This window comes from Stegastes partitus, unplaced genomic scaffold, assembly GCF_000690725.1.
Source record: "Stegastes partitus isolate 25-593 unplaced genomic scaffold, Stegastes_partitus-1.0.2 Scaffold126, whole genome shotgun sequence".
Lineage (NCBI taxonomy): Eukaryota > Metazoa > Chordata > Actinopteri > Pomacentridae > Stegastes > Stegastes partitus.
The window spans coordinates 236791-288717 of NW_007577857.1; the positions used below are offsets into that span (position 1 = coordinate 236791).

General features: G+C 42.8%; 2 protein-coding genes across 4 annotated transcripts; both read left to right on the top strand.

Annotated features, from left to right (window-relative positions):
• Positions 1-13632: 13632 nt before the first annotated feature.
• nap1l1 (nucleosome assembly protein 1-like 1) lies at positions 13633-41908 on the top strand. Of its 3 annotated transcripts, XM_008278535.1 has the most exons (16): positions 13633-13738; positions 21249-21287; positions 22347-22435; positions 24768-24870; positions 27957-28098; positions 30021-30113; positions 30540-30668; positions 30869-30940; positions 31017-31156; positions 31575-31720; positions 31830-31849; positions 34302-34424; positions 34941-34973; positions 35118-35168; positions 38597-38633; positions 41772-41908. In XM_008278535.1, the coding sequence occupies exons 2-15, from the start codon at positions 21271-21273 to the stop codon at positions 38600-38602; spliced, it is 1164 nt and encodes a 387-aa protein (XP_008276757.1). In that variant the 5' UTR covers positions 13633-13738; positions 21249-21270; the 3' UTR covers positions 38603-38633; positions 41772-41908. The 3 variants fall into 3 exon arrangements, with proteins under 3 accessions (XP_008276757.1, XP_008276755.1, XP_008276756.1); XM_008278533.1 differs by lacking the exon at positions 38597-38633; XM_008278534.1 differs by lacking the exon at positions 38597-38633 and having other exon boundaries at positions 30021-30101.
• Positions 41909-44832: 2924 nt separating this feature from the next.
• On the top strand, positions 44833-47651 carry phlda1 (pleckstrin homology-like domain, family A, member 1). The gene is made up of 2 exons (XM_008278536.1): positions 44833-45333; positions 47042-47651. Exon 1 carries the CDS (start codon positions 44833-44835, stop codon positions 45292-45294), a length of 462 nt encoding a protein of 153 aa, XP_008276758.1. The 3' UTR covers positions 45295-45333; positions 47042-47651.
• The last annotated feature ends 4276 nt before the right edge of the window (positions 47652-51927 follow it).

The window sequence follows — 51927 nt, forward strand, 5'->3', positions numbered from 1 at the left end:
CTGGTATAGCACAATGACATAAACCATGTTGGGGTTTTGGTTGAAAGACATTATACACTAGTTCCCATCAAGAGGTAGAACAGTCCGATACAAAACGGAATGCTGTCAGACTGTACTCATAAACAATTATTTCCAAGTTGAAAGATACATAAGCACCAGGAGAATACATCTGAATCTTTGGGATTACCAGCTGTAGCAGCAAAATCAACTCTTATGTTTAAACTAAAATCTAAAAATCTATCTATCTGAATCTTATTGCTCTTCATAGGTGGAATTCATGGCCAGGCACTTGTGACTGATAAAAACAAAATGTGCAATAAACCTTGATAATATTTACACCGTAAACCTGCTGAACAGTGTTCAGATTTGCTCTGTGTTGCTGTCAGCTTGTTACTTTCTGTTCATATCAGTAATTTTACAGGTAATTTCTCCAGACATCACGTAGAACGCCCATTTTTCCTTTTTCCCAGAGGCTGTTTGGCTTTTTTAAAGCATCCTTTAAACTGCTGGGCTGCCGCTGAGCTAACATTAGCCCCGTGGCTAATATTAGTGGTAAAACTGAGCCCTAGAGACCAGACGTCTCTCTCCCTCTTCATCACCTCCCGCTGCGTTCACTCAGCAAACAGAGGCTTGCCATCAGCCCAGTAATAAGCTATGTTTTCCTTGGGAAAGAGAAGAGTTAGCCGGGGAGCGTCTGCTTTCCAGGGAAAGGTTAAAGGAAGCTGCCATTAATATTTAACGTTGCCACGTCAGTCAGGCATCTCTCCTTACAGCTTCTACTAAGATGTCGAGTCATGTCTTTGCAGTTGATGACAGTGTTGGCATCATTTCCAGCTGCAGAGCCAAAGAGCAGAAACCACTGAATTTGAGAATAATGACCTCAGAAATACCCAATGTGAAGCAGAAGCGACCTGTGCATACTCCTTAGTTAGAACCTTTAAACTAAAAGCTCCCTCATTAGTTGAAGATCTGTGGACTCAATTGGATCGTGACGTCATTTACTTCTGTCCACCAATCACAAGTACGACTGGATTAAAAAAAAACAACAAGTCGTCCAATCTAGATGACCACATAGCTCATATGTCACTACCTCTGAATACAGTACAACTCTTAGGAGTGTTTCACTTCTGGTTAGCTTCAGGCACAAGCAAAACCTTGGCTAGAATTAGGAAAGATTAAGGTTTAGGTTAAAATAGACAACATCTGTTGTTACAGTAATAGATTATAGAACAGCTGTTTGTAAATGCAAAGCTGGCCCAATGTCACTCTGAAATGGGAAATAAGCAGCAACATATTTTGTGTTTTTGTCTAATGTTTTGTTCACTCATCCATCCAAAAATCCTCAAGCATCTTTCTATGTTGGGCTGCAAGGTGGAACAGTGGTTAGCACCGCTGCCTCACAGCAAAAAGGTCGCCAGTTCGCGTCCCAGTGAGGATCTTTCTGCGTGGAGTTTGCATGTTCTCCCCGTGCAGCGTGGGTTCTCTCCGGGTTCTCCAGCTTCCTCCCACACAGTCCAAAAACATGTTGAGGTTAATTGGTGATTCTAAATTGTCCGTAGGTGTGAATGTGAGTGTGCTTGGTTGTCTGTCTCTAAGTGTAGCCCTGTGATAGACTGGTGACCTGTCCAGGTGAACCTGCCTTCACCCTGAGTCAGCTGGGATAGACTCCAGCCCCCCACGACCCTGGTGAGGATTAAGCGGTGTATAGATAATGGATGGATGGGAAAAAAAGTTGATGATGATGGATGGATGGATGGATGGATGGATCTTTCTATGTGATTTACAACAGCCTCTAGAGTGCTGTTACAGTAAAGTCTAACTACAAATATTATTTAGCTGCTTGGACAATTAACCTACAGAGCTGTTTTTGTGGGTCTCAAAAAACCTGGGCAATCTTGGATTCAAAAGTCATCAAACCAAAGCCACAACCTCACAGTTTAAGTGTCTCAACAACTATGTGATGGATTGACATGGAGCTTTGTACTGGTCCTATAACACCTCTGTGAGGCAGACATTTATGGATTTTGAAATGACTCAGCGATTGCTGTGTGGTTGTGTCTTGTGTTGTCTAAGTGGCGTGTCCAGGAGTGGGGAAAGGACTGAGTCAAGAATGGTTGAAGCGTGGTCAGAAGGAATCCAAGAAAGGAAGGACACCGGAAGAAGCAAACCGGTTCATTTGGCAGATAATTTAAGTCTGGCCTAAGCTGGTGACTGAGTCAACAGTCTGGCAGAGAATGAAGGTCTGAGCCGAGACTTTCTGGAGGAGGGAGATGATTAGCGGTGGACCAATCTATGCTATTGAAAAACCTGCTACGTGAGACGACATGTTCAGGCGCTTTAAAAAACACGAAATGCATTCATTATGCTTGATATAGAGTGTGATGAGGGATATTTTCCCAGGTAAGAGAAATCAGGAGGTTGAATGCGTGAGCAGATTGTGAGCAGATGGTGGACTGCTGTGTCAAGAATTAGCGCTGCTAAATATTACAAATGAGACACAACACACAGACACACACACAAACAGTTTGCTGAAAGTCGCTGCTGACGTGAGCCTTCCATTATGATAACTGTGACGGCAGTGCTTATCATTGTGCAATAACATCAGTCTGTGCTTCCCACAGTAATCACTCTGGAGCCAAGTGTTATGTCTACTACTTGAATGGAAAATTGCAGAGGTGGAATATTCACACCCACACGCTCCAAAGCCAAACGTCTTGCCTGGGCTCTTGAGAGTCACAACTAAGGTCCCATTTGCATTTGATGGTCTCATTAAAGAGCCCATTAGGGAGCCTCGCTATGCGGACGGGAGGCTTTCTGTGGCAATTTGCAGTCTGATGGCCGCGGGATGCGTTGCTGTGCCGCTCTGCCAAGTGCCCTTGAGAAGGAGGTGGCATTTCTTCTCCTAATGGAGGTTCCGCAGCTAGTTTTTTTTTTGAGAACATTGTTTAGTCAGAGATGTTATTATTAGGCTGCAATTTTGAGACATTTGCAGACTCTAATAATGATGCCATCTGACTTGTGTGTATAAATATTGTATTATTTTGTACCTGATCCATCCTATTACAGTCTGGTTTCTGGGGCAGGTCCTGCTGTCTTCCTCCACACTCTGGATGCTAGAAAGAGAAACTCCTGGCGTTTAAAGTCATCACACAACACCAACAGAAATGGAAGGATTAAAGAAAAAATAGATATTTTTGCAGTAAACCTGAATCTTGGCATCAACATTTTGAATAATATAAACTCCCCCACACACAAAAAAATCATTCTTGAAATGTCTTTGCTTTTCATGTTTTACATATGTTTAATTACAAGACGTGTGATGCGTACATCGTTCTGTAGGTGGGACAGAGTGGTGACTACAGATAGAACGAGGCGGCTGTACCAGAGCCAAAGCAGCATATTTTAAAAGTCGCTTATTCAAAGGAAATCTTTTTTTAAAATAACAATACTGACAAGTTGGCACAATGCTAAATATCGGAAATGATAATCAGCCAGGCCATTAATCAGCTGGTCAGCTTGGATTCATTTTGACACGTTTAAAATGAAATCAGAGTTTTGTAATTTGTCATTAAAATTACAGCTAAATGCACATCACCTGTTTCAGGCGTCACTCCATCAAACTCACAAACAATGCATTCATTTCTGTATAATAAAGAAACCTGCTCTCCCATTGGTTTGTAAAGCAAAATGCACTCAGATGGCTGAATTGTTATGCAGGAAAACCGTGTTGGTGTTGTGTTGAGTGTATATGCAGTGAGTCAGGCTGGTGAATAGGTGCATGTAAAGCCCATTACTAAGTGCTTAGCGAAGGTTAAAAGGCGCTATGTAAGTGTAGCCCATTGCCATTTACTCTCCAATAAACAGAAACAAAAGTGAAAAGGTCACATTTCCATTCACTTCTCTTGATCTTTAGTGAATGTGCCAGAGTGACCTCTAATCTTAGCTTCGTGCACGTCATCCGCAGATTTTCAGTGTTTGCATGTTTGTGTAAATCTGAGTATTCGTCAGGATCTACAAAAAGTGTATAATGCAACACTGCCTTAGTGGTTCCGCCCATAAAACTTTAATGTCTGCACAGTGTTTGACACATGAACAAGCAAAAATGTCTTTTACATCTTGCAAAACAACATTTATATGCATGACCTGCGCGGAGGCAGAATCAGGCTGCCGCATGCACTGCTTTCAATGCTACATAATGCATCTGGAACATTATGGATTCTCACATTTGAAATTAATGAACCTATGGCCAAGAACTCATTATGGCTTACGGTGGTGCTTGTGCTGCACACCAATGGAATGGGGGGAGGCGTGAGTGGACGGAAAACGAACATAAAGAGAAATTTCCAGCACGGGGTGCTGTGTCAGATAGCCTTCATTCAGGGAGGGGATCTTGCCTGATAGCAAAGAGTCACCTCTTCCTTCTGGGTCAACGCTTTCCACTGGATTCAAGAGCTGCTGATTCATCCACAGGGGACCAAAGGGCACGAGGAGTCAAAAGAGCACATCACAGGCTGAGCTTTAGAATAGAATAGAATAGAATAGAATAGAATAGAATAGAATAGAATGCTTTTATTGTCATCATACACAAAGTATAACTCCCGTGGTGCAGAAGTATAAAAGTAAAAGTATAAAAAGACAAATAAGAATATATACATATATTTACAAAAGGAGCCAGTAGGACGTATAGACAGCAAGCCAAACAGTAGAATAAATATATTGCACTGTTAAAGTAGGAACACTGTGAATATATGAGAAATATAAATAATATAAATAAATAATAATTATAAATAATATATATATAAAAGATATATACAAAATATATTATAATATATAATAATTGAAACAGAATTATAATATAATAGCATAAAATAATATGAATAATAAGTGCAGTTGGTAGCACTGTTGCCTCGCAGCAAGAAGGTCGCCGGTTCGCGTCCCAGTGGGGGCACCGGGATCTTTCTGTGTGGAGTTTGCATGTTCTCCCCGTGCATTGTGGGTTCTCTCCGGGTTCTCCGGCTTCCTCCCACAGTTCAAAAACATGTTGAGGTTAATTGGTGATTCTAAATTGTCTGTAGGTGTGAATGTGAGTGTGCTTGGTTGTCTGTCTCTAAGTGTAGCCCTGTGATAGACTGGTTACCTGTCCAGGTGAACCTGCCTTCACCCTGAGTCAGCTGGGATAGACTCCAGCCCCCCACGACCCTAGTGAGGATTAAGAGGTGTATAGATGATGGATGGATGGATTATTGTCTAACTCACTATTCTTTCTCTTAGAATTAAGAAAAACAACAACAACAACAAATTTCAAGAGAATCTTTCCACTAATTCATGAGATAACACAGCTGTGTCTGTACACCATGGCAGCAGCAGTACAAGAGCAGGATGTCTAACAAACAGGCCTGTGCAGCTTTTCATGGAGCTCCACACTCATATGTATGAGAGGCCACAATAACTAAGGAGAGTTTAGCTTTACCAGGACTGTGTGGGCTTACTGTGTGACAGGAGTCCTGCTGCTGACAAAGAGTCGGTCGGTCAGGCGTATTAGGAGAACAGTTGTTTCAAAGTAATTGGGAAACAAATTTGAATTTGCGAAGTGGACTCGGTTAGGAGACACACCCTTGATCACATCAAGTCAGGTCAGGTCTCGAAATGTTATCGAAAATGTCACCGCCGTCTCTGAGCATAGTGTTTCAGGCAGCCGGTCTCATTCTAGCATCCACTATTGCTTTGTTCGGGGCAATTCACAAGAGCTATCAAGTTTTAAGTGTATAAATAGTTCCGCTTTGTTTGCACACAGTGACAGTGACCCGACTGTGCGAGGAGGGGAAATGCACACCAGATAGTTACTGCACATGCATTCAAGTTGAAAATTAAAGTTTCACCATCCCTCTGCATTATTAACGGAGGAAGGACACTCGGCGACTCAGAGGAGACGTGCCTGCAAGCCTCTGCAGCTAATTATGCATCAAATAAAGAATAACGTGTTGACAGCGTGTAAAAAAATCGTAAGGTTGTTCCTCTCCAGTAAGCTGGTATATAATTACTTCCAGCAGAAACGAAGCTTCAGGACGAACGTCTGGCTCAAGAGCTGCTTTTGCACGTGTCCTAATAAAATATATTTGCCACTTGCAGCTCTTGAAAATCTATATCTGTAGCACGGATGGAACTTTTGACATGCTTGGAGCAGCAGAGCTTTTCCACCTTGAAACTTCAGTGTAGTGATAACAAAACAGACACATTCAGACTTCCAGTTTCATGTGCACCAAATCTGAGGAACCAGTCTTTGTAGGGTAGAACTTTCCGTATGATTACTCTTCTTCACAATCAGTTTCTGGTTTGAGCATGTGTGGCTTAAGTCCTCCAATAGTACTCCCTGCCATTGTGTAGTGCTTTTTTAAGCAGTGTCCTAATGTATTTTTTATGGGTTTATTCTGGATCCTTCGCTTAAATAAAATCCAATAAAATGTCGAAATGTTACATGTGGATGAAGTGGACAAATTTATGACTCATATTGACTCTGACAAAACGAGAAACAGCTGGAGTGTTTTGTATTTGACTGACTTGTGCACTTAAATTATTTGGGTTCCCGTCACTGCCATCATATCCTCTTACTTGCCGTTGCCATGGAAACACAGTAAACATTTTATGATCGTGTTGTTTGTCTTTATTGTTCTATTTATCAGTATTGTGTGGTTGCATTGAATTCATCACATAACGTTAGCTGCAGTAGCTGTATGGGTCACACATTGCTACGTTAGCAGTTAGCATTAATTTAACTAGCGTAAATTCGCATTGTCATGAAATATCATGAAAATGCATGACTAAGCATAAAGCAATATAAACTATGACACATCCCCTCATCTGTGAATACAACAAACACAAAATGTTTAAGCATAAATAGGACATCATCCCTTTGACGTTTGAAGGACAACATGTTGTTACTTTCTTCTTTCTATTGCTTGTATTGATAATTTGTGCTTTGCTGCCACATAATGCTGACTCCATGTAATGATAACTTAGCTATTAATGCGACATTCCCTAACTCTTTTTTACAGCTATTTCATTAGAATAAAATGACTTAACGTGAATTTATGTGACTTAACATTAGCATAAGAGCAGTTTGGGTCTATCAAAGCACCATGAGAGCTGATCAGTGGGGCTCAAACCCAGAGAAATGCATTGTTTTAGTTCATGCAGTGGTCATTAGGGTTAGGGTTTGGGGTTTTTGGTGCGCTTCAATACCATTGTATCCCCTTTGCTTGCTGTTAGAGCCAGGGATTGTACGATAGAGCTGGGACACGGCACCACTCAGTTCACCACTTATCATTCACTACAATGGGAAGTCAACTCATCTAATGGTATCTTAGCAATTAGCATTACATTAGCTAACATCACTTTTCATTAAAAAGAAATAACATGACGCTGTTTGACTGAACACAAATGACACTTCAACACATCATCCATGAACATGGTTTCTGTCTGAGTCACGTCAGACAGATTGAATGTCTTTTATCACTGTATTGATTGTGTTACTGTAACACACAATGTGTTTAAAGTATAAATCACAATATACATTTTTAAAAAGAAAGATTTTTAAAATGTCCACCCCTGCAATCTGTTTGACCCAAATCAATCACTTTAGCTTTCTAAAAACTCTCACAATCTCTTTCTAAAAACTCTCACAATCTCTACAGACCAAAAACATTCAAACTAAAAGAGGCAGAGACAGTATGTGGGCAGAGGAATGCTTGTACTTGTGCAATTGGAGAAAAACTGTAATTGGACAAAGACTGTAGAAAAGATTCCAAGGCAGCTGACAACCCTGCTACACTTGCTTTTGCTGAAAAAAAACTTGGATCCATAATTGGAACTTTAATAAACTTCTACTCACAGATGAATCTTTACTTGGACCATCATAGGATGACTGAAGTCTTTGCTGCATCTGAACTCAATTCAAATCAGTTTTACTTTGGTCTAATATTTATTTTGACTTTTGGGGGGGATGTTTTCCAGTATTATGCCAGGCTTGAAACAAGACCTCAAGTCTGAAAAATAATGCTCAGATTCAAGAAGAAAAATAAAAGATGAACCAGTTTGCCTTCAGCTTTTTGATTTATGACAACTTCTAATGAAAGTATGTTCAACCCACCAGCTTAACTGAGTTACTGGAATTATCTTGTCCTTTCCTCTCAAAGGTGTTTAAAATGTGACGTATTTAACCACTGATCGTATAAACACAGCATTTTAAGTGGATTACTCATAAATAAATTAAGTTATTACAACTAGTAAATTATGTTATTTGAAAGAATCTGTGTTTTTAAGTTGAAAAACATTTTTAAAATTAAGTTGGTCCAATGAGATGTTCCTCAGTAGTTTTTGACTTTCTGTATGTGTGTTTTTATGTGGTAGCATTTACAAAACGTGTTCATTAAATGTTGTCAGATTAACTTTTTATTTTGAATGTGTGTGTATTTAAACACACTATTTTTAAATCTGGTAGACAAAAATGACTAATGTGAGTTCAAATTACATACAATATTAAATTGATGCAATTACCAATACTATGTCAAGCCAAGTTAGGAAAATAGTGCTTTAAACTAGGGCTGCAGGGTGGCGCAGTTGGTAGCACTGTTGCCTCGCAGCAAGAAGGTCGCCAGTTCGCGTCCCGGTGGGGGCACCGGAATCTTTCTGCGTGGAGTCTCCATGTTCTCCCCGTGCAGCGTGGGTTCTCTCTGGGTTCTCCGGCTTCCTCCCACAAGGTCCAAAAACATGTTGAGGTTAATTGGTGATTCTAAATTGTCTGTAGGTGTGAATGTGAGTGTGCTTGGTTGTCTGTCTCTAAGTGTAGCCCTGTGATAGACTGGTTACCTGTCCAGGTGAACCTGCCTTCACCCTGAGTCAGCTGGGATAGACTCCAGCCCCCTGTGGCCCTAGTGAGGATTAAGCGGTGTATAGATGATGGATCGATGTCAAACCAACTTAGGAAAATAATGCTTTAAACTAAAAAGTTTTATCTAAATCAATAAATTAAAATTTTAACCTTTAAACAAGCCAAGGGGGGGAACAAAAGGGGCGAAAAAAAAAAAAAAAATAGAATTTAATGCAGGAAATCAAACTGAAAATAATAAAGAATAAAGTCCCCCTACAGGTTTTCCAGACACTTTTCTATTATAGTGGTCAGAGAGGAGGAACTCATCAATATCTGTCCAAGCCAGTCTCTGCCCAGTCCAACCACAGCCGTCTACCGTCGGCCACTAACACCTGCATCTGTCTGGCTGACTCACTCACAGGTCAGGAGTTTTTCTGCCTCTACTTCCTCCCAGCTGAGAGGTTTAAACTGAGGAATGCTTCTCAACAGCGTGCAGTGAAGAAGCTGGTGGCTGTGTTTCAGGTCAGCTGACATTCTGAGGCTGCCGTGCACAAAGTTCTCATTCCCATGCAGCAGGGCCCTGAGCAGCAACTGGTGGTGTTTGATCCCAAACTCTTTGATGCACTTCAGTGTGATTTAAACACACCACTGCATGCTCCCTGGATCCAGTTCAGTTTGAAGCTCATCAGATATCCTGCTGACATTCCAGACGGCCTCCATAAATGCAAACTCAGGAGTGAGGGTTTTGTTTAGCGAAGGAGCTTCCTTGTTATTTGAAAGTCCACGAAAATGAACTGCTCTCACAATATGATAGCTGGCATAAAAATAACGTGCTCACAAAAAATTTATTTATTTTAACATCATTTACTGCTTTTTATTTGGCTATTTTCCACTTTGGGCAGTGTTTTGATGGAAAATAAGACATTTTTGGCAATGAAGGGAACAATTTGTTTTGATTTACGTGACAAACAAAATGTCAGAGAATGTTTTCCTTAATTTTACTGTCTGCTGCAAATTCTTAAATGATAATTCAAATTAGTGTGACATTATTAGTGCTGGTAAGAACAGTGAGGGAAGTTTATATTAATACAAAGTCTGCTTTGTTGACCCAGACTTTTTTTTAAAAGTTAGTGTTCTGTAAATGGAAAATTGGAAAATGAAAAGAATTAGTTTCTGCAAAATTTATAAGAGACCTCCTTTTTCTCTTTTACTGCACTTCTGATCACACAAAAAAATAATTCAAGGGACCAAACCTGCTCTCATCACTTTATTCTAAGCATGGCTGCAAGATGAAGAATTCTAATTTAATGGTTTAGATAAACCCTTTAGGTTGCACACATGATTTAGATGAGTTCAGCTGACATTATAATGTTGGTAATTTCATTAATCTAACATTGTGTGCCATTTAAATTTCTGCTTTAACTGACTGATGACTAAATTCAAGTTGAGGTAACTTAATGAAATTGGCCATTTTTCTTTACCTTAAGGTCAGGATTTCATGCACCCTCTGTTACTGAATAAACACTGGAACAACTTATATGTTTTAAAGTTTGCCAACCTAAAAACGTCTGTTGGAAAACCCTTTAAAATAATGTGTAAATACTAATTGGAGCAACTTAATTGTTTACGAGTTATCAACTTTAGAACTGCCACTCATCAATAAATAAGTGGTAATTAAATATACCTTTGCAGAGGAAATTCTTTTGACTCAATGGTTGAACATAATTTCCCCAGAAGTTGCCCTCATTCAAAAAGATCAACGCAAACCAAACGCTATTCTTAAGAACGCATGCTTCCCAAGCTCCCAGCTGGCCCAGTAAAGCTGCTCAGCCACCAGGTTCCACTCTGGGTTTTTACCTGGCAGCTCCCAGCTCCAACTGTGATGTAAAAGATTGCAGCGATAGCGGATGATCCCTCTAGTTATTCGGTCCACTGTCTATTCCTGTGCTGCCGGCCAGCATGACTCAGGGAAATATTCACCTTTTTGCTTCCTGACATGGAAGACACACGTGGGAAGGCTTCCTCTGGTGGGAAAGCGTAGAATGAGAGAAATCCGACCTCTGGGCTCGTGCCAGATATCACTGAGCGGAGGTTTGAAGCCGAGCAGCACGTCTGGTGTTAGTAACACTCAGTCCGCCGCCGCCTGACGGATGAATCACGCTGAAATCCTCACAGTTTTTGCCTCTGGCTTCGTTCAGGGTCACAAGCGAGAGGTTTTCTGAGTCTGTCTGTGTTTGGAGATGTCTCATCACTGAGGATTTCATCTGTGTGAGTTTGGAGTTCTTCACTTTCTATTAACGAGTACGACAGCAGCGCACATGTCTTCCCCTGGAAACCTACTGAGACATTTCCTCTCATATGTTGGGATGCTGAACACAAGTGCTTGAATAGTAATAGGCACGGTCATAACGAGCCACGGCAAACCTGCCCCTTCACCTCTGTGAGTTCTAACAGGTGAGCACAGGTGGCACAAACACGACGTCTGTGACGTACCTGAAAATTGAACCATTTCACTGAACATTTAATCTTCAGAACTTCCTGAAATTCCTCCAGAACAGAAGGATGTTTAAAACGTGTTGCTGACATGCCGTGAAGTCAAGACGGACGCTTCATTCGACTGGATCTTGTGTTTAAGTCGAAGTCCGGTCGTTAATTAAACCCCAAAAACTGTGTGTGTGTGTCAAAGTTACATGCATAGATTTTTCTTTTCCCGTGTAAATAATCCCTTCCTGCCTTAAAACGTCTTACATGTGACTGTACACTGTTGTTCCCTGTAGAATGCACACATCTATGAAGTCCCTGCACTTTAAAACCTCTTCACTGTACTGGGGCTGAGCAATTATTTGTTTTAATATTGAACTCGCCATTTGAAACAATGCAATTGACATATCACGAGGGATGCAATTTAGGATACATGTTGTACAGCACATCAGACCCAGGGTTCAATCTGTCGTGTCAACGGTTTGACAAATTTATGCAATTTTGATGTCTGACAGTTACTTTTGATGGTATCTCACGGGCGAATGCTCCAAAGCTGTGATAGACATTTTTCACTACTATACAGATTAATAATTTGGTGACTAATCAACACTGAAAATAACAATTAGTTGCACCTATAATTTTATGCTATTACCTCCAAACCAAGAATCTGCAAGAAAAATAACTAACTTTCAAAACCACATGAAATAAGTGAAGAATTGTCCCCTAATTAAAGCGGTACTTGAGTTGGTGATGGAAAACCATTTCAAAAACCACTATTTTCCTCAATAGTATATGTTATCCACAGTGACAAGTTGAAATATTCAGCTATTCGCGTTCGAAACAAGAACTGATTCTGAAGAACAATAGTTATACAGCAAGTGCCACCCTGCAAACTGACAGGATTGGCTCTTCAGATTTGTTACATATGAAACACTGGAAGTCTAAATCTGTGTTTCTGAGAGTGCCATCAGTACACTGAAACTTCAAGGTGAAGATGCTCATTTGAGGCATTGACTGCTTATTTTCCTCATGACGTGTCTATAAAAAACACCATATGGACAGGTAACAAGGAAAAAATCCTGAGGGGGTCTTATGCTGCATCCAAATCCAGATAAGATTAGAGCAAAATGTGCAGACATGGAGGACTCGAGGTAGTCTTCCAAATAAATGTGCTCCTTTGTGGGATATCAAAAATGTATTATGTTGTAAAGAGTAAATGGTCTGCACTGATATAGCGCTTTTGTCCAAAGCACTTTACAATGTGTTTCTCATTCACCCATTCACACACATTCATACACCAATGGTGACAGAGCTGCCATGCAAGGTGCTGCCTGCCATTGGGAGCAACTTCAAGTTTGCTGTCTTGCTCAAGGACACTTTGACTGGATGGGTGAGGGATTGAACCACCAGCCTTGCAACTGGAGGACAACCCGCTCTACCACCTGAGCCACAGCCGCCCTAAAGGCAGAGATAAAGGTAGGCTGTCAGTAGGTGACCACAGATTGATGGGTACCTGTATGACATTAGAATTTCTGTCATACTGCACAGAACAATGAAACACACATCCTACACTTTACGTCTTCATGGTGTCCTTGTGGCAGGTCCACCACTGCTCAGTGTGAAAACGAACAGCCTAAATAAAGCTAGAATGTTCTGTTTATGCAATAACATCCATCTGCTGATGACTGCTATGAGATGAAAGCTCCACTGAGTGAGTGAAGCTGCTTTTTCCAAGGTCAGGAATTGTGATGTCGCTTCAGTGAAGCATTAGAATGAATGAACACATGTAGAATCTTATGAAGGGTAAATTCAGGGGGAGGACTGGGAACATGAGAGGAGTTTGTTGCAAGAATCAATAAAGTGTTGCATGATGATGATGATGATGAAGATGATGGCTGGGTTCAGTGATGAAGATGGTGACAATTGTGATGCAAATGATGTAAGGACAGAGGTGTTGAAAAGTGAGGATGTGGAAACAACAAGGGTCACGGTGACGATGATGATGAAGATGCTGTCTGCTTGGATGATGAAACTGCTGCTGATCAAGAATTTAAAGGTTGAGGAAGAAGTTCATGAAAAGAGGAAGACCAACATCCTGCGTGGATGAAATGAGGAAGAGATGATGAGGAGGATGATGATGGTGGTCGTGGTGGTGATGATGTTCCCTCATCCTCTCCTCCCCCTCTAGGGGCACCCCTCCCCGCCGCCCCTCCCATCGGCAGCGTTGCCCCGGTGACTGCCGGTTTACGTGATGACGTCGGATGTATATGAGCGCAGGCGGCGGGATCTCTCTCCCTTTTACCGCCATCGGAGCGGAGTCTCTTTCTTCCCCGAGACCGCTTCACTGCGCAGCGCCGCTCAACCAGTCCAGCCTCCGGCCACAGAGCGAAGGTAAGGGGACGGTAGTCGGCAATGGCCTCGGCGCCAACGCCCCAAACTGGCGCGTCGAGTCGAGAAGTTTAATTTCGTTGGCGTTGCTTTGACAAACGGCGGCAGAGGGAGACGGCTCCGCTCTGCTAATGCTAGTCAAGTCAGACAGCGGCAGCAGCCATTGAGACTGGCTCCACCATGATGTGTGTTACACGCGATTTAAAAAAATAATCAAACAGCCCTTCTGCTGTCTGCCTCCTTTCCTCCGGCTTGTTTTCACATCCGCAGCGTTCACAGGAATGACCAGACGTCGGGTAATTCCTCTAATTGTCTGCGTTTTTCGACATTTATTGACACGTGTCTTGTATCTCGTATTTTTGGACTTGACCTTATTTTTTTTTTTTTTTGGAGGATGAGACCCGGGGTGGGGAACTGTGGACGGGACTCCGGACTTGCTCGGTTGAAGCGGACAGCCGGCGGTGTTACATAAAGAAAGCAGGTCGAAACGTGGTGCCGGAGCGTTAGCAGCACTTCCTAACTGGCCCATATTTTCTAGTTAGGGCACCGTGTCTGTCGAAGCTGGTCCTCCCACTTGCTCAGCCCGGGTAGTGCGCATCAAGCTAGCAGCACATAAGCTAGCTTAACTAGCCGGACACACCGAGGCTGTGCAGTGACAAGACCGGGCAGGCCGGCTAAAGTTACCCTGTTTACTAGCCAGGGGGCCGACTTGATTGTGGGGCAAGTGAGTGGGCAATTGTGGTCGGTCAACGTTTCAACAGGTTGGCTGGCTCGCTTGGTCCAAATGAAGTTGAAAATGTGGCTTCGGGAGAGAGCAGGCAGGCTCCCACCCAGGGCTTTTTGTTAGTCACTGATGGTTTGCTAGACTTGAGCATGCAACACGTGGTCGCTGGGCAGGATTAGGAGGAAAAGCTTGCCCCAGAAAGGAAAGGGTCTGTGTCTGGATCCATTGCTGGACCGTTCACTTATCTGATAAAACAAGTGTCGACTAGTGACTGATTGGTGTTTGATAGCTTTACTTACTTGATGGTTCCTTTCAAACTAAACATGACCTGTGAAAGCTGTGCTGTTGCCTCATATCATGAGTCATCACTTGGACAGATCAGATGTGGAGGCTTTCTTAGGGGGATTCTTTTCATTTGGAAAAAACATACTGTTTTGATATTTCAAGAATTTCAGCAATGGCATTTGATACAGATGCCCTCATAGTTCCTCACAGGCTTCACTTAGCATGCATAGAAATTCCTGGAGTCTGGTTTTTCGCTTGAGAGGTTTTTGTCCATCGTGTACCTGCGTCTATTTCTGTCCATTATAAAGCAAGTATTGACCCCAGCTTGAAAAGCCCTGTCATCTGATTGCGCATGATAACAGTATTTTTGATATGTGCCACTGCTAAGAGCTTTCCACAGTCCTGTGTCATCAATAATTTGGTATAATAGAAAACACAAGGCAGCTGTGGTGGTGGCTATCATCTTATCTTAGACTTTATAGTGTAGTTTGAGGCGTATCTGCCTTTTATTATTCTTTGACGCTTATGCATTTGCACATTTGTCTTTTTTAGCCAAAAAGTGGAAGCTTTAAAGTGCGTCTCGGTGTTGAGAAAGTGGCAGGCTGCGGTGCTCAGCTGAGAAATGGGACATGATTAAAGCCACAAATCAGTCAACACGCAGCTTGCTCTCTTCATCACTTATCCCCTGATGAAGGAAGAAACAATTTGATCTGTCACGTGGCTTTCCTCTGAGCTCAGTGAACCGTCATGTCAGCTCTGTAGCTGAATAATCTTGCTGTATGTAGGCCACCTAAAAAAAATATTTATATATATAGATATATATAAAATTATGATGTCTTTGATCATTTAAAAGACTTCTAATGACCTAACAGCCCCTTTGTTTTTGATTTACATTCCTCCATGTAGACGGTTTAATCTAAGTGCCTGATTTTTCCAATCATGTGTGACACCAGAGGGTTTAAATTTGGGCCTTGGGACTCGGCGCCCTGCGGCTGTCGCCATCTAGTAAGGGACTGATTTGCCCCGGGGTTGACAGGTGAATGCCATTAATGACTTGGCGGGATGGAAAGGCAGCAGATAGGTGGCAGTCAAAGACCAGGATTGGGAACCTTTGCCATCCTCTGAGCCTTTTATTGAAACGTAATTTAAATTTTCTTCAGAAGATTTTGCACAGACTTTACTCTGTGGTGGTTCTGCATTTGTGTAGTTTTCCAGCAAGAGGTGCATTATGAGCAGCTTGTCCAACAACCATGTGAGGGTTCTGATGAATGAGGGCTAAACGATCCATTTCAGATCAAAAATGCAATTTGAAACGATTCAAATAGCAAACCGCACACCGTCGCAGTTTAGGATATGCGAGGTGTGGCTCGATGAGACTAATGCGGTGATTCAATTTTAATTAATTTGAGCACAATAAAACTTTGCGGTTGTTTGTTTCCCCTCTGATGAATACATACTGTGTGGTTCGTATAGGCATAAGCAGTCTTATTGTTTATTAGCTTCACCTTGGGCATTTTGAGGTGCATCTGACCCAGAGTTTAAACTGCCACCCTCTATTACTGACACTCACATTTTGGTTCTATCTTAATGCTTATGAGGTGAAAATGGGTTTAAAACTTCTTTTTTTTTTTTGCAAATCAAATCACAAAATCTTTCAGAAAAATTGGGATTTGATTTTTTTTCTTTTCCTTCCCCAAATGGCTCAGCCCTAATGTGAATTAGGACTGAGTGAGAGCGTTATCTTAGCATTGTTTATATGTATATTAATCATATTTTCCAACACTTCCGTACATCAAATGGCAGAGAGGGTCCAAGTCCAAATCAAATCTTTTTTCACTTTCCTTTCAAATGGTCAGTAAGTGGTACAAAATGGTCCCGAGGTCGAAGGTAATGTATTTGAAGTGCTTGTTTAGTTTTGATTAACGGCGTAAAATCCACAAATATTCACTCTGTTTTACTACAAAGAAATCCTCCATCTGATTAACTGCTGACATGTTTTTTTTTTCCCTGGTCAGCACGCCATACGAACACAAGTTCAGATTAATTTGTGATCCAATGAGACTCAACTCTCCGTAGGTGTCATTCAAACACGTGACAAATTTAATTGGATTTTATCGCACCTTGTTCAGAATTGTTCATTTGGACAACACAAACGTATAGACCAAAGTCAGAATGTTTATCACACTTCTGTCACAAGTTAGTTGTATAACTCAACAGCATCTAACTGAGCTGTGATGTGACTTCTTAGCTGCAGCATATAAATCCGTGTTTCCATTCTTGCCAGACCAAGGTGGCATCCTGTATGGAGTAAGATGCTCACGTGACTGGTTTATTGTTGGTTAATCAGCTGTTTCATCCTCTTTCAATGTTCCTTTTTTTATTTTTCTCAACGCAACCGTGAAAAAGGTCAGTCTTGACAACATTAGAAAGTGTTGTGCTGAGATCACTTTCAGATATACAGCTGTTTGCAGTTTGATTACAGGAAATATGTGCTTAAGCATGCAGTGGAATGATCAGCTGCTGCCTTTTAGTCATCAGGGGAGCACCAGTGGGACAGATGCTCCTCCGTTGCAAAGTGTTGCCAGGCCTCCTTCGTTGGCTGTGATTGTGCTCTTTCTCGTAGTCGCGGTCTGATTTTTGTCTCTCGTGCTGTTGCAAAGCCAAAGTAGAGAGTGACGGGGCCAATATCTACCTACATGATTAATATCATGCAGTGCATTTGCTCTGATTCGGACCTAATATTGAAAATCACCTCAAATGACCTGCACGCGCTGTTTGGTAACATTATGATGTGCAGATTTCTCCTCTGTCTATAATTGATCACAAGACTTGAGGTTTGAGTTACAGCCACCTTAGCAGTTGCAGGTTTTGACACCCTTCAGGTCATGATCTGCTACCTCACGGTCTTATGGGTACCGATTATCAATACGAGTCTCCCCTAAGTGCCCCTGTGGAAAGAACGCCACAGTAATCAAGCCCTCTCAAGGGAAGACGAATCTGAGGACGGGCGAGAGGCGGGTGACTGACACCCACAGTCGATCCTGTCTGGACATAAAGGGAGACTTTTTTATTTATTTTTTAAATAAGACTGTGGCCAAACCCAGGGAGCTTAATACAAATACCAAAGTCAGATCAAGGCAAGATGCACTTTGTTTAAAAAAAAAACAAAAACAAAAAATCATCAGTGTAAATAGCAGTTTAAAAAAAAAATAAAAAATCTATCCAGACAAGAGCTTTGAATCATTTCAGAAATGTGCCGTCTGTTAAAACATGGTTAAAAAAATCACATGACTGTTAGAATAACAGCTTGTCTGGGGAGCTTGTATGCACTAATAGCACGATAAAATGTAGAATTTAACTGCACAGTAGTCGCTGATATAAACAATGTCAACAACTGATAACACACATAATTTGTTGAATCAACCATATTCTACACAGGCCTGTCAAAGTATTTTAAATGTGTTCAACCACACATTTCAGCAGCTTTTATTATAAGGTTTGGTTGTTGAAGAATGTGAATAATGGTTTTCAAATGCTCTTGAATACATGCAGGTATTTGCTCAGACAGTTGCTAACCCAACTGATTAAGTTGTGCTCCATTTTGACTGTGTTCTTACTTTAATACTCTTTAATTGTCAGGCAGATCTGACATGCTGGTGATGGTTAGGACGTTTGGGGAAGTATGGCTCAGTGTCTGCTGCTTGTTTCAGCTGATACTGATGCCTCGTATGTCTGTAGGTGAAACTTAAAAGGAACTATATCAGGAACTTTGCAAAAATGATAAATGTACACACACAATGTTTTTTATAAATATCACTCTTTCCTTTAGATGTGGGTGTGAAGGGGAACCATAATAGGTGCCCACTGTTGGAACTGATTAACTCATTGATTATTTAATATAAAATTACTGGTCTCAGGGTGTTTTTTGGAAGAATGAACCAACGATGCAGAACCATCGTTTTGCCCTGTATTACCTCCGTTACATTACCAAAAGTTCTGCACAGGAACTGAGTCGAGCTCCTTGCAGGTAGACTTTTTAATCTGTGGCATATTTTAGCGTATGGATTTTCAGTCTTGTTTGTTAAATCAATCCCTAAGTGTCTTATGTGTAGAAGAAAGGGTTGTGCTCCGCTTTGATCTTTCTCTGGATGTCAGTGACGTGTTGTGTTTACTGCTGCATAGGGTTCCTTTTCTATGCATTTTTTATGCATTTCCTCTCCAACGGGGGGAAGTGCACACACAGCAGTATTTTGTAGGAGTAGGATTACTTGGAATGCTCATTTTTATTTTATTGCTGTTTAAAATGGTTGGGATGGGAGGATTTTGAGGGGCTTTTATGTAAAATGTAAGCTACATAAGAGAAATCATGAAAGTAGTAGTTGTGTTGTGAAGGGGATGGATCACTGCATATATGTAAACCTGGAATCTTTATGAAATCAGTCGTCTATGACAGTCATTATAGTAGCTGTTGTATAAAATGGATTAAAACCATTTTAGGGAATTTATTACGAGGCGTTAGACGGGAATGATTTTACACCTGAGACCAGGTAGAGGTGTGCAGCAACAACTCAGAGAAAAATTCAAACAGTTTGTGGAGAACATGAAGAATTATTGATGGATTATTAATACAAAAGCTTCTCTGTATTGAAAAATACTGACATTGATTTTTACTATATGTGTCTAAGAAGAACAGTTTTCAAAAGATGACCTGTGTAACGCTATTTAAAAAGAACTGGTTATTCAGGACTGGTCAGTGTGGGTAGTCCATCCACATGTAAAACAGGAAACGTTGTCACACAGTGTTACGCAAAGAGATGGAAAAATTATTATTTTTCGCTTCGATGGCATTCAGATCAGACTCTGCAGTCAAACAAATCAGTCGTGTTGCTTTACGTAGTGACAACAGTCGCTCGTTGCTGCTGACGGAGGGCCAGTTTTTGGTCATCAACGACGATTCTGGATGTTTTGTTGCACCCAAATCTTCCTTTTCGGCGTTCCTCTCCTGTTCCTTGCTCATTCTACTGTGTACCTGCGCATGTCAACAAGGAAACTCAGTGTCTTGTAAATAATAAACAAACTTCGGCAGCCAAGAACCCTTAAATCAGTCTTGATTGTTATGTCAGAGAGATGTATCACAGTGTACACAGTGAGAAGGTTTACACTGCCTTGTCAGTGCTGAAACAACAGGGATAATTAGTGGTTATTTGAAACAGGAACTTAAACAGTACAAACCATGAAACGTGATAACAATGCACCAAACTTTCAGATGTGTAGAAGTGCCCATAGTAGTGCTGGACAATTAATCAGATTTCGGCTTCTCTCAATTACAAAAACATTATAATCGAAGATAAATGACGACTGTGCTGCGGCGTGCATGCAAATTCCTGAGCACCTTGAACGCACCTGTCTGACTGGTGGGTGCCGCAAGCTAGAAACGATTGAGGAAAAATGTCAGAAAGGCAGCGTTTAGTTGATCAGAAAGGGAGAATATAGTCACTAATTTGGAAACATTTTGGTTTTAAGATCTCAGAGGTGAAGCAGGAAGGAAATCGTTTGCAAAATTTGTCGCGCTGTTGTGTCTGCGCCCCACGGCAACAATTCATCCAACCACTTAAAGTTTCATCATAAACTGGTCGATAAAGACGCAAAAAAAGTACAAGCTCGTCGACTTCAGCCAACAACAGTCACTCTACCCACGGCTCCCCAAACTAGCGAGGAAATACCCGAGCATCCCCGCCTCATCAGAGTGGGTGTTTAGCTCAGGTGGAGATGTTATCTCCTGCCTGCGATCGTCATTAAAGCCAGACCAAGTGAACAGTCTGGTGTTTCTAGCCAACAACTTAAGTTTGTAGGAGGTAGATTGAAGGAAGCTGGGCTGAGGGCTCACAGGACAATGTGGTCATGGAAACACCTTCAAAGAATATTTTGGGGCTTTTTTTTTTTTGTCTCTGTTATCAGTGTTTTTTGCATGTTTCAAGTTTTGGAATTCGGCTATTTATTTATTTTAATGCCTTGTTTTTACGTATTGCTATTGTTATTTCTAATATTATCATTTTACTTTGTTTGCTTATTACTGATTTATTTCTGGGTTTTTTTTAAAGTAAAATTTTGGTGGTTAAATAAATCCTCATGTTTGTAAATAAATCTATAGTCATATTTATTATTTGTGATTTCAATGTCAATCAAAAATAATCGTGATTATTATTTTCACCATAATCACCCAGCCCTAGCCCCTTCGTCATGACGACACGTTACTGGTGCTGCTTAAACAAAAGATACCCATTTACTTTTCAAGTGCTTTCCAGTAGCCGTTAACTGTCATTCATTATGTGTCACTAACTTTACCATCGCTACGGAGTTTAAAATTAGCATCAGGGGTTATTTGCAAATGCTATTTGCCCCAATCTGGTGACAGTTAAATGTTTTTTTTTAATTATTTTTGGGTGTGTTTCATTCAGCATTTCTAAACTCATCATGTTCTCTTTTTTTTTTTTCTTCTTCTAGCATTCTTCTACACTCAGCAAAGATGGCAGACATGGACAAGTGAGTACATTCTCTTCTACTCTGTCAAACACGTGGCCTCGCTGCCACCTGGGCCTTCGACGGCAGAAAGAAACACCTGCTGTGACGTCGGTGATTCGGGTGTGGTCAGAAGTACAGCATATTAAACTGATGGAGTGCAGTGCAGCGGGATCTTCCTAATGGAAACAGTTGTTCATTAAACCCGGGCCTGTTTGGGCTCAGGTTGCGTCTTGACAGCTTTTTACACGACATGGGCGCACACGCACACACACACACACACACACACACACACACACACACACACACACACACGACACCTCACAACATCTGAGTGATGGACCTCAACATTCGTCCTGCAGGAGTGACGCTCCAGCGGCTGTCACACAACACATAGATGGATGCTGTCACACACACACACACACACACACACACACGTACTGGTCCGCTGTAGGCCATTGATTTCCATCTGGGCTGCAGACGTGAGAGGCTGTGCTGGTGAAGCTGTGTCATGTTCAGCATTGAGCTCTCCTGCACTGTATCTCAAAGTAGGGTATCACGTTTCACTGCCTGGAACAGCATCATGGGTAAAAGTCCAGTCCGGTTTTGATTACTGCTGGAGTGTCTTCGATCTACAAAGCATCTCATAGTTTAAAAGGCCAGAGACTTTTACTGTGTGTTGTCCTGGAAGAAGAGAATATGACTGCTCTCCTTCCCCCAGCTATAGATGCATTTAGGGGTGCTTTTAAATGCTTATTTCCAAAGTACTCTTATGCTCTCTCTGGAAGATTCCAGTGTGATTTATTTTCCTCAAGCCTTAAAGACTTAAAAACTTTTCCTTTTCAGCTCCAACAATCAATTATGTTTTTGTGATTAAAAAAAAAGGGAATGCCGTAGTCAGTTTCCCGCTGAAGCGACTGACAGGGTGGCTGAAGTCACTGGCAGCCTGAGTCTAAACATGCCAGGAGTAGCCTGGTGGCCGGTGTTAATTCTGTCCACTCATAAACAATCTGAAGTGTCTGTGTTTTGGCTGACCTTCCCTTCTCTCATCCTCCCCCCTCTCCTCTGTGTCTCCCCGAGCAGCAAAGACCAGGCTGAGATGGACCCGGCAGATATGGAAGACGTGGAGGAAGTGGAAGAGGAGGAGACGGGGGGAGATGAAAACAGCAAAGGTAGGCACGCCGTGTCAAGATAACTCTTGAAAAATCTGTCTTGCAATGCAAGTTACACTGTTAATGTGACTGTGTTCAAAGCAGAAAGCAAAGTTTAGACGATGAAATGTGCAGAACTCTTGATAGAAAGTGAAGCTCAAATCATTCAGGTGTGTTAAAATGTCACGCCGGTGTAGCGGTGTGAACTCCGTGTGCCTCTGCCTGGTATTTAAACTGAGCAGGAGTTATTTGCATGACATGATTCTGAATCGTAGTTAAGAGCTGGGAGGCACTAATCTGCTTTATTTTGGGATCTTGATGCTGTTTATGCCTCCTTTGATGCTCAATAAATGATTCAGACAGCTCCTCATATATTAGCCTACTCCTTGCTCATTGTGGATAGATATAGAAGACTGTTTGGCCTCGTCTTTTTATAGCAAGTTCGAGCAGCCTTTAAAAAGCCAGACTTGAATGAAAGCTCATTCCGGCTGCCTACGACTGATCTGTCATCGCGACCACACTCTCAGGGAAAGCTGTACACGATGCCTGGAAGCTGAGGGGGGGATTATAAATGCATGAGTAATACGCGGTTACAGCTTGCCAGCGTTAACATGCAGCGCAAACTCTCGTTAAGAAACCTCACGTATCGCCAAGTCACACATCAAAGCTGCTGTGAAACAACGGTAGCAAACTCGAAGGTGTCCACAAGTCACCGCTCTGAAGGCTTGTGGAAGTAAAATGGTGTTTTTAAAACTGCGCCTTAAATTATGAAGCAGCCCACATCCTCCAGTTTATTCACAGTGTTGCTCCGTGTTTTTAAAAACAGGGATGCATGAATGATTCACCTACATCTGCACAGGTGAGTGGGTGCTCCCAGCACTGGCAAGGTTACTGGGATCAGACCAGTGTCAGCTAGAGGATAGCACTGGGAGGTCAGACCTGAAATGCAGATACGGTATTTGTTGAGCATCTGTGGGGGAAAAAAACATCTATGGCCATCTGCTTTGATTGTGTAGAGCAGTACATCAAGATCATTTTTAAATTTGTCTTCCACCTAAAATCTAACTTGAAGTGTCAAACACACTCCAGACTACACGTTTTACAGCCACTTTCCGAGCTTGCATCAGCTGCGGGAGTGTGAAGATAAATTTTCGGTGGAGTAATGTTTCTCTAAAACACAGCGGATATATATTCATTACTTCAACAATGGCAACTGTCCGCGTTGTAGCCGAGGCTCATTGATTTACACACCAAAAGAAACAACTCCGTATCAAAGCAGCCCGCGTTGTGTGAATTCAGAGGGAGCATAGGTGCGTTTATTCGACTCGATGCAGACTCTCAGACGGCTGATCTATTTTAGGTGGTAACACGCTACAAGCAAAACGCCCAGAATGTGCCAGCGGAGAAAAGTGACTTCCAGTCTCTTTAATCTTCTCACCTGCCAGCAGCGATCTGACTGAGCTTTGATTGGTGCAAACAATGTGTTGGACACTTGGATTGTACCATCTGTCACCTGCCCGCTTGCATAAAGGGAGAGACGCCCTTTGCTGCTGATAGATGCCTCTTGTGTAAATGCACGATTGGCTAAACAACTGTTGTGATAGTCAGATACAAAGATGCATATTTTTCTTTACTGATAGCCAGCAGCATTATCAATAAACATTTAGCGCAGAGGACATGATTGTGTGTAGCGATGAAGCTGTTTTTAATCACAGACTCATGACCTTGGCTGCAACAACAGGTTGGTTACATGAGCCACTTTCTTTAGAGTCTAAATCGGGTCTTGACACAGTTTGCTTCCTCACGTGAGAGCATTCTAGGTTTGTGTGAAAACAATGCCACTAATTGACAATTACAGTTTTTGGCAACTATTTGGGTCGTCGATTTTTAGTTGGCTGTGTTGAGTATTTGTTGCACCTCTCTTTAAAATGCATGGACTTAACCAGATGTGCTCTAATGTTTACTTACAGGGCATACGATAAGCAATGTATGAACTGCACATGTTAAATACAGGTTAACACACATCAGATAATGGAGAGAAGACAGAATGCTTTGGACAGGAAACTAGTTTTGCTCTGGCTTACTCCTGTAAACACACACGATGCAGAAATCTGCAGCATCTCCGGACGGCTCGAGCGTTGCAGAATCAAGCAGTAATACTAGATAGGATTAAAATGAACGTTAGGCAGCGACTGATTCCCATCCCCAACATGCATCTGCTTATGAGTGTAGCTTTAATTTAATCAGACCTCCCACTCGAGGTCAAATCTGAGTGAAACAATACTTTGGCGGCCCTCGGTTGATTCGCTGTGTTAATGTTGCTCTTTTGACTGTGTGATTTGTTTGTCCTCAGCCCGTCAGCTGACTGTGCAGATGATGCAGAACCCACAGATCCTGGCTGCTCTGCAGGAGAGGCTGGATGGTCTGAATGGCTCACCATCAGGGTACATGGAGAGGTGAGGGATTGTTCTGTTTTTCTTTTTTTTTTTTTTTGTTGGAAATTCCGTCTGCAAATATATGAATTCAGCATACCCCTTATCTAGTTGTCATAGAAGCAGAATCAGCAGCAGAATAGTAAACAGAATGCACTTGGGCTAAGGACACTGAGGTAGTTTGGGTAGAAACCTAGTAAACAATTTGTATTTATCGTGACTGCAATATTTTACATTTTGTTTGTCTGTTTGAGATAAAACCGTATATCGTGTCAAGCACAGATGATGGGTTTATTTTAAATGTAAAACTCATTCAGGAAGTTGCCAATCACACCGAGCACTACTGTGGGCTATCGGTTGTAGCTTGTAATCACTTACTTGCAAATCGATGGTGGGTGGGTGTTTTTGCTTGGCCACTTGCATACTTTTACATAATTAGTTTTCTAAGTGGCGACTTCACCTTGTTGAGTAGTAACACTTCTATGCAAATCAATTTCAAGTTCAGTTCAGTTCATGCATGGCCAGCAGCAAAAATTAAACTACTGAATATAGAAGAAGTGAGGATACACTTAGGCATAGCCAACGTCAACACTTCATGACCGCGCCCTTTCAACTGCTACATTCAGGTTTGGTGGAGTTGTTCACCATGAACATGATGTCAAGCCCCAGCCTGTTATTAGGTCAATTATTAACTGTCTGAATACCAGCGTAGCAAGAGGAGATTGACGCAGCTTCACACACATCACTTTCTACGGAGCAGCTTGTTTGATACACGGCCATTGTAGGGTTTGGCTTTGATTGGCTGAGTTGAGGCAAAGAAAATGGAGGTCAGCAGAGGCAACCTGAGAGAACAAGAGATGCCTGTACGGGCCGTTTAAATGTCGCTGTCTGACATATATACCAGGCAGCGAGTCCAGAGTTTACCTGCATTTTGTGCAGGAATTTCAGACCCTTAGTTTGGGCCCAAGTAGAAATATTTCACAAAATTTCAAAAAAAGATAAATTTATCTGTTCATGTTAAAAAGAAGGGGCTGCAAGGTGGATCAGTGGTTAGCACCGTCGCCTCGCAGCAAGAAGGTCACTGGTTCACCTCCCCGTGAGGACACCTGGGATCTTTCTGCGTGGAGTTTGCATGTTCTCCATATGCAGCGTGGGTTCTCTCTGGGTTCTCCGGCTTCCTCCCACACGGTCCAAAAGCATGTAGAGGTTAATTGGTGTCCCCCGCCTTCACCCTGAGTCAGCTGGGATAGACTCCAGCCCCCCGCGAGGCTTAAGCAGTGTATAGATAATGGATGGATGGATGGATATTAAAAAGACAATCTCAGACACTCCTATTCCTTCCTCTTGGAGTCACTTAGCGTTGAGTACCTGATGTTCTTCACGAGACTGCAACATACCAGAAAGCATTTAAATTGAACACATACAATGATGTATGTATTCAGGTGACTCATGCTGTACGGGTTAATTTGCAAGCACGTACAATCAGTGACTAAAGATTAACTGAGTGGATGGATACCTACTTAATTTGGATTCATGTGTCGTTCGTGTCAGAAAAAAAAAAAATTCCAATCACACTCTGTGATTCATAGTTGAACATGAAAAAGCCCAAGAGGGGTGAATACTTTTTATAGCATTCATTAGTTTCTCCCACAAAAGTGTTGAACACTGCAGCTCGGTAAAACCTGAGAATGACCTCAGAGCAAAGATACAGTCTGTACCTCCAGCAGCTTTCTTTTAAGATGCTCTGTGAATGTGGCTGTGTGTCTTGGCTTGCGGGGCTGTGCCACCCACTGCTCCTCTCCTCAGCAAAACCATCAGCAAGCAGCTCTTTGATCAACATGTCAAGTGTTTGGCAGCCACTAACAAAGTCACCAGTTACATCCCAGCACTTGGGACCAAACATGCACTCCCCTGCCAGGATAGTGCAGGCGTTTTAATTTACCATACTGCGGAGAAACTTGACTCTGTGCAGCCTCGCTACCGTACTGCAAGATTATTCAGCTCATTATAGAGCAGTAATTAGGCTGTGTATGTAAAGTTATAGTGTGGTCAGATGGTAGTTCTGAAGTATGTTATTGCTTTTTCTTAACTACATGAGCAGCAATATGATACATTATAGGACAGCAGTAAAAAAAATACATTTTCAGCATGTACTGCTTTAAAGGTTAATGCCGTAGTACATTGTCCTGATTATACTTTTACTTTAAGTAGCATTTTAAATGCAGGACTCTCACTGCCTGGTGTTAGTACTTCTACTTAAATGAGTAAAGACCCACGACTCATGAAGACAAATGCCTTAGGAGATGTGAAGACACACAGGCGTTCAGCTTGCATGATTAATGGCACCAAGCGATAGCAGTAGATGTACGCTTGGTAGGTGCAGTACACAGTAAATTGCTGGTAGTGAAACTTGTGTAGTCCCCGATAAGCAAAATCTAATTTTCTTAATGATGCTTTTCGAATCAGATGCCAGGACAGTCCAGGACTGTCGAAGTGACGGCGCTGATTGACTGCTTTTGTCTTTACATTAAGTCTGCTGCTTCTGAATTTCCTCAGGAAGTGAACGCAGAAACGTCCTCGTAAGACTTCTCAAATGATGTAACGTTAAGGAATCCACTGCATCATCCGCACCAGGAACCAGGCCATGAATTCCCCGAGCATGCAGCAGTAAATTTGTGTACAAATAAGACATAATTTCTTCACCCGGCCATTAAACGAGGCAAATCTCAATAAAAGCTGTTGGAGGCAGACTTTCAGTTTGTTTAAAGAGTGTACTTGGAAGGCCACCCTGACTTAGTGCAGATCCTCTGGGGAGAACGCTGCCCTGCAGTGTGTTGTTGTTGTTCTCTAAAGCTCTCACCAGATTAACTTTTGAGGCAGGGTCCTCTGTGGCAACGTTTGCTCCCTATTAAGCACATTTTGTCCTGTGGTTTTAAATTTAGAAAATAAATGGTTGTAGGATTAATAATATATTATAAGATTTTGCGTTGTTTTAAAGGGATAAACAAACCCAGTGAAAAACGGCAATTCACTTCCATGTACCTTCTCTTAGTGTTACCGTCTAGGATTACCTTTGCATGACTTCATATCTTCTGTCTGTCATCCCACAGTTTACCAAAGGTTGTAAAGAGACGTGTGAACGCCCTGAAGAACCTGCAGGTCAAATGTGCCCACATTGAGGCCAAGTTCTACGAAGAAGTACATGAACTGGAGAGAAAGTACGCCGCCCTCTACCAGCCCCTTTTTGACAAAGTACGTCATGTTTTCTTCTGACTTTTGAATATTGATGCTGTGTTTGTGAAGCTGTGTCGCTTGAACGCGCACCGCTCTGTTAAATGGTACAATTCTGTGTTTAGTGTGAAGTCATGGACATCTCACTCATTGGTATTTCAGCCGGTTTTGCTAATTTTGGGTTCACTTATTTAAGCACAATAGACATGTTTGTTTATCGAGTGGCCATAAATAAGAATATGCATTCAAAGTAGATAACAGACGCACTGTCTTTGCTATACTGATAACGCTTACTGTCGTGTAATCACCCCCCAAAGGCCCGTTCTGAGCCAGGAAAAACTCTGGCAGCGCAGCTCGCTATAGTCGCAGCCAGCCTCTCCAGTGCGAGCATTTCTCTCCATATGCGATATGAGTGTTAGTGTAGAAAAAATATTAGTATGTAGTGGTAATCAACAGTGTGCTTCCACCCAGGTCTCCTCCAGTTAGCATAGATCAGTGCACAAAACCCTCAAATAGCAGCTTCTTGTTTGTAGCCAGCACTGACTAAATCTGGATAAAACAAAAATCACATCAGCTGTCTCTCTTCAGCATTAATTCAACAGTTTTTGTTTGTCAAGCCAAAGTAAGACATTTTGGGTTCTTTGCTCTCGATAAACCACTGTCCAAACTTGACCGAATAGTGTTTGTCTGCAACAGAGTAGAGCGGAGACACCCATTGGTTATAGAGGGGACACAACCAATGGGTGTCCCCGCTCTAGTGTCACCTTCTCACAGCTAAACTTTTAACTCGTGTCAATAGTTAGCTGAACCCCTTTGTAGTTTTTAACCACAAAAAATGGCTAATCGATGAGGCTGCAGCTGTTTATTTAATGTGTCAGGTACATAATTAATCAATGTTCAGGTAAGTATTGGATCAGATTTGTCAGGTCGCAGCCCATAGAAAGACTTGATGAGGTCCCTTCCTTACTGTACTGTGCAGCTGGACCTGAATCAGTTCAAACATGCATTCTCAGATACATATGCATTTGGTGCATTCCTCCTCAGCGTGTTTGACCGTGAGCGCACACACCCTGTTCTATCTTTGATCTCTGTAGCAACCTCAGGATTTAAAAGCTGTGCAGACAGTTCCAGTGATCCATTTTAGAGCTCTGATATAAAACTGATCGTTCTGCTCTTCTGCTATAAAGCACCGCTTTCTGTGCCTTAAAACTGTAAATATGCTGCCATAGCAGCCATAGCTTTTTATTATTCTTTACAGCTGAATTGTCTTATGGGCCTCGTCTTCACATTATATCAGGGCGCCCAATGAAATAAGTGATTTTAGAGAGGTATGTTTGCCATGATTGTAGTTCAGATAAAATGACCTTATAAAGTCCTTGAGACAGCTGCATTTAGATACAGGCTGTTTTATGTCACACAGGTTTTTGGGGGGTTTCTTCTGTCTGTGCTCTCAGTAGGTCAACCTACTCACATATGACAGTGGCATGAAAAAACCCAACTGGATGTAGGAGGAAATCCTGGTATTTTTGGGGTACTGAATTTAACATACTGTGTGTTGGGGAAATATATATGTTCCCCCTCCCCCATAATTTTAGTATTGAACAGTGGATGATCGAAACATGAACAGATGACAAAGGTTTTCATCAGGCAAGGTTGACCTTGCTCCCCCAGCTTTCCTGTGTGACGGTTATATGCAGTTAGCCCAGATGTTTCTCACGACGCTGAAGCAGCATAGCGGCTTGTTTTTATGTAAATAAACCAGGAATGGATGCAGCTACTTTCCCATGAATAGACAGTTGACACTTAATCAGATTATCTTGGGTTTTTTCTTTTCCAGTTTGTGTACCTGTCTGTTTTATAGATCACATAACATGGTGTGTCTTTTATATGTACATAATGTGGATGGCACATGTGCAAACTTTGTTCTCTCTGGTTGTTTGCAGAGAAGTGACATAGTGAAAGCAGCCTATGAGCCCACAGATGAGGAATGTGAATGGAAGGCGGATGAAGAGGAAGAGCTGACAGTAAGTAAGCAGGTACAGGTGACGTATACACCTGCATGCTTCCTGTCCGACTCGACACTGGGCTTTGTGCCTTTTTCTGTTTTTCTGTGCTGTCACATTTTATGCATGCAGCTTGTAGTCTGATCCAGAGCACACAGAGATGTAGCTAATGAGGAAGAACATAGGATTTATGCTTCTCTACCACCAGTGTGGATTTTAGACGGCTCCATTACAAAGCCGCCGTGCAGCTGATGAAATCAGTGTAGTGTTTTTGTAGCTTGAATGCAGCTAGTTCTTACTGTTTTGTCTTTGTCTGGTCCCCCATGCGCTGTGCTGCATGTGGGTGTAGCTGGTGAAAGGCTCCTCTCTTTCATATAGTGGTGAATATGTGAAAAGGGGAGAAAAAAAAAAAATCCAGAGCAAGCCTCATTTTGAAGAGAAAATGTCCTTCTTTGCCAGGATGAGATGAAGGAGAAGGCCAAGTTAGAGGAAGAGAAAAAGGACGAGGAGAAGGAAGACCCCAAAGGCATCCCCGAGTTCTGGTTAACGGTTTTCAAGAACGTGGACCTGCTCAGTGACATGCTGCAGGTAGGTGCATCCAGACTGATGCTGGAGAGGCAGAGAAAATGGGTCACAGACAGTAGCTGCCTCCTGCAGCGAAAAATCTAGATTTGCCTCCACCTGCTGGCAGGAGTTTGCATAAGCCAATGTACATTCAAGTGAATAAATAAATGCTCTCTATTCTGGCTCATCTTCTGAACACGGCCAATCTTTCTCTCTCCTCTCAGGAACACGATGAACCCATCCTTAAACATTTACAAGATATTAAAGTAAAATTCTCAGATCCAGGACAGCCAATGGTGAGTCTGCATGATACTCATTTAAATGGCTGATGTGTGACTTAGAACCATCTTTAATCGCACTCTCTTTCACCAGAGCTTCACATTAGAGTTCCACTTCGAGCCCAACGACTTCTTCACAAACACAGTGTTGACGAAAACCTACAAGATGAGGTCAGAGCCCGACGAGAACGACCCCTTCTCCTTCGACGGACCAGAGATCATGTGCTGCACAGGGTGGGTCACGTCACTGGATTTGTCCTAAAGTATAAGTGTGATGTGGTTTTGCGTCGTGTCATTCTGCAAAGACAATCCTCAGTTTTCCAGCAAGTCCACATTCATCTCATTTTAATATCTAAACAGTTAATTTGAAGTCACATTGCCAAAGTTCATTGTGGCGTTTAGAATCTCAGCTTCGTTTTGCCTCATGTCTCGTTATTTAATAAACTATCCCTCCTCTGTGACCGTCGTGATCGGAGCCGAGCACTTTCCCTTCAGTGTTTCCATTATCACTCTCCCTCTTTGCTGTCTGAATCATCGGCAGTGACCTCACCACTTGGATTCCTAAAATAAATCCCAAAATGTCATTTACACTTGACATTTAGAATGCTGCCTCCTGACCTTGATTTGTGCCGCTCCTCGTGTTTCACAACAGTTGCACGATTGACTGGACGAAGGGCAAGAACGTCACGTTGAAAACAATCAAGAAGAAACAGAAGCACAAGGGCCGCGGCACAGTCAGGACGGTCACCAAAACGGTCCCCAACGACTCCTTCTTCAACTTCTTCACCCCACCAGAGGGTGAGCATGACGGGGCGGAAACATGATTCTGCACGGGGGTTGGCTTGTTTTTAATTTTGTGCTTTAAACATGCATAAATTAATGTTATCCATCTTTTCTTTGTTTGCAGTTCCAGAAAATGGAGAGCTGGTAAGTTGGTGTTATTTAATAGTTTAATCTGTTGGTGATGTCTGTACTGGAGAACATGTTTTATTGTAAACTAGATACCTCATGGGGCGGCTGCAGGTGTTGGATTAACCAGATGTGTGTTAGCACAGAGATCAGAGCCACAGTTGGGTTTACCAGTCTGGCTGGTCGTTCCGCTAAATGTCGAGTTATTTGGTTTTTGAGCTTCTGCCTAAACTCGACTCGGTGTTGAAGACGACAGAGGACGCCGGTCAACTCCACTCGTTTTCCATCTTTACTTATTCTTTTCAAAAAGAAATCAGGTTGAGTGTTTGTTAGTTGATAACCTTAAAAATAAAAAAACACAAAACCATGTTAATTAATTAATCCATCAACAAAAATTTAAATTTTCCATTTTATTAATTTCAAATCAAAATGATTGACAAACACTTCATATGCTTCATATAATTCGAATCCGGAAACCAACATCTCAAGACAAAATAAACTAAATTACCAATAACAATTTCACCCCTTTCAGTTCAAACTGAAAAACAAACTTCAAACTGTCTCTACATACCAGTGGCGTCTCTGCAGTCATCAGTACATTGAAGGTTTCTGACCTTCCTCCCTGAACTGGCATGAAACAAAGAGAACACACCTGCCCAGAACCCACTAATGAAGCCTTCGTCTCCCTTCAGGCCTGAGCTGCCACACCTACCGACTCAAAATGGCACCGCTTGCTGCTAGTAAATTAACTAAACAGGAACTAGGTGAAAAATTAAATACATACACAGCACTATAACTTTACTCATAACTTAACAGTGGCAACAGCAAACTCACCAGGGAGATACTGTCTGTGTGAACTTATTTCCCGCTGTTGAGGACACGGTTAAAGCTTTGGTCATAGCCTGCCTGGTGGATTTTGTTTGGCTGCTCCCCCTACATTAGTCTGGAATAAGCTGTCAGTCAGATATTCATTGATTTGTCTCAAAAATGCCTAAATAGGAGCAGTTTCCAGTTCTTCCAGCTGGTTTAGGTTGTTAATACTTCCTGATTTACGTTCTCTGAGGTTCAGGTGGTTCGGTTTGCTACGACATTAAAATCCTGCTTTGACATTATTGCATAATAATCTAACATAGCGTATTATAATGGAACAATCACAGAAGACGTCTTTCTGCATTGAGTTAATACCGCAGTACACGTTCCTGATTATGCTGAAACACTTTTATAACAGTGTGGTATCAGTATTTCTTATTTAGTACTTTTTCAAACAGCTGAGTAATTCCGTGAGTATGTTTTTAACACGGCTACAGTCTAACTGCACATCTGCTTACAGAAAGGCGTTGACGTTGACCAGTGGGTTTGTTTTGAGCTGCGTCTCTCCTGATGAGTGACAGAAGTAGCAGCACGTTGCAGAACAATGTTGTTATAAAGGCAGTAAACTTGCTCTGTTCACCTCTAACATGACTTGATAAGCAGAATAGTTACTGAAAGCCTGTATGCTGTGTTCGCTGTCGCAGCACAGGAATGGATTCCCTGTCCCCTGTCATGTCGCTACAGCATCCTCCTGCAGCCTTCCTGTGAAACGCTGCTGCCTATGAGTGAATGCTACCGGCAGAAACTCTGAGCAACATGAAGTAATCATAACCACAGTGACAGTAGTCTGGTTTATACTTCCGTGTTGACTTCTGCAACTTCACTGTCATGACACCGGAGCAGCATTTGTTAAACTGAGGTGATTGTCACGAGACAGTCGCGCAGTTTGTGATGTTCACCTGCAAATCAGTTAGCTCAGCAACCTTTTGTATGTTAACTGGAAGTTATGCTAGACTCACAACGTGAGACAAGTGCATCTGGCGACAACAAGATAAGCAGGAATTCAACTCATGTGACTGATGTAGCAGAGAGTAGATGAGCTGTAGGTGTTTGCAGGACACCGTTTGTAAGCTAGCGGAAGTGAGATTTGTTTAGGAACTATAAGTGAACTCAAAATTAATCTTAATGGTTCCTTTAAAGTCAGAGTTATGGTTCTAAGTTGGAATTGGTGAATTGGTCACTAATGATTGGAAGTTACAATCATTAGTGACTGATAAACAAAGCAGATTTTTTTTGATTAACCATCTTCCTCCTCACATAAAGGCTGATTTTCTCTTTATTCTGTGGGGGCGTTAGAAGGGATTAAACCCTGGCTAAGATGTCACTTTGTTTTGTTGCCTTCCTGTTCAGACACTGCAGTGAAAACCAGGAATCCAACTAAAAAAAAACCTTTATGAAATGCTTGTAGGAATATTGAAGAAAACCTGATTCATAAATGGCATCAGGTGGCTGTGAACTCAGCCCTCAATATGTGTGGATTGACAAAAGTTGTTGCATCTGAATCAGTTCTGGTTGCTTTGTTTTAATTTAAAAAAAAAAAAAAGAAAAAGAAAAGGCTGCTAATGTGTGAATTAACTGAGGCTGGCTGGTCTGTTTTCAGGACGAGGACTCGGAGGCAGTTCTGGCTGCTGACTTTGAGATCGGCCACTTCATCCGCGAGCGCATCGTACCTCGGGCTGTGCTCTACTTCACAGGAGAGGCCATCGAGGATGATGACGATGATGTGAGTATCGGCATCTGATCTTGTGTTGGGCAGTTTCACTGTGTTCTGCTTGACTGTTTTGGTGTAATGAAAGCATCAGTTGTGGGGGTCACAAGTTAGAAGGACTGATCTGGTAACAAGCTAAGAGGGCGGCTGTGGCTCAGGCGGTAGAGCGAGTCGGTCAATGATCGGACGGTCGGCGGTTCGATTCTGCCCTGTCGCCTATGTCATAGTCGTTGTGTCCTTGGGCAAAACACTTCACCACCTTGCCTGGTGTGAATGCGTATGAATGGATTGTTTGAGGTGGTGGTTGGAGGGCAGAATGGCAGCCACGCCTCTGTCAGTCTGCCCCGGGGTAACTGTAGCTACCACCACCAGAATGAATGAATGTGAATGAATAACTGACGTCTCTGAGTGTCTAGAAAAGCGCTTTATAAATCTGATCTAGTGTTATTTTGCTATGCGAATGCAGGCTGGATAAAAATTAGTATTTTAACTGTTTGTTTTTCCTTTTTCTTTTTTCTTTTTTTGTAACAGTACGATGAAGAGGGAGAGGAGGCAGACGATGAGGTAAAACATTTCTGGCCACACTTAATGTATAGCATTGAGCAACTGGCCACATCCTGTAAGACGTGTGGTTTCTAGTGTTGTGATCGACTGTGGTTACGTTGAGAGAAGCCAGCAGGCTGAAGTTTGCCTGTGCTGTGTGTTCAGGAAGGTGAAGAGGAGGCTGACGAGGAGAACGACCCCGACTATGATCCCAAGGTGAGCCGCCCCTCCTAACACCCACACCCTCCCTCTAAAGATCTCTGGTGTCCTGAGAAAGACCTTGCTCAGCAGTTCTCAACTTTGTTGGCTCAGGATGCTCTTACTGGAGGCCATGGATAGCTGCAGTGATCTCCCTGAGCCTTCCACAGTTCACGAGTCAATTTTAGTGGGTTTTATTTATTTATTTATTTTTTTGCCGTGCACCTTTCAGTGTCCTCTGGGTGCCCTGAGCTGCAGGTGGAGAACTGCTGTCCTAAATGACTCAGATTTCAACATACAGAATACATACTGTCAAATGCATCTCATTTTACACCAGCTTTTGGTTTCGCTTCAGCTTTTATTTTGTTGTTGTGATCGTGATTTGGCTTCAAGATGAAAAACACATCCAGTAGAAACGTATTTCTCTTTTTTTTTTCCAGTGCTGAATTTTCAGCAGAGTTCCTTAAAATGTGAATGCTGCATGCTGTTACTAAAACCTTAACCTGAAGTAACGCACAGACCCAGAACGCCGGACACAAACACAACGATGTGCACCTGAAATCCTCATGCTAATCACTTCAAATAAATACGCACACATTAGTTGTCAATGGGATGCTGTCAACATGTCCAGGTTGTTAGTGAGGATACACCATGTAGCTGTTATTGGCCGGTAATAAAATTCAGTTGTTCCGATGTTGGAATTTCAGCTGACGTGATGATCTAGAGCCCAGCTGCCTGTCTGACCTTTCTCTCGTCATCAGTCACCGTTTGCACAGCGATGAGGCTGAGCTCCTCACACAGCAGACAGAGCAGAGGCCGCTGCAGAGAGAATCTTCCTCTATTTTATGGCATCTCTGCTCATTAGCCCTAAGTGCAACAAAATCTGCCAGTAACGGAGACAGTACGAGCGTTCTGGCAAACACTAGTCGATGCTCGCAAAAATGCAGCGTGTTCGCCCCCCGTGCCCACTGCAAGTCACACACAGCTCGTTGTTGTGTGTTGTTATGAGTGTTTAAACACCTGCTGGCTGCAGGTTAAGCCTGATGAGCTGCGTGTCTGAAAATGGGCTGCATTTTCCTGAACCTGAACACCGAGCAGCCCCTCCTCCCTCTCACAGCTGTATCTGTCCAGCAGAGTGTGACCATGAGCAGCAGAGGGAGGATGACGGATGCTGCCAAAGGGCCGTTGTTCTAATGGACTATGTAGCCTGAACATGCACGTCAGTGAGGAGCAAGAATCAATGGGGATAGAAGGTCTGATTTTGGTCTGCAGTTTAACCCTCTGCACCCCGAGCTGGACATCTTACTTAATTATTGTTGTTTTCCTGCTATAGTGTTAGTCACTGTGGGCTCATTTGTCTTTGCAATACAAAGTCCTGTAGCTCTATGGAAACATGCAGCTATGGGTTGAAGAGAGACTGGCCTTCTGTACATGCTTATGCCATAAATTACATAAAAGGGGAAAGCCGAATGTCTTTGATTATTTTACAATAATTTAAAATACTGGAATCAACATTTTTGCAAATGTGTGGCTAATACAGTCATGACTTGATAATCCGACCCTTAACAATCCCTAAACTTTGCTATCTGACAGGTTTTTAGGAAAAACAAACAGAACCCATAAAAACAGCCTTAACATACCGACAGCCTTGGATTCTGACTCCAACATGACATTTAATGTCACCAATCAGGATAACGGCGTATTATCTGACTGAACAATCCCACAGATTGGCTACGTTCACACTGCAGGACTTGATGCTCAATTTGGATTTTTTTGCAAGTTCGTTCACATTTCCGGTTAAATACGACTTGTATGTGATCTTCTGTGTGAACTTCATACGACCCAGAAGTGTCCCGCATGCGCAGAAGAGGACACGACGACGTCACACGCAGCGAGTGTCCTCAATGTTTAAGGAAGTAAACATGGATGGTAACGGTGGTGGCGGGGGAGTAGTGATGCCACCGCTGCCCTCTCCACCGATGGTGGAAACAGAACTGTAACCGCTATCCTAAGCTAGCATCAGCAGCCAAGTACTGCCTGTGAGTTCTGGACACTTCCATCCTGTCGGAGCGCTCCCTCAGGGTGGAACTGTCCCCCTGACCGCGTTGAATATTCAGATATTCATCATTAATTGGGCCTGAATAGCCACACACCAGAAAGTGCTATTCAGACCAGCCCTACTTTATAACAATATATGACAACTATGAACAATAATTAACAACAAATGAGCCTTCCAGCATCAAGCCCTCCTTGTATCTCGACCTCCGTCTTGACAATCCAACAGCCTTGCTATCCGACATAAAAGAAGGTTTTACATTTAGTGTCGGATTATCGAGTCACCACTGTACTTACATTTTTATGTTTCCATACTCGTGTCCTATCTTCTCTGTAAGTATAGCCTGTAGTTCAGCTCAGTAGTCAGGTTTTCTCACAGTTTAGCTGATATTAGGTCAGTTGTGCTGACAGAACGCCATGTAAGAGATGCGTAGTTCAAGGACTGTTGGAAAGTTTTAAATCTAGTGACTCTCTCTGTTTTTACAGTTTTAACTTTGGTAAATGGTGGAATCTTGAGTTTTCTTAAAGATCACATCACTGTCAAAAGGTTGATTTTTGTACTCAAAGGGCTACAAAATGTTTTTTTTTTTATCAACTAAATTTACAATCAGTGTATTAATTCTAGGGGTGGTAAAGACTCTAACAGTTTATTTCATTATTTCATTTTTGAGGTTAGTGATTCTCGTTATCTTATTGGTCAATAAAAGTCGTCGCTCATCGTTATCGACTCTGAAATTCCATATCGGTGCATCTCTCTGTCGTTTTGAATGGAAGGACGCACACACATACACATACACACACACACACACACAATGAAGTGCAAACCTGCTGAGGTTTAGTATAATCCCACTGAGACAAACAAATAACAGGTCCTCTCCTGCAGGGCTCTATTTATTCACCGAGATTTTCTGCCTCGCTACCTTCCTGATGGAGGTAATGTAGCTGAAAAACTGTGGACAAACAATGTAGTGGAGAGAAGCTCTGCCGGCTCTGAAGCATTGCGAGCACCAGGAGGACACACAAACGTGCAGATAAACGGTGTCGGTGTTTGTAGCTGTGCAGTTTGTGTCGATGGCATTCAGGATTTCCACGGTGCACATGCATGGGTTCAAGTGTTTGACTAATTTGGCCTGAGTTTAGTGACTTCTTGTGTATTTTTTTTTTTTTCCTACCAGACTGGAGCAGCTTGTAATTTTGACACTACACCGTGTAAACAAGCCTGACCTCTGCTGCTTCCTCGCTGAAACAAACAAACAAACAAAAACGTCTTTGACATTCTGTATTCTGCTAGTTTTTTGCTTTTTTGTTTTTTCTCCTATTCATTAATGTTTCTTCATCTCCAGTCACTTTGGCATCTTTTGTCAGCTACTCTTTAAATTTTTCCTCACTAGGTTTAAGTGGTGACAGTAGAAAAATAACCCTATCCTGGTAGGTACAGCTCGTGAATTGTCAGCTTACTACCATCACACCCTCCCACCCGTCACCCCGCTCTTTGGGTTTTTTGGCTTTCCTTTTTTCCCTCTTGTTCTTTTCCACCCTTCAACCATCTCTCTGCACTCCCCAACCCCACACATGAGCTCCTCTTCCTCCTCCTGCTCCTCCGCCGCCGTGCTGCACCCTCTCGATTTACTAACCCACCGGTTTGTCATTGGTTTTTTTTTATAAGTTTAACCCATAATGAGCTCTGCATTTGCACTCGTATCATTTCTGTATGTTGAAGCTAGTTCAGCCTCCTTTTATTTTTTTGGTTTTGTTTCGTCTCCACCATGTCGAACTCGTCCGTCCACAACCACAGGCTAGTTTTGAGTTTGTCAGGACGAGGATTTGTCTGTCATAAATTCTTTTGTTTATCAATATGTGTTTTAATTCCCATTTAAATGTCATCGGTCTGTCTGTCTGTGGTTTTTATCTTCCTTCCATGTTCACATGAGCTCCATTCTGCTACACTTCCCCCTATAGATTAGCTTTAATACTAGGATAATAGCTTTGGAGGGCTGCTCTGTTTTTGAAACCGATGCTTGGCAGATTCCCAAAATGTAAGAAATGCCAACAAAAAAAAACAGTTTTATCTCTGAGGGCGCCATCGCTGTTAGCAGTCACAGCCTGTGTTCTGTAGTTTTCATTAGAAACTCGATCGCTCGGAGCAGCAGATAAAAACAAGAAAAGAATCAAATGTGCCTCTCGACAGATGCTACATCGTCGTGCGCGTCACAAACAGAGCATTATTTCTGGAGTCTGGACACTTGAAAAGGGTTCATTACAAGCCAAATGTATTGTACAGCGGCACAATGACCTTCCGCTGTCGTTGTCAGAGAGCCATCAGGCCATCAAGAGCAGCCCGAGCAGCTGCAGTGTGCCATCACCTCTACAAGTGTCTAATGTGTGCCGCAAGGACAGCCTGCCCCGAGTAGGATGGAGGCTTTTCTGGGCTGCTTTTTATGCCTTTATTTACCAAAGTGTTTCCATTGTGTTCAGCAGCTAATTGATTTGAGATCAGCGGCCTTTAGAGTGTTTCTCATCCTGTAGCGGCAAAACAAGCTCTTGTGGCACATGTCTGCATGGAACTCCTCTCAAGTGTTTATGCTGAACCCCGTTACTCATTTCTATCCCAGGATCCTGTTTTCTGTAACCTTAAAAGAAACACAAACAGTCTTTAGCCAGTGGAAGTGATGTGGCTTCATATTCAAAAGCGTTGTGCGAGTCTTAGTCGGCTGGCTGGTGTGAGCTGTCTGATATTGACGTACAGCTGTGAGCAACACTCGCCAAAGAGAAGACTGAGGTGATTTTAAAAAGCGCTCGTGTGTCCACCTCAAGGCTTATACAGCCGGATTTTCTCTCAAATGTCAAGGTTGATATTTAGGTCTCTTATCTAGATTTATGAGCGATTACTGAGATGAAATCCAAACACTAAGCTGTTTTCCACTGCAGGAACTTGTAGCTCTGAGTGTGAAACTGGCCCTGAAGAATCTCTTTTTACGGCCCTTTTCGGCAGAGAAAAAGTACCTAATCCAGGGTACGTTCTTGTGGAAAACTGCTGCGTGGGGCTCAAAACTGATGGGTTACATTTACAGACGATGAAGAGAAGAAGGACAAGTGCTTTTTGCTTTTTGCTCTATCAATGTCCTCATCTTGTAGCAGTCATCTCTCTAAAAATCTTAAACATATAATTCCTCACATAGGAAAACACAACAACCCTACATCGTTGTGTCCCCTACGTCCTCATAGAGCTGTAGGCACAGCCAGCAGCTGCTATCTGTTGTGTTGACGCCGCCCTGGGGGTGAATGTTGCGGTCAAAGTTGTCGGATCGTGCACCGCGATGGAAACGGGAAAGCTGAAAGGACCAATTAGGGGGTTGCTCCTGTAAACAGTCACATCACTTCGGAACCTGCCCCGAGTTTGTGCAGTGGAAAGGCTTCTGATATTCTTTCAGCAAGCAACATCAGCAGCTCCTCTTCATGACATTAGGTCCCGTCATGTTTTGCAAAGTCTTAAAGCCTTCAATTCAATTTGGTTTCCTCCAGAATAAAGAAGACTTTGCCTGTTTTGTGCAGCTTATTCAGGTCTGTGATGAGTTAAAAATAGCTGTAGAAATGACATACTTGAAGGGTGGTATGGAAAGAATATGGAATAATTCTGGTTTTCTGTTGGCAGTAAATGCCTGCACAGTAGTCGTCTGTTGTGGATCATATTTAGATTTGGACTGATGTTGAGACTCCAAAATAATCCCGGTGTCTATTAGAATAGCCAGGCTCGTGTTAAATAGTTAATTTATCCAGCACCAAAGCGCCCTGTAGCTTCAGGATGATTTCTGACTGCTGGGAGGAACGGGCTGATGACACTCTGTGCTGCTTGCTGTCTTGTTGAGCTCCATGAGAAGATTGACCTAAAGCTGATGTACAATACATTTTCGCGTGCCCCTTGTAATGGACTCCGCTAATAACGGCAGGTAAATTATGAACAGTTAAACATTAACAGCTGAGTCAGGCGAGTGCTGAGCTGACCTCCTGCTGACTCCTCCTTCATGTTCAGGACACAGCAGAGGGACGTCACGTCTCCTTTAACTCTGCTAGAAAGTCAACGTATTCCCCAAAATGTCAAATTATTCCTGTCACACGTTCACTTCAGAAATAACCACATCATTAGTTCCCTAATGACTCACTGGCCTCCAGTGTATTTATATCAGTCCATCAGTCTTTTCTGTTTGTTCCTGCTTAACTCTATGACGCAAACATATTTGAATATATTTTATTATTTAAACCCTCCGTTAACCCGACCCTTAACCTCAGGGTCGTCATGGTCCACAACACTTGTGCAATCATTTGTAGAGACGCTCCAGCAAAGCGCAGCCGTCATAGCCAGTCTGGTCTGAATGTGTCTGTCACCACGTCCACATCTGTGAGTTCTGTCATGTGTCAAGATGAAAGAACCCGTTATTCCGAGTGTGTAGCCGCCTGGTGAATGTGTTGAAGTGGCTTGGCTGTGTGTAGATTTTGTATTTTTTTTTCAATGCGACTGTACGAGTGATTTCTGTCTTAACAACCCAACCTTCCTGTGATGTCTTGCAGAAGGATGCAGCCCCCCCAGCTGAGTGCAAGCAGCAGTGAAGCCTGGCCTGGCTGCCTTGAGGATCCACTGCACTGTAACAGCTTCTCAAATTACAACAACAACAAGAAAAAAAAAAAAAAAAAAAAGGAAAAAAAAAAAAAAAAAAAAAAAAAAAAAAAAAAAAAAAAGGGAAAAAAAAATCAAACAAACACAAAAAAAATAACAAAAAAAAAAAAGTTACTTACCGCCTTATAATGTTTTGTATTTTTCTTGGTAGAGAATTTGAAGAAAAAAGGTTTCAAGATTTTTGTTACAAAAACTCATGGTGTAATACACTGGGAGCTGTGTGGCTCGATATACAACATAGTATTTTACTAGACCTGTTTTTTCTTCTCTTCCTCCTTCTCTGTACAATAGATAGACGACAGGAAAAATATCTCCCTCAAAAAGCATGAACTTGTTTCTTCACTGCTAAACTAGTTTGGGTTCTTGTGAAGTCTTTTGTTGTATTTGCTCTTAGACAACAGCTGTGGTTTAGACTGCATCGCGGTGACGTCGATTTATATGCCCCCTCCTCCCCTCTCCTCCCTCTTCCTCCTACCAAAGTTCCAGGTTGGTCCGTTCTGGTTGTCCCAGGTGATTATTCTGATTTTTTTTTTTTTTAAATTCTTAGCGGGGCCTTTAGCACTTGAAAAAGCACTGTAGCATTTCCAGCTCTAGAGACAGACGACAGATGGGTGACCTGCAGCTGGGCGTCCATTCCAGTTTATCTAATCTCGCCGAGGGTGGGGGTCGGAGCTTTTGGCGGCTTGTGCTCGACTGCTTTCCACTCTCGATTACATTCCAGTGCGCAGACCGGCTGGCACCATCAGTGAACCTCTCTCAACCCGGTCCGTCGTCCTTCAACTGAGCGGACTTGTTAAAACCGATCACGAGCGAAAGCCTGCGTCCACTTTCTACGCTCCCGGGGCTTGGCGCGGCCCGGCCCGGTCGAGTCTCTCGAACATTCCAGAGAATCCTTTAGATGAGGAGGAGGTGAGGCAGTTTGGCAGGACGGCCAGTTCAGGGACACCCAGCCCCCCCAGTAAACTCGTGCTTCAGGCTCCTCGTAGGTTTCGCAGTGGCGTGGCTGTCGTCTTTTCCGTAGCACTTTGTACTAGTGTGTGATGTGCCAGTGGCGTCCTGTCATCGGTTAGTTGAGTATTCCTTGTGAGCAGCTCGCCTCCCTCCCTCCCCGTCTGCAGGGCCACGGGAGGCGCTGCTGTGCACCTGTGCTATGTGGTTTCAGAGAGCATTACCTTTCTTAGCGGGGGAGGTACACTTGGCCTGTTCAGAGAGGCTTTGTAGGAACGGTGCTGGGCAGATGTAGCACGGTGGATGACAAGGAAAAAAGTGTCTGTCTACATGTCAGGTTAACAAAAACACCCCCTTTTTTCCTTCAGTTGACGACCTCCTCCTCTCGTGTCGCCAAATCATGTCTAGTCAGGTGACTCACACGGACCTCAGCCCAGCCCCTGAGGTCTCTGTTCATTTTTATCACTGTGAAAGAAAACGGGGAAGCGTGATAAGGCCATCATGTTGGCCAATGACCCACTGCCCTCCCCACCCCCCCAGCCCTCCTTCCTTTTTTGTTACCCAGAAGGCCACAGAAAAGCATGTCAGAGCAATACTTAAAGTCAGGAGGGGGACCACGAAGAACCCGTAGCCTGCCTCCCTCTCAGTCCATTCTTAATGCCTTTTTAAGTTGTGAAAACAGCCAAGTGTTGGTTGTGCCGGGCAGCATTCTGTCCGCCGCTGGAGAGCCAGGGTACTTCTCATTCTGCAGGGAGTATTCAGATCATGTTCATTGGGAAAGAACGTGACAGGGTTTCTGTAGGGTCCCTCTGAGCAGCTGTTGTCAAGGCAAAATGCTATGCTACAAAAATACTAATGTACTCAATAACTGTACGTGTATGTTCATGAATAAATTGGTTAAACATGACTGTTACGCTTGACTCGTTTTGTTTTCTTCTTGTTTGTCTTCTTTGATGTTGACTGCGTTAAAAATATGTTGACTAGTTTTTTGCTAGTCACACCTTTCCACAAAGTGCTGAATATTTTTGAGGCTTTCCAAAAAACGTGAAGGCCGCTAAAAGCTGCCAGTCACCACCCAGTGCTGTGGACTCTGTCAGCAGAGGGTGCCATCGTGCAGCATTTGAAACGCTTGACATGTTCCACAGGGAGTGTGGTTTGTAATGGAAATTGAACATGACCACATAAAACACCACAGAACCACCATAAGGAGCATCAGATAGAGAGGGGAGAGGGAGCTAGTGGTGGTAAAACATTAAAATGGGGAAGCTTGTAAGCAGTTAGACAGCAAACAGGATAGAAAACACTGAATGTGCTGATTCATTTGAAGGATTCTTAGAAGCCTGGGGGGAAGAAATGGATGTAAGTTCACCCATTTATACCAAACTATCACTAAATGTTAACAATCAAACTTTAATATGTGAATGAACCACATCAGCAACACAATCAAAGAAACATCCAATTAAAATGTTGAATTTAAAGCCTTCAAACAGCCAAGAAACGAGACTAAAATGCTCCCAAAGATGGATTCAGAAGCTGTATGTTCTAAACTATTCACTGCATCTTCAGAGCAGTTCTTCTGCTGCCTCGTGTCCTGGTGATTAAAGTCTCCTAATTGTGTAATTTATGGACTTTAAAACACTAAATTCAACACAATGAAGCTGCTGTCAGAGTTCCAAACTGCTTATTATCATTAGCTGTCATTGCTGTCATTGTCTCAGGAGGCTGGATGCCACTCAGGGGGGCGGTGCACCTCTCCAGACCCCTCCCGCCCTCACACCCCCCGTACACACACACACACACACACACACACACACTGTGGCCACAAACCAGACAGTCAGACAGGCAGGCAGCCTCCTCACTACAACCAAGAGCGCTCCGCACCGCAGTCACATAAGCGCCCAATGCCTTCACCTGCTCCGGGATAAACAGCCGTCCATCTGCGCAACCGTCCGTCCGTCCGTCCGTCCAGTCCAGCAGCCAGGAAGGTGGTGGAGTCTGCAGGTGAAGATGCTGGAAAACGGGAGGAAGGTGTTCAAGGAGGGTCTGCTGGAGAAGCGGAGCGACGGGCTGCTGCAGCTCTGGAAGAAGAAGCACTGCGTCCTGACCGAGGACGGCGTGCTGCTGCTGCCGCCCAAGCAGCACGACCACCCGCAGCACCACCAGCCGCACCACGGCGGCGGGGACACGGGCAAAGTCAAGGAGCTGCACTTCGCCAACATGAAGACGGTGGACTGCGTGGAGCGGAAGGGCAAGTACGTCTACTTCACGGTGGTCATGACGGAGGGGAAGGAGATCGACTTCAGGTGCCCGCAGGACGAGGGCTGGAACGCGGAGATCACCTTGCAGATGGTCCAGTACAAGAACCGGCAGGCGATCCTGGCCGTCAAGTCCACCCGGCAGAAGCAGCAGCTGCTCGTCGTGCAGATGCCCGGCCAGAAGACCGTCCGCAGCTCGCCGAACGTTGCGTGACCTGCGGCGAGTCCCGCGGACACTGGTGCGCCATTAGCGGTAAGACAGCTACAGAGAAAGACGGGGGCTCCCCAGGTCCGGGGACCACCTGGGGATCCCCTTACAAATTAAGGACCAGTTTTTTTTGTTTTTTTTTGCTTTTCGATTCATTTCCTGGATATTTGTGCCATGAGTGAGGACGTCTGTTGTCATCGTAGGTTGCAGTCCCCCTTCACTGATCCAGCACTGAACCAGTGCTCTTCCAGAAGGAGACACAGTCGTTCAAAATGTGGATTTATTTTGGCGTAAAGAAAAGTTTGAGAGGAGAGCTTCTGCTGTAGGCCTGCCTATATGTCCCCCTCATGGAGGTGAAACCCTCCGCAGGAAAATGTGCTGGATATACATTCCCTGGCAGGTTTGATATTTCATACAAGGAGGGCTTCTCCATACCCAAAACATTACGCGCAGATGTAAGTCGATCGAAATTACGCAGACGCGTAATTACTTACATAAATGCTGAAAAGGTGCGTATTTAATTTTAATATCCATTTCAAATTGAACTTAAAAAGTTGTATGTGCATTGAACTTGAGTAAATATACGTACATTAAAGTTTCATAAAAGTCAAGTGAAGTGGCTCTTACATGCCTACAATATCCAGATTAAGCGCAAAGACGCACGGCTTACGCGCAAATATCAAACCCGGTCAGGTGAATCCATCATGTGTGTGCGCATGAGTTGACTTCCCAGTTTGCACTCCAACCTGAACTGTAGCGCAGCCACAGCCATAAGAGCCTCGCCAGAGTCGGAGTGTGCCGCTTTGACAGTCCATCCAAACACTGAGTAAAGCTGTGCTTAGTGAAATGAGCTGCTGTAGTGTTTGGCTGAACAGCAGATTATTGTGGCACATTTGCTGTCACACTGAGGTTTGAACCCAGCATAACATGAATGAACTAAACCTCCAGAAACAAAGGAGTCACATTTGATTTGTTTAGTCATGGTGCTAAATACTAGGCATGAGTCACCAGACATGGCAGAAATACTGGGCATGAAGTGCCAGCACCTTCCCTGTACAGTGCTGGCATGGGCTTCAATCTGACCCCCACCACTACAACAATAAGGCTCTTTGCTGCTATTTTAAGAACCACACTTTTCTCAAAGCTTTTTTTTTCAGTTCAACCCACATCTTTTGCCTAAACCTCAGTTTAATGAATGAATTTTAGCCTTTGGACAAACTGATCTGCCTTGATAAATATTGGAGAGGTGTTTGTGCTCCACATCAGAGCTTCAGTTCTCTTCACTGTGTGCTATTCAGGGCACTGAGATTAAGATTTCTGTGAGAATTTGGAGATGTTTTACCAGCATTGGGCTGATCCCAGTGTTTCTTAAGTCCATGGAAAAAAATGACTAAATGCATATATAAAAAATTCAGCATTTGCCCGCCAGAGTTTCTTCGTCTTTGAAGATACTTTATTTTTGGTGTTTGACCCAAATGTTCTCCCATGACCTCTTCTAAAAACCCTGGCTACAGCCCTGCAGCACTAAGCCTTCCTTTTCTTTCTTTTCTAAGAAAATTAAATGCAGCATCACAAAAGTTTCTTTTTCTATTTCTTAGTGTGATTTGAGATCCATGGCTTTACCCAGACTGTTAAAATGAGCAGCCTCAGGTCTCGTTCTGTTGAGTCCATGTACCAAGTGACTTTAGATTTCCTCTGCCGCCTGTGTCAGCCTCAGTCAGTCTGCAGTCTGTCTCATTGATTGCATCCGCAGGTTAATTGGACACTGAGCTGGAGGATGAATATGAACCCGGGCTGCATCTCCCCCTTTCGCTTCCCCGCCGAGCTCCATTCTCCAGGAGGACCCCTCTTCCATGTAACGGTTTCCACAGACCAGCGCCCCGTCCCTTTTCAATACAGAGACTTCTTTCACAAAAGACTGATGGACAAAAAGCATGTGAGAAAACGACTGTATTCTACCGTGCGATGGGTTTATCCCTTATTTATTAGATGTGTATATATATTTTCTATAAAAAAAAAACGTTATGTTGTTGATGAATGTTTGGTTGTTGCTAGAGTGGAACAGGAGGTCTGAGGTTCACCGCCTACGAGTCCAGTGGAGATAAGATTACACATAGTTATCTTAGAGCGGTTGCGGTAGGTTAGTCGGTAAAATGTGTCATTTTCCATGATTTCATTTTTCAACTGAACCAAAGACTCATTTCATTGCATTGCCCTCTCCTGTGCAGTGTTACACCTCTCAGTACTGAAAACCTGTAGATACTGTGTATGATGAGACACCTGCTCCCCCATATACCAACTTTGTTTTAAGTGCTTGATTTGTTAAAAGCTACAGTATATCTTAGTATTTACATTGTGTACATCGATCATGTTCCTTTGTTTCATTTGCTTTCTTGTGAGTCTTAAATCTGAGGAGGATACCAGCTCATGATGACTCCCGTTTGTTTTCAGTGGTTACAGAGAAGTCACATGAAGAAGGCCATGTGACCGGTGGAGTTCTTTTTTTTGTGTACTTCGGAGGCTGAGCTGCTTTAAAGACAGTTTGACTGGTTGCAAATAAACATTTACGGTAAAATGATATCAGTCTAGAACAGGGGTGCCCAATCCTGGTCCTCGAGAGCCCCTATCCAGCATGTTTTAGATGTTTCCCTCTTCCAACACACCTGATTCACATGGATCAGGATCATTTGAATCAGGTGTGTTGGAAGAAGCAAACCATCCAAAACATGCTGGATAGGGGCTCTCGAGGACCAGGATTGGACACCCCTGGTCTAGACTAGCATGGTCCTTGATAGCTAGTCAGCAGTTAACTACCTAGCTAAAAGGGGTCACAGCTAGCCCCAAAATATTTCACACAGACGTAGCTGTATTTAGCCAGCACACTTCCTGGTGCGAGAGAACCTTTAGCAGACTGGAATACTGTCGGCCATTTTCCAGTTAAGTCTACTGGCGTCTTTCATTCTAGCACATTAGCATCCATCTCTACTGAGCTGACTGACTCCTCCAGACTCCCAGCAATCATAAATGACAATAAATAATTCACAGCCCTGACTGAGTTACTGTAGAAAAAAATGTAGTCGTCATTTTATAGATGCTTCTATTTTAGTTATTTGGACAAATGAACAAAGGTACTTTGTTGCCCTTTGGATGTTCAATCACCAACAAATTCCAGCAGTGGCCACTGCGACCAAAGTTACTACTTGCTCTTCACTGGAAAATGATGTTTCAACCTAGAAACCATTGCTTTCTCTACTCTGATTTTATGTGACTACAAAATGATCCAACAAGGCCCAGAAAGTTTAAAACGTTTTAGGTGGTTGGCTAGCTTCAAGCCATGTTGGATTTTGAGTTGAGTTTGGCGATTCAAGCGAGTTCAAAAGCTAAGCGAAACTCAAACAGACTCTTTAGCTCCACCCATTGATGTTCACTGCCTCAAATGGAACTGAGTGAGTTTGTGATTGCGACACGGCAAGTCGACTCGTTGGTCAATGCAACGTAATGTAGGAAATGCAAAGGCTAAATGAAAAGTTCAGGCAATCGGGAACATTTTCCTCAAACTCTACACAGTTAAATTTAGAACTAAATTAATTTGTCAGCTACCGAAAAATAAACTTGTAGGTCATCCACCGTTTCTGAAAACACACCACAACTCCTGACCTCTGAGCTTTCTAAAAATCACGAGGTCGTCTGGAGGCGTTCCTTCAGAACACAAGCCGACCTGAAGGCACCGTATTTCTGTCTCTGGAGCAGCTCTGCCTCTGAGAACCGTTCATAAACCGACATCAATCACCGGTACTGCATATTGAAGGCATGAAATACTTTCCACGAGGAAGCAAACAGACTAAATAATATGTCTGAAGGTAGTGATGCACAGAGCAACACTTAGAGGGACGTGTCAGGTTGCAGCCTCAGAAATTTCTCCCGTTGTGTTTTTTTTTTTTTTTTATGATGGAGGGATGTCTTGCTGTCAAGAAACCTCTCCCTGTGGCTCATGTTGTTTCCTGTTTGCTGGGAGTGTTTCCACTGCTTTCCCTTCTTGCCAGAGTATCACCTCCAACCTGACACATGCCTCGGTGTTGCTGTCATCTCCCACACAGGGTCGGAGCTGTGCCCTTTATCTAATGCGACTGGTGTGATGCTTCTCTGACATGCCTTCCTGTTGCCATCATTTCACACACAGTTATAGCTGTGCCCTTTGTAGCCACTGTCCAATTTCTTATTTCAACGTGAGATCTATTTTCATACCTCGAAAAGATACATTCCATTAAAAAAAACAAAAAAAAAAACAAGCAAAATGAGCCCAGCGTCCTGGTGTGGTTTCTTCAACAGATTAATGTCAGGGCCCCCCCGAAAGGGTCAGCGGGGGTCATTTAAATGACCTGTTTAACTAGCTGGTGGCCCGTCGCTCTGCAGCCTTTCGTGCTTTACAACCGCTGAACCTCTCACCCCGTGTTTCCTGGTCTAAAAGTAGAAGCCGCGGAGAGAATTGAGTTTCACCGCCAGTTGTTGCCGCTCAGATAAACTGCCAGCATGTAATGTCAAAAGCACACGTGGCTCCGGCTACTCTCCCGACCGAAGCCGAGCTAATTCAATTAAACACAGCGCGCATGACGGCATCCTTTCTGACACATGAAGGATTCGCTGCTGCGGGAGAGGAACACTGCTGAATATTAAAATCCTGATTTTAGACTCACCTGCTACTCCTGTCCTTGAGTTCTTGTTTTATGTACTTCAGGAAAATATTCAACGGTGGTCCAGACTGGAAATATGTGTTATTTAGTAGATTCAGCAGTGGCAAAGCGGGATAGTTTTGCATGCTGGGGGGCAGGTTGAGACAATGCAGTGGCATAGTGTCCTGTTTTTTTTTCAGCAAATGTTTGTAGGCTTTATTTTTTTATATGGTAACTCACTCTTATCACTTGCTCATGAAGGCAACACTGTGGTACCTAAGTATATGAAGACTAATGGACTGTATGTTAGGCTTCTTTATGTGACCCTCAAGTGGTAAAAAAAGAAATCTGGAATTGTTTTAATTGTTGATAAAGCTCCTCAGACAATTGTAATTTTATTTTTTTATACTTAAAGACTGTAAAATCTAAATTCGACCCTCCTCATTAAGACATCACAGTGTGTCCATTCAGCCTTTGGTTGCTTTTTCCTGGCTGCAGGTTCTGGGTCAGTCTTTCATTGTTCAGCAGTTTGCTTCAAGAGTTCTTCAAAGAACCCCACAGTGTTTAAGATTGTGTGCAGGAACTTCAACTAAATCCACAGATGAAACCAAAATCATCACTGTTTGGGTCAGAATTACGTTGGGGGGTCGGTTGTGCTGTTAAAATGCATCGTTAAGGGAACAACAGCCGTAGAGAAATGGTTCTGCTAAAAAAAAATCTGCCAGAAAAATAGCAGTTAGTATGAATTCTATTGCTGCCATCGTCTATTGCTGTGTTTAGTCTGTGGAGGCCGTGGCCACCCTGCACCACCCCTCGGTTCCGCCCCTGCTTCTAATCATAAGTGAAAATTTAAAACAGTTTCAAGTTGCAGGATTTGGGTAAATATAACTTTGACAACAGTAGCGCACAGACAGAAGGGCTGTAAAATTAGCAAACTGAATCTGCAGCAGCGTTTATTTACAGTTTGCCACCATGAGCTGCTGTTTGTAACAAACCACGTGAGTACAGCAAAACTACCGAGTGTGTTCAGGGCTTTGTGCTGCTTCTATCTTTAAAAAGTCACACAGTGTCCATTTAAGAACTGATTTTGTTGGCTCTTATGGTAAATTATGCATCATAGTGGCTTCCTCGAGAAGACAGAACAAGAACATAAACTTTCAGTCCATTAGTTTATGGATTGATTGAGTCCGAGGAGTAAAATAATTGTTCTCTACTATGTTTGTTGAAATAAGCCAAATAGACAATATTCAGCTGCTACACTTCCAGTAATTATTATTTTTAATTCCAAGCTGAAGTGAGCCATCGAATGTATGTATGTTTTATTTATTTATTTTTTTATTTAACCTTTATTTAACCAGGTGAGTCCCATTGAGATTGACATCTCTTTTACAAGGGAGCCCTGGCCAAGAGGGCAGCAACAAGGTTTACAACAATACAACACACACAAAATAAGCTAAGTAATATATCATCACTATAAGGCATAAATACATGGAATACATACAGAACATAAAAGCTCATTTAAAGCAGCTACAGACTTCTGTTTTTGTAACAAACATTTAAAATCTCCCAAGGAAACAAGGTCAGACAATTTGAGTGTTTTCTGGATCAAATTCCAGGACCAAGGGCCATTGATGTGCTGCAGGGACGAACGTGATTCAGCTAATATGAAGGATAAAGTTTACAAGTACGAAGAAGAAGTTTATGTGGAGAGCAATAACTGCTTTTAAACTGAACACCAATGGATACCACCAACTATAACAGACTAAACTAGCATATTAGGATTCTTACAACTGTGGCTGTTCTTCTGTATAATTCCTTCACAGAACTAATAGCGTTAATAAAGCGTTCTCTTTAAGCCTAACAAAGACAGAGCTCATGTGTGTGGTGGCTCTGTGTACGGTCTGTCCAGAGAAAACCAACAAGGAGATGATTAAGTTACAGCCCTTCCTGTTGTTGACATCTCTTCAAC

Excerpts from the sequence above, each read along its gene's own strand:
- nap1l1 (XM_008278533.1), top strand. Across the intron at positions 24,871-27,956 it reads CCATCAGGGTACATGGAGAG|TTTACCAAAGGTTGTAAAGA; the intron begins GTGAGGGATTGT and ends GTCATCCCACAG. Across the intron at positions 30,114-30,539 it reads AGCTGACAGTAAGTAAGCAG|GATGAGATGAAGGAGAAGGC; the intron begins GTACAGGTGACG and ends CTTCTTTGCCAG.
- phlda1 (XM_008278536.1), top strand. The coding sequence starts at position 44,833 with ATGCTGGAAAACGGGAGGAAGGTGTTCAAGGAGGGTCTGCTGGAGAAG.